Raw genomic sequence first — 72,089 nt, 5'->3', positions numbered from 1 at the left:
AGCACAGCACAGGGAAGTGAAAAGGCTGAAATAGTACAATAGACAATAGAACTGACTGAAAACAACACTGAATTAGCTGATGGGCAAAAGACAGAACATAGATCACTGAGTTCAGTTATGAATTAAAGTTTTTATTTGGTGCTTACAGCTTCCTACATTTTAGGATTTGCTGCTTTTCTCAGTTTCATATGATTCTAAATTGAATATCTTTGGGTTTAATGACAGGTTAAAGAAAATGTGTTGGACTTTGATAACTTCTGGTGGTTATTTGTCGGTTCTTGTAGGTATTTTATTAACTAAATGATAAACCAGCCGTAGAACTGCACCAGTTAGACATTAATACAGTAATACCGTAACGTGACAGGCACTTTATGAGTACACTTTGTCATCTAGTGAAGTAGCAGTTTGTCTGAAATGTGAATGTTTATCTTGGGAGTTGGAATTGAGATTTACAGCACCCTGGAATTTGTGAAAATGAATCAATAAAAGGGATATTATTATATCACTGTTAAACTTGCAGTTCACTCTGCCAGAGCACACTACAGTCAGCACTGTAGCCTCAAACCTGACTGGCTGGCAATTTGGTGCTTAACTGGCTCGAAGTCTCTTGTAGTGTTGTCACTTTCACTTTTTAAGACAGATTTTGTTTCACAGCTGACAGTTTTTGGGAGGTTGCTTCCACCTTTCCAGTACTTTCTGATCTGCCCCGTCGTAAAAATGTGATTACTGTAATTTACTCTGGCATACATTGTCCCATTATATAGAGATAGAAACCAAACACGTAGTCCTCTGTGTAAATGTGTGTGTGTGTGTGTGTGTGTGTGTGTGTGTGTGTGTGTGTGTGTGTGTGCTTTCCTGCTGGTGTATCCTGGTCTGACGTGCATTTGCAAGCCACCAGGTGTTTACTTGTTAAATAAAGTGGTGTGTGTGTGTGTGTGTGTGTGTGTGTGTGTGTGTGTGTGTGTGTGTGTGTGTGTGTGTGTGTGTGTGTGTGTGTGTGTGTGTGTGTGTGTGTGTGTGTGTGTGTGTGTGTGTGTGTGTGTGTGTGTGTGTGTGTGTGTGCCTGCATGGGTGTGGGGATGTGTACATATGGGTGTGCAGGGGCTACAACAGCAGAGGGATTTTCCCAGCCCCCTCTACAGTATGTATTGTATCTTTTGTATCTGTGAGGCAAGGTGTTTGTGTGTAGTGAACGGTTTTATTCCTCAGGGTATGTCCTGTGTGTGCCTAAGGAGAGGTGTATCATGTCTGCATCAGCAGGGAATAATGTGTGTGTCTGTGTGTGTGTAGCAGAGGGTAAGGACAGGTGTGTTTCCCCAGGACAGCTCTGCAAACAGAAGTAGAAAGTGCACACAGACACACATTTGTCGTATTTACATAATGATAAAATTGGAGGGATACCTTCCACTTTATCTTTATGTAAATACAACAGTTACAGGAGCTTTATTCCGTATGGAACACTATTCTCTACCTCTTGTCTTCTTTCAGTCTCGCACACAGCCAATCTGCCACTCATTTCATCCAAACTGACATGGCACATTTAGTCCTCTTTACAAACCGATTACATTAATTGTAGTGTGTGTGTGTGTGTGTATATACAGTAGGTGGTGTTTATGGATCATACTCATAAATGTTTGTTTCATTATTGAAACGTATACACATTTTGAAAAGATGCAACATATAATACAAAGGAATGCAAAGGAGAATTGACAAAAAAACCCTCCAGAGGTGGTGTGGGTAAGGGTAGGTGCATACAGTGATGCCACAGATGCAGCTCTTCTATTTATAGACAAAATAAAAGCATGCATCTGTGCTGATGCATGTCGAATAATTGATGTGTGTTGAGACTCTTCCTCATTTCCTGTTTACCTCCTCACTATAGCATTAATATCAGTAAAGAAAAAGTGATTTTATCCAAATTAGAGAGTGAGAGAAAGAACAGATTGGCAATCATCATTATCATTAGCGGCCTAATTATCATCAGCACCATCATTTTCGTCATAATCAGTGCCACTGTTATATTCATGTATCGCATCGTAATCACAGCTGTAACTGTCGTAATCAACAACATCATATCATTTGTCAGCACATGACTACACACTGTGTGTGTGTGTGTGTGTGTGTGTGTGTGTTTCAGGTTAACAAACTGTCAGACTGCCTCAGTGCCAGGCACAAGCACATACCTGCGTTTGCTTTCTCCCCATCTGACACACAGGGAAGACCAGCTCTGAATCACACACGCACTCCTCCATTTTCTTTTTTTGTTCCTAATTGTCTTCCACAATTGTGTATCAGCACCCAGAGGAGTGAAGGATGAGAGTTGACGGGTTGGAGGGACCGATGGAGAGAGGGTGGGAAAGGAAGAACGTGGCAGGGAGAGTGGGTGAGACAGGAGAATAAGGGAGAGAATAAGTAGTAGGTGGAGTGGGTTGGATGTGCAGGGGTCAGAGGTCATTGGGTGTAATCTGAGTGGGCGGTGGGCACATTGTGGACTCATACCAGGCAAGAAGAAAAGACTCACCAAACCCTGTACTGATTGTGTATCTACTTGTCTTCGTTTTTGTCTCCCTTCATCTCTGCTTTATCTCTGAACTCTCTTTCACCCGCCTCTCTCTATCTCCTTCTCCTTGCTTCATCTGTTGACTTCACTGAATTAGGATCTAATGGAATTACGCACACGTGTACTTAGCTGGCGTATGTCTTCATTCTGCACTGGACGTCTTTCGCTGCCTACAGTTCTCTTGTCGCCTCTTCATTTGGTTTTTCTTTTCCTCCTCCTCCTGTTTCAGTTTGCCTGTGGATACAACACATCCATTGTTCGCCCTGGTCTTTTCTGACTTCCAAGTCCTCTGCCATTCTGTACACACACGCACGGATATCAAATATGACACCCTACTGATAGTGGTACACTGTTACTTTTGTTTGCTTATGGTTGCTTTCTGTAGATATGACGCATATAACATTTGCAGTATCTGTTGTATCAGGTAATGTACACTTTATTTAGAACATCCCATTATACTGTATGAACCGGTATGTGTTCATGTAGTTCCAGTTTAGAGAGTTCATGTTGAAGAGTCAGAAACAAGCCTGTCATTTCTGAGCCTAATAAGCAAAATGTCTCTTTCCTTGCTGTCGACAGGAATCATCGAGCATTCTCTGTTCTAGGCTTTGTTATTTCCCTGTAATGCCAATCTGCCGCTGTGTCTTTAATAAACTGGCATTGCATTAGTTTCGGCTCACTATCAGAAAACTCTACGATAACTAACCACATTTAAACAGTCGGCTTGTCTTTGTAATCAGATGGACTGACTTGAATGACATCCTTTACTTAAAATAGTTGTACCACAATGTACAAATACTCTGATACTAATACAAGTCTTGTATTCAAAATGATACAAAATGCAGAAGTATTAACGCTTAATAAAAAAAAACCGCTTTTGCAGAACGGCTCCTTTCAGAGTGTGCGATAGTATTATTGGAATATTACTGTATTAAAGTGTAAGACACAGTTTGGTGTTGTAGCTGGTTAAGATTCAGCTAGTTTTAATGGTGTTATACACACAGCGGCCACTTTATTGTTAGCGCATAACATTCTGTTTTGTTGACCTTGTCAGAAATGTGTAAATTAAACTATATGTTTATTACTGAGGTCATAGTTATACAGGCCTACATTATACTGAGAGATGTTTCTGTCCTTACTATTCACCGACATCTCCCTTGGGATTAATAAAGTATCTATATCTACATCAGAAACACTTCTGAATACAATGCAGTCCAATACAACACTACCACTTTCTATGACCCGAATGCCAACACATGTAATTGAATCAACACCAACAAAAATGAACATTGTAAGCATCATAAAAGTGGATTTTTATTACGGAAGAGTTGTATTGGATTGCATTAGGGTGTACAGGTGTACCTTATTTAATGTATTACAATGCATATGAGATGCATACAATGTAAGTACTCTAAAAGGACATTTTCAGTGGCTATCCATATTATGAGTACCAGTATCTGACCCCAAAATCATTTATCTGTCTTATCTCCTAAATAGAAACATAAATGAGCTCCTATGATGTCCTTCAATAAACTAATGATTAGGTTTGACCAGGTGATGCCCGGCTCCACATTTGCACCCAATCCACGTTTCCTTGTTCACATTGAGGGGGCTGTGTTTGTGGGAATGGCCTTTTCAATAAAGCACTTTCCATTTTGTTTTGTTCCTCAGTGTGGCTGGGTTTGAAGCCCTGTGATATTTTGGCCATGTCTAAGGGATATATAAATGAAATTGATTTAAGCAGCAGCAACAAGTGTGCATAGCTTGCACATGCAAGTGCACACAGGGCTGCTGTTGTACATGTCCAGATTGGATTTAGAGTTTGTAAAATAAAATGGCTTGAAAGTGGGTTGGAGGCCAAAATGGGATGTTAAGAGTTCTAATGATATCTGGTCCCAGGACAATTGACTACATTTAATGTGGGTCTTACTGAAATGGTGACTTTCCATTATGTCTGTCAGTGAGTTGGTCCATTAATAAGCAAATGTTAACATGCTAAAGTAAGATGTTAAACATGTTAGTATTGTGCATAGCATGTTAGCTTACTGATGGTAGCACTGCTGTGCCTAAATAGAGCTGCTAGCGTGTCTGTAGAGCCTTAGTCATGTTATTTAGCTCTTTCATATGACAGAATCACAAGTCTGTGATTAGTAAAGGGTTTTGTAGATCCACAAATGAATGAGCACTTCAGATAACAAGTTTTTAAATGGAACGTGCATATTTTGTGCTGTTACACCAAAGACAGCTGTAGAATAAATGTTTTGATCATTTTCTTAACTGAAGCCCTACAAGGAACAAGGTAAAGAAACGTAGTTTTAACCCTTCTGGACTGATTTGTAATGGGAGTTTTCTCTTGCTCTGTTTTTCTCTCTGTCTATCTTGGCCTCTCACTTGCTCTTAGTGTCTCTTTGTGTCTCTCACCCTCCATTGCTCTGTCCTTCTTTGTTTGTTATTATTAAGACTAATTCCCCCTGGCAATTGTAACTGTAGTAACAGCTTTACCCGAGGGCTGCAGACATGTCTTTTACACGGGGTGTATGTACACGGCCATTGTGTTGTTTTCCATTTTAGAGCTCAGGTCTAATAATGAGTCATCTGTGGCCTGTCTCTTGAGTCTCTCCTAATTTTCTCTCTCTCTCTCATTCACTCACTCACTCACTCACTCACACACGTACTGTCTCTTACTCTTACTCTGCTCTCTGACACTGATACTTTCTGACCACCAAATGTCTAATCGGTTACACGTCAGTTGCCAGTTTTGCGTGTGCTTCTTTGAACCCGAGTGTGTGCGGGATACATCCTCTTAATTTACTTGTTCTGTTTGCACATCAGATTAAGTGTAGATGTTGACTTGACCTGGGTTTGTTTTTTGTTTCAAATCCAACTTTGTCGTCATGAATAGCGGCAAACTGCAGCTTTCCGCAACAACAGCAGTTCACTGTGAATTTCTGGGATGCAGCTTCATTCAAATCTAATGGATGTTCTTACTTCATAGCTTCGGATAGAGCTCTGAAATGTTTTGCGTGATAAGTGCAATAGCATGAATTACGTATAAATCTGGTTTAGTCTATGATTAATTTATGTTAGCTCTATACATTTTCTTTATTGCCTAAAAATGAACTCTGTCTCTGTCTCTCTCTCAGTGTCGGATGGTGTGTAAGGACGTGTCGGCTGAGATCATGTATGACGTTCTTCATGATATTGAATACAGAAGGAAATGGGACACAAACGTCATTGAGACCTTCGACATCGGAAAGCTTACGGTCAATGCGGATGTTGGTTACTACTCATGTATGTTACACACTCTAGTGCTGTTTACAGAAAGCGTTCATATGTCAGTAATAGGATTTGGTTCTGTGAAGTGAAGCACAGACACAAAGTGCACGTTGATCCCGTACAATGTTTACTTCAAGGTTATCTTATGTGTGCACAGGGAAGTGTCCAAGTCCTCTTCGGAACCGCGATGTCATCACACTTCGCTCTTGGCTACCAATGGGGAAAGATTACATCATCATGAACTACTCTGTCAAACATCCCGTGAGTACACACACACACACACACACACACACACACACACACACACACACACACACACACACACACACACACACACACACACACACACACACACACACACACACACACACACACACACACGGCTAATACATGCTCAGCTGGGGCCCCCACTCATTCACCCCTATATAACTCTCGGCATATGTGTTCAAAGGTGCATGTGTTTACATGGCCTGTTTTGAAATTAGTGCACATCAAGTGAGCCGACGTGTGACCGTTGGTCCAGTTTAGAAAGATTAAGGGCATTGTGCTGTATGAAATGAAATCCTTGAATATTTGTGGCAAGGCAGCTGTGTGTGCAATACAAACTGACACACTGTGCGTGTGTCAGTCAATTAAAACAACCACTGCATCCAGGAAGTAAAGGGAGTTTACCCCCGTGCCTCCTGCCCTAAAGGCTTTTACCTGGCTGGGAGAATGATAGATGTACTGTGTGCTTGCACTGCTTCAGTTAAAGTGAAGGTAGATAATTTGATTCAGTTGAATACATTTTGTTTTGAGTTCAGCTTCCAGTCTTGCTTTGTAAGGACCTGAGGGATTTCAATGCCAAAGTCCACTAAAATAAAGACTGATTAGAGAACACTAAGACCAAGTGAGTGACATTCAGTTTGGAATCAGGCCCGAAACTTCAGCGTTTACTTTGGCTCTAAATCTGTGTTTCTTGTTGAACAGGAAGAAGAGGACAAGAACTATGTTGTGTAAAAGCTTGCACTCAGCACCTCGCTTTAACAACCGATTAGTTTCATTATTGAAAATATTGCAATATTGTAAACAGCTGGTTTTGTCTGACAAACCAAAATATATTCAGTTTTCTATCACATAATACAAAGAAAAGCAGCAATTGTAAAATCTGAAACCAGATAATGTTTGGCAGAACAGTTACTTATTAGATTAATTGATTATCAAAATAGTTTCAAACTATTGTGGTAGTTCCCCTCAATCTATCTTTTCTGTCTTTCCCCTCCCTTCCTCCCTCTCTGTTACTGTTTCTGTTTCGCTCACTATTATAATGTTTACGATAGGATAAGGCCTTTCATGTGACTCTTAGCCCTTGACTTCCGCCTCCCCTTCCGCATTCCTGCATCAATATGTGGCTATGAACATAATAGATGTCGTGTGTGTGTGTGTGTGTGTGTGTGTGTGTGTGTGTGTGTGTGTGTGTGTGTGTGTGTGTGTGTGTGTGTGTGTGTGTGTGTGTGTGTGTGTGTGTGTGTGTGTGTGTGTGTGTGTGTGTGTGTGTGTGTGTGTGTGTGTGTGTTTTTGTTTCCATGTGTGTGCATGACTCTGTGTTTGATTAGCCAAGGTCACTCTGTATAATCAGTAGAATTTGAGAGCTTGGCTTGTGGAGTGCAGCTTAAGGGGATCCTTAGTAGAGTGCCGAGTTCACACGTCCACTGCCAGGAGTCAGTCCACTTGTACTGCAGTTAACTATACGTTCATCTGCGCTCTGTCCCGTGGTAAATACCGCCTGCTTTCTCAGCCATCAGCCATTGAGATCCAGCTGCCACTGCCCCGTAGTAACTGTCTTAAGAGTAACTTGTTCTTGCACGTGAGGCTTATGAATTCATATTAGGGCTACAGCTAATGAATACTTTATCAGTTAATCTATTGAGCACTCTTTTAGCCACACTGGCAGCATGGCTCCAGGGATGGCTGGGCTATTTTTGGATGGATGAAAAAACGGTTTTGGTGATACCATTTCTTTTTTTAACAATACCTGCAAAACTAATGACATTCCCACCAGCCTCACTTTGCTGTACTTTGTATTTGTTACTAATTAGCAAATGTTAGCATGCTAACACACTAATCTAAGACGTGAACATGGTACACTTGCCACACAAAGCACAGTTCTGCCTACACAGTAAGTGCAGCCTCACAGATGCTGGTATAGCTGTAAACTGTGTTTTTTTTATTTGTGACTTAATATAGACAAAATATGTTGTCTGTCGAAAGACACAAAGTTATAGTAAGTGTAAAACATTTACTGATTATCAGGTCAGATATGGAGTTTCCTGGTAAGACGGATGTGACAAGAAGACTTTAGAGAGAGACCTCATTGGTGACTAATGCTTCAAATCCTCTAGTCTCTCTTAAGGCATTAGCTCAGAACATTATAATGTTGTCCCTAATTTCCCTGAAACCTGCAGATGTAAGGATTCACTAAAGCTGTCATTCTCCTTCAGCACACATGCCTACAGAGAGGTGCATGCACATATGAGTCAAATAGTAGGACAATGATTAAGCAGTTTAATATGAAGTTCTCTTCTGTAAAAATGTTCTTTAGCTGACTGCTGCTCTTGTGTGCGTCTTAAGTGTGCCGCAGTGTGCCTGTCCCAATTAGCACAGGCTAACCAGTGCTGTACTTTATCATCATGAATAATAATCTTAGATATATAGTCAGCAGTGGGCTTTTACTGCGGTGTTATTCACAGAGTAGTGTGGACTGGATTTGCCTCAGAAAGATGACTGAAGCAGAAAATCAGATTGACTGGCAGCAGAAAAACACAGCACACACACACACCCCAGAATCCCAATGCTTACCCTGCACAAAGTATGTCGACCATTTGACAGATGGACACAAAGAGTTAAATTCAACGTTTTTTGTAGTAGTTGTGATTTCTGATTTTCTTCTCTGTGTGTGGTTAATGTTTGCGTCATTTACATTATTTAAGTCTGGAGCTACCATAAAATAATGAAGATTTTACTGGCCGTCGTGTTCAAGGTTGGTACTTGCACTGAAGTGTGTGTGTGTGTGTGTGTGTGTGTGTGTGTGTGTGTGTGTGTGTGTTCTACAGAAATACCCTCCTAAAAAGGACAAGGTACGAGCTGTGTCCATTCAGACTGGCTATTTGATCCAGAGCCAGGGACCGACCAACCACTGTACCCTCACTTACATGGCCCAGGTAGATCCACGAGGTAAGTCGCACACACACACACACACACACAAAGGCAATCCACAGCAGAAGAACAACCACACAAGGACAAACTCCTACAGAAGAGGCATACATAGAAGTACACACACGCATACATCCAGTTGCTTAACGCATGCTCAAAGTTGTAATGAATGATTAATTCTCCTGCCTTTTTGTCAAAACAAGTTGCCATAGTAACCATATGAAGGACAGTGTTTTTCTGCCTCCTCACTCTCTCCCTTTTCTCCATTAATCTGAGTCTCCCTTTAATTTACTTCTTTACTGTCACACTCCTGCATGCAAGTGCTAATTTGTGTTCACTGGTTTGTAATGTGTGTTGCTGTGAGTAGCAAATTACAAAATTCCACTTTGATCCTGGATGACATGACATGTAATAAAGCAAACTTTAAATCCCTCCTTTATATCTTCCCCACCCTCCTCTTCCTCTTTTACTATCATTCTTACACGTTTCACCTTCTTCCTCTGTACACTCTGTCTGTCTTTTCAGGTTCGTTACCCAAGTGGGTTGTCAACAAGTCTTCCCACTTTCTTGCTCCTCGTGTAAGTAACGTGCAGATTAATACAGATTCTGTGAGTGGGTTGTGTGTTGCGTGATGCTTTAATCCACAGGCATTTATACTACCAATTTATAATCTCTTTTACACATTCCAGAAACATACTGTTTTCAGTATTTGTGTGTTTGAGGGTGTTTTGCCTACTTGTTGATTTAGGCAAAGATTCTCTGGAACAAGTCTGGGATGGAGGGGAAAATAGCTGCTCAGTGAGACAAACAAATCTCACTGAAAATAACCATCCTGATGACTGGTTTTATAGAATGTATTAGTCAGGATTTATTTATAATTCAAAATACAGTTCATACTATAAAAATATGACCATTTGATATAATGTTCTAAACCAGGGCGTTCAGAGTACGTCGGGGGCACTGGAAGCAATATTTTAGAAAGGGGGCGTTCACGTGTCTTTGGGGGGCGTTTGTGTGTATGGCTCGTGAGGTAATTCATAAATACACGCAAAAAATCTACTCCAAAAAAATTCATTAATCCAAATCTAGTCAGATATAGAATATAACCGGCGAACTGATTGTTTTTCCTGGCCAAGGTCAGGGTCCTTGAACACAACACGAGCGGAACATGTCATCACGTGGTCTTGTCATGTCAAAAACTTCAATATTAAACGAGACGGTCATTGACATAAGCGGACGCAGCATGGCGAGTGTAACAAAGAGAAAGATGGATGTGGAATGTTCCAGGAGAAATGGACGAACGATTATTTCTTTGTGGAAGTAAAAGGCCAGTGTTTGTGTGGACATGCTTGTGGTCATGGAAAAGGCTCTCGAGCTGCATTACAGCAGGAAACATGCCAAACTGCACGAGCTGAAAGGACGAGTCGAGTGCGTTTGAATAGTTAACATTGTGATTTTTATTTTGCTGAGGGATAAAGTGCTGCTTGAAAAACAAAAACAAGCGCCGTCCCCCTCAGCCACCACTGTTTGAAAGCATTAATGTTATTCCAAAGATACACCATGAATAAAACTAATCTGATTAATGTTAAAACACTAACACTCTGGTCGGGACTTGGACCAGCAGCAGACGAGCTGCACTCTGGCTGCTCGTAGTAGCAGAGCTAACACCAGCGTTATAGCAGGGCTAACGTTATAGCAGGGCTAACGTTATAGCAGGGCTAACGTTATAGCAGGGCTAACGTTATAGCAGGGCTAACGTTATAGCAGGGCTAACGTTATAGCAGGGCTAGTAGGGCTAACGTTATAGCAGGGCTAGTAGGGCTAACGTTATAGCAGGGCTAACACCAGTAGGGCTAACACCAGCAGGGCTAACACGGGCTAACACCAGCAGGGCTAACACCAGCAGGGCTAACACCAGCAGGGCTAACACCAGCAGGGCTGACGTTATAGCAGGGCTAACGTTATAGCAGGGCTAACGTTATAGCAGGGCTAACACCAGCAGGGCTAACACCAGCAACCACTGTTCTAAACCAATAGTCATATTGAATTAAGTTTTTTGTTTTTTATTATACACACTATTCTTCATCCCTGTTGAGTTCAGTCATGTCTGCCTTATCTAAGCATTGACAAAGAATAAATATTGTCAGTGCATTTAAGTACAATCATTTCCTTTTTAACATGAACGGATACGTAGTCTTACTTGTGATATCTATTCATTTATTTTTAGGCGATGAAGAAGATCAACAAAGCCTGTTTGAAGTATTCAGAGTGGAAGCAGAGACACAACCCTGGCTTCAAGCCCTGGCTCTACCCTGAACAGACTACATTACCCAACATCCCACTGTCTGACCTCAGCCTCCAGCGTGCCGAGAGCCTGGAGAATATTGATGAGAGCTCCCTGGCTGAGACCAAGGAGAGAGAAGACAGCGACTAACACATACTCACACTCAGTCATGTATTCATACACACACAAACAGTAATGCAGGGTTACATGCATGCCTGATACAAATCCATAATTACACTTATGTATATGTGATTCTATAGGTGTGTATGCACAGCATATGCAGGCATACTTACTGCACATGTATGTAAGCATGCATGCACACAAACTCATACTTGACCAACTCCATATATACATAATGTATGAACACATACATGCAACATAGATGCACTCACAGATACACACCATCCACTCACAAAGGGCACCGAAAACTACTTATTTTTACAAGTCCGTAAACCCATTTTCATTGTAATCACAAAAGCGGCTGTTAATGTGATTTTTCATGCCTCTTAAAGGGATATCAAAGTTTTCTTATCAGGACCTATACAGGTTATCCTAACACAATTTATTTTCAGTAAAATACTGTTGAAATGTTTACAGACTAACCAGAAATTATGAACAAAGGATTTCAAAATGATCCTCCTTTATCTGTGAGTTATGTATACGATCCAGTAAAAAAAACATCTCAGTTTAAGCCCTATTGTTTATGTAAACACAAGTACATACCTATGTACACATACGGCTTAATTGATACTACTTTTATGCACTCAGACATGTATACACACTCAGTTTGTGTCTTTCTGCCCATGTTGTCTCTGTCACTCATGTGTCTCCATCACATTTTGTAAGCACATGATAAATATGCAGATGTGCAGAAGGCAGCTGGAACCCCCAACATGCTACCCTTTCATACACAGACAAACACACATTCAGATGTCACACACGTACTGTCTGCTCCTCTAATTGAGAGATGTATGAATGTATTAAGAGTTTAAAAATTAAATCATATTCCTACAAAGGTTTTCAAATTTCACCGGTGTGTTGAGTCTTTTTTGTTTTACGTGTGTCAGTATGTGTACTTTGCTCGGGTCGATGTCTGATGCTGCAGGTTTGCATGGTTCTGTATTCTTTCAGGGACACACACACATACATTTTAGAACCGCACTGCCATGATTAGACAGGGAAACATAATAAACAGTTTTCCCTCATGGAAGGTGTGCATGTGTATTTGTTTGGTTGCATGCTCTCACATGTGTGTAGTATTAGTGTGCACAGTGGCCTAGATCAGAATAAGGAATCCCCCCAATCTGTTGGCATGGCAACTCTGAGATTGACTCGGCACCAAAGGGGAGACGTAAAGAGGCGAGTTTGCCTGTCACCGAGGAAGTCTCTTATTGCAGGGTGTCAGCCTCTTCCGTATGTAGGAATAAAATACGAGCACATGTATTGTAAATGCACCACATGTACAACGGCTACAATTTCTGTTTTTTGGCGGTGGGTTAATTGGATGACATGACTCTTGTCTTGGGTAACACACACTCACACATGGCTTTATGTATAGCTAAAGAGTGCATAAAGCATATTGGATGCACATAAAATGAGAAGATTATTTGAAAGTCCATGAAGCTATCTGTGCCTCAATAAGAGGAACTTCACATTGTACTAAACATGTTATCGTCATGTCTTGAAATATAATTGTCATGTCATCCTCACTGACTTCCCTTTTTACAACATCCGCCTCTGCATATGCTCCACCTAATAAATGATGAATGATGGAGAGTGTGAGCGAGGCATGAGGTGCATACAGCGCTGGTGTTCTTTCCTACAGCTGCATTTATACCTCTGCCCTTGTATATAACGATCCATCCATCCTCCGAGTCTTAATGAGGCCTCTTTTTCAGCCATCATTATGTGCATGTGTGTGTGTGTGTGTCAGAGGAAAAGTGTGTGAACTGCGTGTCCCAGTGGCATCCCTGTATTGTCTTCCACCCGCCTCCACAGCAGGAGGAGACTTATAAGCAGCATGAAGGCTGGCATCCCTCTGTGTGTGTGTTTCTGCATATGTGTCACACTGCCACCCCCACAGCAACCCGGCCCACCAGGGCTGATAGCCTGGTGATGACTCATCACCAACCCACCGCCTCGTCATCTCCTCTCTAGCTCCCTCCACCTCTTGTATCGTCCCCCTACTCTGTTCCTCAATTTCCCCCCCTCCTCTGTTTATTTTCCTCTTCCCATCACTTCATCATCTCATCCATCCTTTTATCTTCTCCTCATCCAGGCCTTTCTTCTCTTTTGATCCTCTTTGTTTCATTTGTTTCCTCTCCTCATATTACCCTCTTCTCCATCTTTTCTATTTCACTGCCTCTCTTGTCTTTTCGTCTCCTCCTTTTACCCTTTCTTAATTTAAACCATTTGTTCTCCTCCATTTATTCCCATCCGGTCTCCAGTCTCCAGCTTGATCATGTATCCCTCTTGTTGCTTTCCCTTTCTGCTCTTTTTGCCTCCCTCCTATTCATCTTCAAAGGTTCTCTCCCTTCCACTTCTCACCTTTCCTCACCTGGCTGTTTCTTCCATCTGACACCTTTCTGTCTCCTCTCCTTATTCCTTCTTCCATCTCCTTTACCCAGGCTAATCTTTCTGGCACAGTGCCCTGATCTTTACCCCGGGTCAAAAGCAAAATGAGTAACACACTGCCAAGTCTCAGACTTGTCACAGAGTCAGTGTTTTGTTCATCCGCAGGGCTACATTGTTACCCCTATACTCTTTGTAACATGAAGGAATACGGCACATTAACTCATATGTGACACACACAGAAACACAACAGCCAAAATATTAGGAATATTTACCCTTCAGCTCTCTATGGACATATTTGACAGAGCATATGACAAATGTAACCTTTTAAATATCTGTAAACTCATAAGTGGGATATATTTAATTCATAAATGTTTTATGAGCCTCCATCATGATGTACTGTGAAGCTATGGGTTCCAGTTTGGTCTAGCTTATGAATGTTATTGCATGCCGGCCTTTCGCTGTCACTAGCTTTCATCTTGCTGACTCTCTTCACTGTGGCTGAAATGTAATCAAAGGAACCCTCTTTAATAATTTAAGGTCTACTCATATGAAACATTCTCTTTCTACTATAAATGCTGTTTTCCCTGCTTTGTTTTTATTTAACATGATGCCTTTTGAAACTCTCTCTCCATCTATGAGGCTGAATATGTTGATGGTGAGTTGTTGCCCTCTTCTGGTTTCAATTGAAGCTTACAACTACCTGCAGCCTGTCAGCGGGCAGTCTGATTTATAACTTGATCTGAATCAGATCTGCCACCTCCATACAAATATCTTTTTTAGAATTATTTCTATTCAGTGCTGACTAGATTGTACCTGTTCATACCACCTGCTGGGCTCATGGACTGGACTGGAACCTCTGCAATTAAATAGCCACCTCTCTTTTATTAAATATTAAACACTGTTTCTCCCCAAGGAAAATTAGGTAGGCCTATATATTGTGTCATGTACTGTGTTTTGTCATGTAGTCAATAGTGAGTTAATTATCTTTGTTATTATTTTCTATGGCAGTCCTTTAATATTTTGTAATAAGCTATGTATAATCTTGTGTGAGCTGTAATTCTTTTTAGTTTGGTTTGGTTTAGTTTATTACAGTCGTTTTCACCGTATACAACTCAAATACACATTGTTTTCCTCTTAGTTCATACTGACTCCCTCTACTTTGGAAGCATGTTATTTTTTATGCTTCTTAAAACATTCATTGTGTAGTTTTAAAGTCCACCTAATCCCTAAACTTGAGAGGATTTGAGTTTACAAATGCTATGTTTATTAAAATGAAGTGAGTGATAAACAATTGAGATACTATATAGTTAAAGGGCATTAAACATGAAAACAGAATAGGCTGTCCAGTCTTTTTCAGTGGTCACATGACGGCCGTACGGAAGTTTTTGCAATTTTGCTGCATCAAAAAAGCCAGAGGAATACCGGAAATACATATGTACTGGCCTTCAAAATAAAACATTTCATCATTGAACATCAGTGTGTGTATTTATTTTGAAATGCAAAGCCGGAAATGGTTTCCTCCCTGTATTTATCTTAACACTTGCTGTCTGTGAGTAGTTGCTGCCACTGCTGCTTTTTATCAGTGTGAAAAAAAATGTTATCCGCTATTTGGCGTCGCAGTTGTGGCCGCTAATTTCACCTCAAAAACAAAACGCCAGTATGTCCCAGTGGAGTTGAACACTTGGAAATACTAAATTAAAAGGTAAGTGAATGACCGGAATTCACAACTTTGGTTAAAAAAAAAAAAAGAAACTTTCCCAGAACAGCTGATAAAAATAGACGCTAATTTAACAGCATAAAACCCCCACATAGGCTACACTGGAGTTGCTCAAACAAAGTGTTGTGACACTGACTGTGTATTACTTTTTGTCAACTACTTTCCAATTAATGAAGTATTCAATTGGTTAACTTGTTGATGTTGTTTGGTTGTTTTTCTCAGCTGCCACACGCTGCTCTATTCTTTATGTGGTAAACACAGAGAGGAAATGGGACAGCCTACAACGGGCTTGTTTATCCCCAGTGGAATTCATTATTATTAAGCTGGGAGAATGCATGAATTGACTATTAAATCGCTGTTTTTAACTAAATTTATATAGTAATTTAGTCCCCATTTGTGGGGAAATCATATGCTTTCCCCCCACATTGTGATTTGTGAATCTGTTAGCAGGTGGACTTGTGACAGGTGGTTATCCAGCTACTAATTTAAAGTTTTTTTTTTTTTTTACACATACCACAGTAGATTCAGTAGATTACACAAACTCATTTAGCTACGCAACGTTTGTTTTTCAAACACTTGTTTCTGCTTTTTGCAGGGCTCCTGTATGTAGGATGTGTATGTTGTGATAAGATGTGAGCACAATATTTAAATATGCAATCAGATAAGTTATTAAGTTAAGTAGAACATGTGATAGTTTTTCATTTTCAGTGCTAATGTTTTCTGTGGTAAGTGCAGTCGTGTAGTAAAACCTTTTGCATGTGGGCTGAAAACCTTAGAATAAAGTAGAATTTGCATGACTTGCTCAGTAGACCCTTAAAACTGTTTTGTATTATAATTTGTGCACAGTTCAGAGTTCTCACTTCTGGACCATGATAATGATTTACTGATGTGGTTACACAGATGTTAGTCTGCCGGTACAAACAAATTGTTGCAGTGTAACTGTAATAGAGAAGTTAAGCACTTGCCAGGGCCTTGTAAATGCATTTAAAGAATGGATTTAATAACCTGTCTATAATTATTATTTTTTTAAAGCTAGCAATTCATCATTCAAAGTGCAGCACTGAACAGCCCACATAATGTTATTTTGGGAGACTAGCAAAAGTATCTTTCAAGCAGCATAATGGTCCTTCTGACCCTGTTTTGTCCTGGAGTGGAAACTGGTAATGAGTGAGCATGTGCCTCTCTGTTTGTGGCATAATGCAGTGTTACAGGATGTTGTTTATCAAGGCACAGCTATAAGTATCTCTCTTCCCCTCAACATGTCATTTTTTTTTTATGTCTACCCGTATAAGAGGCACGGTATGCAAAGTCTAGCCAATTCAAATTCACAATCTTGATTTCAGATGGATTGTACTGCCACAGAGGCTGAACGCTCTGAATTATTTATCGGCCATTGACGTCAAGTTGCAGCTGAAAGTAGTTTATCTGACTGTCCCTGTTTCTGTCTTTCTTCATCCCTCTTGTGTCTACCACTTTTCTGTCTTTTCTCTCTCTCTCTCTGCTTCCTTCTCCATCTGTCTCATACTCTCACATGATTACTCGCTGCTGAATCACTCCATAATGAGGTGAGAGGAGGATTATCTCACAAGTTCAGAGGAGCTGCCTGGCTGTACAATAACACGGGCTAAATGAAAAGCCCAGTTGTGCAAGAAGTGATAAGTGGAGGCTGTGACTATAAATGAGATTGAATTCAGCTTCAAGACTATACATTTTCACAAGAGAAGAGATGACGAACTTTCCTGATGAGTTTGTACATTGTGTGAGATTGAGATTAGTTTGACATGGAGGAACAAAGAAACAGAGTTGTTTCTGAAAGTGGAACATTTCTTTAACCTTTTCCACCCATTTGTGAGTGCATGTACATAACTGTTGTGAGTCATACACTCAGTTTGGTACACCTAGCTAAAACTAATGCAGTCTAATACAACAGTCCTGTAATAAATGAAGGATATGTTTTCCAGTTTTTGTTGAAAGTTTGTGCTGCTGGTGAATAATTGACGTTGTAGACTAAGTATTCAAAACACCTCTCGGTGTAATTCATCGAATTCTTTGTACATTTATTTTAATAATTTCCAACATTTAGGATTAGAGTCGGCTCAAATCTATGCTGATATGCTGTCAGAAAGTTCAACGTTTGGGTCAAGCTATAAGCAAAACTGGACTTCATGAAAAGGATTATGTGAATTGCCCATTGACTTAAAAGGAAATGAGCTAGAATACTAGCATCACAGTCATTATTAGCCTTTACATATGTTGCTGCAATGAGTTAGCAAATGAGAGAGTCCACCTATTCTGTTGTAAGTTTGTGGTTTGCACAGTTTGTTGTTGCGGTAATATTGTGTGCACAATGGGAGGAAAACATCATGACCCACAGAACTTCGTCCTCTTTAAAGTCAAAACATTGTTTTTTTGCCATACGGGGTCCAATTTACAGACTCACAGGTTCAATGAGGTCAGTGGTTTGAGGTGGGTTACCATGGGAAACATCCTCTTGTGAAATGTTGCACCCTGAACAGTTGGAGGCAAGTGTACACACACACACACACACACACACACACACACACACACACACACACACACACACACACACACACACACACACACACACACACACACACCAGCTTGTTCACTGGAGGACATTGTTCGGATGCATTTCTTTACTGGCAGCACTGAGTCACTATTCAGTTCTAATTGAAAGTGGGCTGAAAGCAGCAGTGTGTCTGGTGGTGGGTTTCTGAGTCATGTCCCCCGTGTGTGTTTATTTTAAGTTACCCTTATAAGGTCAACACCTCGATAGAAATCTGAGGGTCTGAGGAAAAATAGTCTATAGTGGCTTCCCAACTCCTTGTCCCCAGGAAGCTAACGGTGAAGTAAATGATAATTTCATAAATCTGGCGTGTACAGCAACACCAGTGCAAAAGAACTCACCGTGTACCAGCAGAAGTTAGCGTCTGACAAGTTGAACATTGTGAAAGTTGAATTTTTGATTTGCATTCATCAGGTGGCTTCAGATTACTGCTGATTTGCTCCGTGTCTGCTGGATGTGTAAAGAGGAGAGCCGGATTGATTCTGGATTTTTGAGACGGATGCAGTTGTGGATATCAGGGAGTTTCCATGTGTCGGCCAATATTAGTTTTTTTGTGTTTGTTTTTTAACATGAACTGATAACGTGTTTCTATAACCCTTTTTTGACGGGAATCCCCGAATTGTTTTTGCGTTCAAAGATGCAATAGATGTTTAGAAGATAGTAGTTAGAAGACTTTTTTTGCTTTTGACTTAGTCCTATCGTGACCAAGAAATGTACTGAGTGACATTTAACAGTTAAGAACTAAACTTCTTTGTGCTCTCTGGTTGACACGCTGTTTCTAAATGTCTCAAACATATGTTTGACATTTCTTGTCACTTATCGGCCAACATAAAAAGATACTGATGATGTTAAATGATAAGCATATTAGCTGATTTGACAGTCCAGACAATTTATCGGTCAATAGACAATTGTTTGTTCAGCCAGTAGCTAAAAGTTATGACTCAAATGTTGTTTTTTAGAATTTTGGATAGTAAAGATGATCCGTGTAAACTTTTCCCAACATAATTTAGTTATAATGTGAATTTAAAGTACTCTTGGGCCTTAGTCACACATCATGATATTGGTGCCAGCGTTTCAATCAAATAATATTTCTACATTTTGTTTTCATACATTGTTTAGATAAGCAGAACAGTGTTGTAACACTAATTTGTGAGAATGTCACGGAGAAGGAGGACGTTCTCTGTCCTTGTTTTACAATGGTATTTTTGTTGAAGTCAAAACAGAGGTTATGAATTGTCCACATTCGCAGTCTGTTGGTTTTTATTCTCCATCACGATGGCAGATAACCAAAACAAATGTCCTCTCACTTGACACTTGTGAGAAATGGGTTAAAGGAAATTGTAAGTTGAGTATTTCTACTACACAGTATAGGGTAGAACAGACAGCTGGCCACCAGTGTGTGATGTAGACAAACTAAAGTAGATTACATCACAGAATCATCATTCAGTGTTTAGCATTAATTAGACTAAATGATCCAGAATATCCACGTATAGCATTACACTGAATTCAATGTCATTCTCATACGTGAATGTCTCAGCACGCAGGGAATTTACCACATGACATTAGTGCAGTGTGGTCAGTGAGTTTGTAATACAGTAAGTGGGTAGGACATGAGGAAAAATGTTGCTATTACTGCATTTCACCATTGATTTTGCAATTCAACCAAGGTCGGGCACACAGTCAGTGTAACTTCCATTTACACCATAATGTATTTCTGCCATCTAAGAAGTCAGTATTTGTTTAAGTCGATATGTCCGTTTAGATCTAAATATTATGTTAATATTTATGAATTCCTGAGTGACTGATGATCTCTTTTTCACCTTAAAAAAGGAAATATAAAAATGGTTAAACTGTGATATAGCCAACCACTCGAATCACAGAGTTTTAGTGACAGTTAAAGGTGTACGCTGTCTGCTACATGCAGGTTACGTCAGAGATTAATACTGATGACCTTTTGTTATTCACAAATACACATTTTGTGCTTTGCCTCCAGTGGCATATTCTTTCTTTTATCCATGAATTACTTTAAACCTCCACAGCTGATACCTGCAGCAACCTCAGAAGTTAGGAAGTCAGGTATCATAATAATAATAATAATAATAATAATAATAATAATAATAATAATAATAATAATAACAATAACGTGTGAATGGGAGATTAAGTTTGTTAGGCCTTTTACATTGTTTTAGTAATCACTTAACGTACTCTCAGTTCAAGAAGTAGATAATGTAATACAGAACTGAGGACACTAAGCAGAGGTAAACCTGATGTCAGCCAACACTGATCAGTGCGAACAGAGAAGATGGAACATCCTGGCTAGCTGTTTTTGTCAAATTGAAAGGGGATATGACGCCTGAAACACAATTTCTGAGGCCCCTCGCCTCCTCGAGCTTTACACACACAATGTTGTTAGGTGAGCACTTGTTTTAGAGAGTGTGCTCAGATTCGACCACTGGGCCGTGCGCGTGCGCGTGCGCGTGCGTGTGCGTGTGCGTGTGCGTGTGCATGTGTGAGAGAGTGTGACCTTGCCTAGGCAACAGAATGCCCCATTGTGAAGGCAGCACAGAGACCCTGTTATTGGCAGCTTTCTGAGTGGGTGGGAGAGAGTGCAGAAAAAGGATGGAGAGAGGGGGAAATGAACAGAGAGGAAAATGCAGGTTGGAAACTAAAATAAAAGCTCAGGAAGTCAGCACTTGATGAACAGTTAAACTGACTATGAAGAATTTGCCAACCACCTACGTTTTTTCGTGAGTTCAGGGGAAAACTCTTCGTTGATTTCAGCAGTTAAAGGAACCCGTTAACATTTTTGAAAATATGCTTGTTTGTTGTTTTATCGACATCCAGATGGAAACAATCAATATCTTCATCTCTCTGCATTAAAGTGCAGCGATAGGTCCAGGTCATGTTTATTCTAGCGAAGCACCAACACAGGAAACGGGTCTATCACGAGTGAAGAAAGAGTCATTGCAACATCTCCAAAAATGTTGTATTTACATAACACATTTTAGGTAGCAAGTGAATCATTAGTAAAGAGTCAGCTGGGGTTTGTTCAATGTTAGGACAGCTGGCAATGTAAAACTGGTCATTCTGAGATGCAGAATTCCTAATCTAGGTGTTGGATCAACCAAAGGATGTGGGCCATGAAAGTGGGTCCTCTTGGAGACACCCATTATAAGAAATAATGTGACGTAGCCTATTTTTTATACTTCTATAGTCTTAGTTATGTAAAAGGAACTACATAAGTATTAGAAATATATCAGACATGTATTTAAAATATCTAGTTATATATGTGTTAGATTAGAATCTATTATAGATAAAAAAACATTTTAAAGTATTATTTGTTGTAGTGGGGAACTGGGGTTTTCTAGTATTTCATCATACCTGAGTTTACAGTACAAGTTACAATTCTTTTTTTATACGCATGACGGAGGACTGGCAAATAAATGTCCACCGAACGTGCTCGTTGATGCCTTTCATCTTAAATCTAGCGTCACCCGTGGAGTGCCCCAAGGATCTATTCTGGGACCCACTTTATTTTCACTGTACATGTTTCTGCTTGGAATTTTTAATCGGCAAATCGCAACATCTTATTTTGCTGTTGATGATTAACATGTAAACCACAAGTACTGAACAATATAAACGTACTGCATTCCTGTTTTATCAAATGTCAAAGACTGGATTGCAGCTAACTTCCTTCAATTTAATACCAATGAAACAGAGGTTTTGATCTTTGGACCATTTGGACTATTTATTGCTATTTATGTTGAATCCGTGGCAAGGAATCTTGGGCTAACATCTGATAGCCACTTTTCCTTTGAGCAGCTTACCAGATATGTCTCCAATATAAGACACAAGCTCAATTTTAAAAACAGAAACAAACACTCATGCAGCCATAAAACTTTATTTATGATCTACTAGGTCATACATTGTTTGGCTCCAGATTATATTAATGAACTTTAGCCCCTTACGTCCCAGGCAGGCTCCTAAAATCAAATCATCAGATTTATACCTTTTTAGTAGGAACAGCCTTCCCCCTCAGTGTGAGATCGACTACAGACTACACTGCAGCTTTTAAGTGCCTTCTTAAAACTCACTTTTACAAGATGGCCTACACTGGACAATGTTTTCTTTTATCCTTGTTCCTCTTTTATACATACGTGTGTATATGTGTGTGTATATGTGTGTGTATATATATATATATATATATATATATATATATATATATATATATATATATATATATATATATATATATATATATATATATATATATATATATATTTATTTTTTATTTGTATATATATATTTTATATATATATATATATTTATATTGTGCTTATTTTAGCATTTATAGTTGTACTTTCATATATTTTGCACTTATCTATTTTAAATCTAAGCGTTTGTTCTTTTCTTGGCATTGTTTGTGTATGTAATTCTGTATGTCATACATGGCTTACATGGGGTTCTGATTTTTTATTTTTCTGTAAATCTTTTGACTTGGAAAGCTTAAAAAGTGCTTTATACTGTAAATATCATTTATACTTTGCTACATAAATAAGTGGAATGGGATGCTAAAAAGGGCAAAACGCACTCAGCTGAAAACTTTATGGCCGTGTTTGTGTTGTCATATTATTAGTGCAGTATCTTTTGTGAATCAAACCATGACACGGGGCTGATAGCATGGTGCTATTAGCGGCTGCAATCCATGCTTTTTGAATTTGTCTGTCAGAAATGATCTGTGATGCTTTTATCTCATGATGCCTTGATTATCGCAGATGCCTCGTCACTTAACTTGATGAATAAACAATTGAGCGCTGCGGCTGCAGACTGTGCAGAACTCAGCTGCCTGGCTTTGAACCAGAGCTAAAGAGGCGGACCTGTGTGTTATTCAAACATGGCTGTATTCATTCGTTTTTCTCACACTCTATATAAGCATTTAACACTTGTGCATCTTGATGTTCTTCCTTAAAGACACCTACATCCAAACCCACTAACACACCAAACGCACAACGCTCATTAAGGCCTTTTCTGGACCAAAGTGTTAAAATGCTGAGGCCTGCTAGTTTTTTTGTGGACTCTTTGTGCGTGTTTAGTTGATGAGTAACTCCAATGACGGCAGAAGACCAATCAGACTGTAAGTTTGGGTGAAGAGTTCCTCAATTCAAAAATAGGAACTGCGTTTGATCGGAGAGCAAGATTGACCCTGTCCCCGTGCTCTGTGCTCTCTGCCCTGTTAGAGGAAACATTTGACAGGAAATTAAATGGCATCATCTCTACAGACTCACACATGGGTGAGTAGCATGTGTCGGACTGGATGTGGTGTGGTAGTGTGGTGCACTGTGTGCTCGCTCAGCCTCCCAGCCCTCACTTCTAGCTACCAAAGTGAGAATAGGAGTAAATTGATTTGAATGTTTACTATTGTGTGTAATCTGTTGCTCGTCAGGCAGCTGATGTGTCTGTGTTCATTCAAGTGAAAGAATATACTGAAATATATTCTGCTAATGAAAAGTTGCATTCGTAGTAACATTGATTGTTTCACATGACATCATACATAAAGATGTATCAGGCTGTTTCCAGTTGAATGTCGACAGTGCAGGTTCTTGTAATAAGTGGACGCTAAAGCAGATGCTAAGGGTAAACTAACTGCCAGTGCAGTTACGCCCTAGACTTTGGACTTATGGGAAGTTTGCTGGCACTGCTTTCTGTTTACTAATCAAGACATGGCACTGTGACAACCTAACACATCCTCATACCTGGACAGTTTGAACACTGTCATGATGCACATTATTCACATCCTTAGTCGTACATTAGAAAACCAAAACCTAGAGTGGACGACACATTAAGGGAGCGCAAATGGAAATAGATGGGAATACTTTGTGGTAAGCTGATCTTGAAACCACTTATTCAGCGTTCAAGTGTGAGTTTAAGAGATTTAGACACCTCTCTGGATCTTACTGTGGAGGCATTAACACAACTTCCTCTTTTACCGAGTTAATAGTCACCCACCCCGACGGCAATTTATCACACACAACTTGGACAATACATTCTATGAATATGGCCAACACTTGGATGTATAATTGTGTCATCTGGATCGTTAATCATCATCATTATTTGTATTTCAGGAAGTGACATTTATGTTTTGCACTTTTGCACCACAACTCATTTCCCAATACAGGATTTCTGAAAATAGCGTGGTATGTAGAATGTATTTTTCATCATCTGGTCTATAATCGGAGTAATGTGACACACAATAATACATTTTTTAGGAACTAAAACAAAGCTTAGTTTAACATCTGGAAAGAAATCTTTGTTTAGAGCTAATGCATGCTTTTGAATTGTTCTTCTTGAAAACCCTTTATTATACCAGTTGTTACCTTAAATGGATGCAGTGCTTTTTGTTAATACAGTTCATGTTTTTTTATTCTTTCACAGGTTTTGTAAGCCATGATCTGAGGTGTCTGCATTTTCTCTGTGGACGTAAACTTGCCCTCCCAAATGCTGCACTCACAACCATCCATCATGTCTCAGCCTGACTCCTTAGCGACTGTGTGGGACTGGTTATGTGTTCTTCGTTTGGAGCAGTATTCGGAGGCATTTCGGAGCGCCGGGCTAGCAACGTTACAACAATGTCGCAACCTCACACCAGATCAACTGGAGCAGATGGGCATCACCCTGCCTGGTCACCGGAGACGCATTCTGGCTAGCTTGAACAAAACACATGGTAACTGTGACACACAGTCTCACCTTGTGCAGTCTGAGAGAGACCAGAGATTGGAGGAAACGGGCCATGCCAAATTGTTAAAGAGAGAGAGACCTGTGCCTATCCCAGTGGAACATAAACCTGTCCTCATGGAAAGGGAGAAAAGCGATGGAGAGACATCGAGACCTACACCCAGGGAACGAGAGAAACCAGTCCCCAGGGAGCGACACGTTCCCAGGATGACAGAGGAAAGTGGAGAAGGAGGAGAGAAGAAGCCGGTTCCTGGACAAAGACACACAGCTAGAGGAGGAAATGAGGAACAGAGGGATGGAGGAGTAGATGGGGAGAGGCCTGTGCCTAAAGAAAGGACTAGGTTTCGCTCTAGTGCTCCAGTAGACTGTGACCCCAGCCTACTTGTCTCTTCAATTTATGACACCTCTTTACCCCCTGTCCCTCCACGAAGCACCCCCAACTGCCCTCCACAGTGCTTCACCTTTCCCTTGAGTCCCTCGCCTCCTGCTCGAACCCCTGCCTCCCCAAAACTGGACAGACATGCTGTTAAAGCCCCAGCTGTACAGAGCAGATCTTTGTCCCTTAGTTCTCCTCCACATACCCCCACACATGCACCCCTCCACCCTCCCAACTTCCCCTCTGCCAAAACTCGGCCTCAGTCATTAGCCATTCAGCCACCTGCTCATCATGATGGAGGAAGAAAAACTTCACCCGTTTCCCCCACTGCTTCCCAAAGCGATGGCATAAATGCTCCACCTCTCCCTCCAAAAGCAGGGACGGTGCTTAAAGGCCCTCCACCAATTCCATACCGGGCCCCTACTCAGTCTCAGAGAACTAGCAGGTAAGAGTATCATTTTTTATGGATATTTGTGCTGTATTGAAGGCAAAAAGACAAAGAATACAGTAAACATTAATTCATTCTTAAAGGATTGTACTGCCACCTATTGGACAAGAGGGAGGAATGCATCTCTTAAGCAGCATTTTGACAAAATGTTATCGGTGACATTCAAACACTTCCTGAATTTAAAATGAGACACTTCCTGAAACTGAAAGGCTGAAGCACATTGACTGACGGAGTGGAGCTAAAGCTCTGCGGCCTGTTAACTACGGAAATATGTGGACAAGACCGAGTGCACATCTGAATTGAGCCTATTTGTGAGGCTGCAGTGTGTTTTGTGTTTGCTCATACCACATGTGTGTGTGCTTTTTTCAAAGGCTTTGTCGTGACCTTGTCTTTAATATTATATTCCTACATTATGTATTGTATCTTGCTTTTTGCAGCGTTTAAATTATTTGCACAATTCCTATAGTTTTACTTCTTTGTGCACATTGCAATAATGTGGGTCTGTAAAAAGCACTTAGTGTTTAAGAGGCTGCACATTTTCCTTTTAAGAGCAGACCATTATTCTTCTACTAGATAGAGTTGTTTGTCTGTTTGTGTACTTCCTGGTGATAGCATACAAGATGTGTGCACTCTTCACCGGTAAGGGAAAATAAACTTAAGCCTTTCCTCAGGCTTTGGAGCACTTCCATTACGAGCAACATATGCTTGTTCTCAGTCTGTGTTTTAAAAGGAAACTCGCTGTAGAGAGAGGGAGGATGTTACAATGGAGAACAGCATAGAACGGTTAAAAGCTCTCCTCCTCATTAGTCTCTGTGAGTGACCCAGGGGAAAAGACAGAGTGAAAACTAAATACAGAAAGAGAAAGAAACAAAAGTGATTTGTTACCAGGAAGTACCTTCAGATTTTTTGCTTTTTCAAGCCCACACTGACGCTCTTTAGTTTCCTTGTTGTGTGCTTCATTGCCTCCTCCCATCTTCTGGTTTACTGGTCAATTCCTCCTCCTATTTTGCCTTTTCCTCCGGTGTGTGTGTGTATGTGTGTGTGTGTGTGTTTTATGATTGTTGTATCATCATGGAAGAGGACTCCTTTTGAACATGTCAGGACAGGTAACATTGAAACTAATCATATCTCTACATGTCTCTTGCCAGTCTGTACTTGTTTTTACATGCGCTCTCACCTTCTAATCCCCCTCCTCACTTTGTTTTGTGTTAGACTTTCAACAAGGAAGCTTTTCTTTGTTGCTGTGTTGTGATGTTTTCTGCTGGTACAGCTCTTTGACACACAGACTGTTATTCAAACAGATAAATAATGTACCTTGACTTGTCACAGCATGGAATAGCTTAGTGCTGTTCGTTAATGACAAACTGCTACATTGTGCTTGAATTTAAGATACTTTTTTCTTCAGGGAGGTCGTGCAGTAACACACATGTTAGCTTAAATTGCCTCTTATCTGTCAACAACACAACTTCAGGGTCCATTAGCTATTATTAGCTGATCCAGGGATAAAGTGTAGAAAGGTTCACATGCACACAGTGTGCAAGGATAAAGGAGCGGTCATTGTTTCTTCAGCTAACTGTCATCTAGTAGCTAACACAGGGCAGGTTAAATATAGCACGCAGCTAGCAGCCCCCACTCTCAGGACTCTTCCTCTGAGAAAAAGAAGGAACTGTTTTAACGGGTCAGTTTCCCGTCATTGTGTATCAAAGTTTATTATTAAACGGAGCTAAAGAAAAGAATAGTCTCGAGTTTAATTTAAAGTACTTCATGAATTAGTTTCTCATGCTGGAACCGAATGAACATGACAAAAAAACAATATAATGTGTCATTTTATAAAGTGAATGTAGGCTTTTTGACAGCGAATGCAGATATGGTATTGCCAACTTAAAGGCGCACTTAGAAATAAACGCTGTTGTGTTTTATTTTGTGTTAGACAGAGAATTTGACTGAACAGTTTTTGGAAGTTTTGACTTGAGCCGGCGGTCCATCAGCTAACTGCAGCATACAGTAACAATTAGAGTAGTTTTAATGTTTAAGTACATTAAACTGACAGTCAGGTACTGTACAGGGTTTGTTCGAGCTTGGGAACTTCCAAACAGAATGTGTTTGGAAACAAAGTGACATGTTCTTTATGTTTGGTCTCGAGCTGTTTGGTGTAATGTGTGACTAATATCTGATATGCCTAGTCAGGGTAAAAGATGATGCATTGTGACTGTAATGAGAAGGACGAATAAAGAGGAACTTTCACAATACTGGATGGATAGAAACCAGGCCTGTGTGCTCACTCTTGACTTTCCCATCAGCATGGAAATCGGATAGGCTGCTCCATATTGTATGAATTAATTTCATAATTTACTGTCTGACTAACCCTCCAATTAACAAAATAAAAATAAAGAAGTAACAATATGAAAAGTAAGCAAGAAAATCAGATAACAAAACAAGCATTAAATGCACTGTATTGTGTGGTTCTGTAACATTACTTACATACCTATGCATTTGTTAACATAATAGTGAAGTGTGACTTTGTATGAAGGGTATTGTGGATTATGAATGTGCCATTATTAATGGCCAAAATAGAGATATTTTAATAACCAAATAAGCATTTAGAACTAAGGCACTGTGCTTATGTGCATTGTATTCACATTCAAAACCACAAAACCTTAGTACGGTTGCTGTTTTTTACGGTTTACGCATCTGTCCATGCAAACGGAAGCAAACCTGAGCTGTTTCAATGTGTGTATGTATGTATGTATGTATGTATGTATCTATGTATGTATGTATGTGTGTGTGTGTGTGTGTGTGTGTGTGTGTGTGTGTATGTGTGTATGTATGTGTGGAGAACGCAGTCGTAATGTTATTACTTCAGCCGATGTTCCAACTGCATACGTATATCGTGCAATTGTAATAAGTAGGCCCAAGAGAAGGAGTTAAAATAGTTTTGTTCACAAGTGAGGGTAAAAATAGTGTGTGAGATCAACCCAGAATTTCTGGGTGAGGTACGTGTGAGAGACTTAGCCCGCTACCACCCTGAGAAAATGACTGGATGGATAGTTAAGTGTGCATTGTAAGTGACTCTATTGCACATATGGGAGCGCATTTCATGCGTGTCATGATTATAAGCAGTGTTATCACTTTCCTGAAATCTTGCTATTAGTGCTAAAATATATCAAAATGATATCAGGATATACCTAACAAACCATCGACTGTTTTTTACGGCTTTCATGGCGGGTTAACCCCTGAGCCACTGGGAATTATGAATAACATTAAACATTTCTGTATATACAGTAGAGATAGGAAATACCACAACATGACATATAGCGATAACCATGGTGATAATGGCGATAGAAATTGTCACGGTTATGTTTCCCCACGGTATATAGTCCAACGTGTGTGTGTGTGTGTGTGTGTGTGTGTGTGTGTGTGTGTGTGTGTGTGTGTGTGTGTGTGTGTGTGTGTGTGTGTGTGTGTGTGTGTGTGTGTGTGTGTGTGTGTGTGTGTGTGTGTGTGTGTGTGTGTGTGTGTGTGTGTGTGTGTGTGTGTGTGTGTGTGTGCAGCAAAGCCAGAGGTATGCTGTGTTTGGACACAGGAGCCCGCAGGGAGAGGCAGGTTCAGACTTGCTGCTTAAACCAGAATTGGAAAAACATTCAGACAGTCAGGAAGACGGCAGAGGGACGCTAGTTTGTCACAACTCTTGGATTATTTGAACCATTGAAGAAGACAGAGCAGCAGTCAATTATGTGGACTGAATCAGGTTACCAGAGTGATTCATTTTTTTCCTTTTCTTCATGCAGACCGTAGAGAGTTATAATTTCTGACCACCACCTCAGCGTAAGATTGTTGCCTGCGGGTTTGTTGTTGTTGTTGTTACAGAGGATGAATAGAATCAGCCGTCCGCATGAGACTTTCACCCAATCTCTGTGGCGACTCCTCTCCTGCTCACCAAACCTCTGTTGACCTTTCCTGTACCTCTTTATCCCCCAGCTCCTCTCCCACCAAGACCGTCGCTGATGACCAAACTCCACAGGTCCCACCTCGCATCAGGACACCACAAACTCTAGAAGACACGCATCAGTCCACTCAACCTGACACTCAGCTGGCTCTGCCTGCCAGGAGAGTCATCCAACCTCCCTGTGAGTCCAGCAAGTAGTATAATCAGCATATAATAATATAGAAATATATATATTTTGGGCATTTTATTATTAGATAGAGATCAGAGGTGTCGGAATACACAGTTGATGATAACCGTGATGTTTTGAGTGTAATTCATCAGCCAAAAAAGAGACCAAACGCACAGTAGACAAAGTGAAAGATGAATTTAAGTGGAAACTCTGAGCCACTGGGAATTATGAATTATATCAAGTCTACACTGCTTACTGCTGTATATACAGTGGAGATAAGGAACAATAGGATTTTATTCACTTTTCAGTATTTCACTCTACATAATGTGCTTTTAAATATATCTTTTTGCTTTTGACTACTTTTACTTGAGCACCAATATCTGTAGTTAAAAGGGTGAATATAGATCATTTTGACTCAAAAGTAGCTTCTGGAAATGTCATGTAAATAAACATATAGCCATGACATAGACCGTGCCTGTAAATACTAAGTAGTTCAACTAAAAGAGAGCCTTGATTATCTTACCGGAACAGTTTTTTAAAAGTTATTTCTCACCTGGAAGACAAATGCAAATTCCTTCTTGTGGTGCTGCTGATGTTGTCCATGCTGTCATGGACCTCTGCATTTGTTCAACCATTTGCATGAGTGCAAAGATGCCAGTGCATAATTGATACCGCCTCAGTAAGCGCAGTGTGTTGACATTATTGTTCTCTAATACAAATGGCCGGAAGGAATTTGACTTTGCTCAATATTTATTATTTAGTCGTTGAGCCTGAAAATCTAGTTCTTAAGAGAGAGAGACACAGAGCCCTGCAACACTGACACACTGGTACCTGGTGTAAGCCCAGTGTTCTTCCCATTCCTTTTAGTTTCTGTGTCCACAAACAGATTAACACAGTTTACACTCTAAGTGTGCATGTTCTTTTTGTAAACAAAACACTACTACCCCACTTCAAACAATCCGAACTATCCCTTTTAAGCAGTGCAACATCTTCTTCTACCTTCTGCAGGGTTGGATTCACTCAATGATACTTCTGATGAATACGAGGATCCAGACTTATTTTACCCCAGTGTTCATCGAATAAACGCACACGACAGGGTAAGTGAGAATATTTCCTTCTTTGACATTCTTCTTCCTCTCCTCCTCCTCCTGCACAATGTGAACGACAGCTGTCTCATCCAATAGGATATGTCCCTGCAAGTGCCCGGCCATGTAAAGGGACGGCAAAGTAATTTGTACAGTGACGATGAGCAGTTGGATGAAGATGAGTGAGTCATACATCAACACAAACAAACCATTGACACAAACCCAGAAACTCACAATTAGGCCGTACAGTAGATAAAGCCAAGAGTAATAATGAAAGTATTGCAAATGTACCCAAACAAATCTTTTACCATGTGTATCATTTTTTTAACAAACACCATTTCTGACCGTTTACTTGTTTGATTAAAAAACTGTTTTTGACCTCAGTTTGAACAGCAATGTCCCTTTATTCACTATCTGCATCTATCTCAGTTCTGTGCATCTAGTCAGTGTTGAAAACGAATGCCTTAATTACAAAATTTTTCATATTCATACCAATCATTGGTAGAGGCGAGTGTGCAAGAAGTTTATAAAACTCTAGATTGATAGTGAAGTCTATGACGAGCCAATGTGGCTACTTCTGGCGGTTATCTATTTACATGACTGATCTGACTGAAACTTTTAGAAATGAGTTTTTTGCCCTAATAGATTGAATCATTCGTGAAAGTTATAAGTTCAAGTGTGTTTGTTTGTGTGCTTACTTTCTGTGAATTCAAAGTCCTGGCACATGGCAGGATGAGGGCATCAGAAATCTGCAAGAAAGTGTCTGCCTTCCAAACAATGGCAGACTGGCCTCGGCCAGTAAGGACGACAGCTCTCATCTTACCACTGTCATCAAGATGGGCTGGCTGGACAAGAATCCACCTCAGGGGTAAGAATGACAGCGCACACGCACACACACAAGAGCTGAGGTGCTATTTAAAGTGCATCAACCAATACTCTACAAAGATATCTGCATTAGCATTATGACACTTTGAACATGCCGTCAATACAAATGACTGAAGTATGGTTTCACTGGTTATTTTTATACTTGAACATACAGCCAAGTTTTTGCATTACTTTTTACATTGTACAGTTGGTTTTATATGCTTTGCATGGAATATTAGGCCCACTATTAATAATAATGAAACAGTAATAAGAAATGTCATACTGAAACGTTTAAAAAATACTACCCAGTTTAACTATGCAAAACATCTGTCCTAGTTCCTCTTGTATTACAGTAAAAGAAGTTTGTACTTCACACATTTGAATATATGTTTCTATGTGTGTTCTCGTACACAGGGCCCTTTATTATCAGAGACGATGGGTAAAGCTGGATGTTGACTACCTGAGATACTTTGACAATGACAAGGTAACAGCAAAGATTGACAGCAAGTCCATCACATGATCACATCAGTCACTCTTACTGGGAACCTACATCGAAACGAGACGTGAACAACAAACAAGAGCTACTGAAGGGATGAAATTGTCTTCAAATGGGCTCAAGTGTATGCATGTATACATATTGAATAAATGAGTATACATACATTTTATTACCCCACCCTCTGTAGTGAGCAGTATGACTTAAGTGTGAAACTGTAAAGCTCATAACAACAATTACAGATAAGTTTACAACATAAAAGCAGCGACAGATCTGTGGGATTTAAACAGCTGCCTGTGTATGTAATACTTTACCAATGGAAGTATATTTTGAAGATTGAGTATTTTTCCGTGAGATGGTCAAGTGTCAAGCATTTCCTGCATTCTGTATGTTAGATTTGTCTCTGTTTAACAGAGTAGTTGTTGCTTTTTGTGTGTTGTGCTGTAGGAGGTGTATTCTAAGGGGATCATCTCTACTGCCTTCATCACTAATGTGACCAGTGTGGGAGAGCTGAAGTTTGAGGTCGTCACAAACAACCGAACATTTATCTTCAGGGGAGAAAGTGAAGGTCTGTCTGATTGTGTCTGGTCATCTGTATTTGTGTCTACATGCATTAAAAAAATAAATGTATCCTGGTTCATGCATATTTTACTAAACACGTTTATTTATACATGTGTTTGCATATCCATCCAGTCGAGAGAAACAACTGGGTGGCTGTACTGCAGGACTGCACCAGGGGGCGCCCTCTGCGCAGCACCATGAGCCCTTGCTCACCTTTGACCCCGGACTATCTGGGCAACCTGGAGCTCAGAGGGTTACGCTCCAAACTTTATACTGTTGTCACCTCAGATAAAGTCTTCCTCTACAAAAACATTGAGGTAAGGACCCTCTGTGTGTGACTGCAGAGATGAGCATGTACAAAACACATACCAGTAGTGTTGTCTTTATTTAGCAACATACTATATAGAACAAATCAGAGTCTTAAACTGCACCCAAAACAAGGCATCTATTGACTGTCAATTATGGATAAGCATTTTAATCAAAGACAAAACATTGTAAAAATTGTGTTTGGCTCACATGAGTTTTTTCATTTCTGTTTAGCTTTCTCTTCACATTTTTTAATTTCACAGTGTTCTACAAGTTTATCAAATCTGACATCAACTTACTTCATACTCTAAATGTGTACGTAAACTAGCAGAGTGAAATCCCCCCAGAAATAAAAAGATAAGAATTCTTGTTCTTCTTTTCTTCCAGGACTATCGTATAGGAGTGGGTATCACATCCATTGAGATGAATGTAGGAAATGTTAAAGACACAGATCGTCGTGGCTTTGATCTCACCACACCTTACCGCATATTCAGGTAACGCATGTACACAAAAATGCAACATACAATGCAAGAGTTGGACTGCAAGTTTCTGCAACTTTAGTTGTTTGAGATGTGTGCGTACGTTTGTTTTATGGACTGAGACAAGTGTGTTGTTAGACAGATGAAAAGAAGAAGGACTCAGAGTCTGCGTCAAGCCACAAATCTGTCTGTGTGTGTGTGTTTGTATAGTTTCATCTACTCTCTGTCATGTGTATACACTAGAACTCTTGACCTTTTGTGTAGGAATCTTCTGTAAGTATCCTGTGCATACACATAACGTTATGTACTGTGAATAGACTCATCTCCTCAATAGATTTATGTTAATCCAAAAGGATTTGAGTGCTAAAATAATAATACTTTCTTGTAGTTGAGGCTGAGTTGGGTTTGGTGCCAGGATACTTCGGGTAAATTAGATCATGTTGTTTTACTGAGAACTCCCACCGTCCAGCTATCCTCACAGTCCTCAGCTGGACATCTTTGGAGAATGTGAAAAGCCCTTTGTGTTTGTGTGTGTGTGTGTGTGTGTGTGTGTGTGAAGAAGAGTGAGGGGGGAATGTGTGTGCACAAGTGTTTTGTGTTGGTGTGTGTGGTCTTTTGGCTGAGGCTCAGGGCTCAGCTTGACAGGATGGGGAAATCTGAAAAGGCTTGTGTATTTGTATAAGAGTTGGATTGTGAGTCTGTGTGTGTCTTGGTCTAAGTGTGTATTTTTGCAACTTAAGTCGTTTGAGAAGTGTGTGTACGTGTGTTTTAAGGACGGAGACAAATGTGCTGTTAGACAGACAGATTTGTGGCTTGACGCAGACTCGCATGTCTGAGTCCTTCCTCTTTTCATCTGTGTGTGTGTGTGTGTGTGTTTTTCTTTTATAGTTTCCAGTCTTTGACTCAAGTATATTTAGCAAAACAAGAGCAGAGTAAGAGTCAGTACTCAGAGGGTTCATGAGCATAAGGATACACTCACACTCACACCGGGCAAACAGAGGCTTTCTCCTTCTTATCGCTCGGTAGTTGTTATCGACACCATCATGTCGGCATTAACACTCGGCCGTGTGTTTGTCTCTCTCCGCAGTTTCGTCGCAGAGTCAGAGCAGCTGCGAGACCAGTGGGTTGACGCCATGCGAAATGCGATAGGTGAGGCGCTGTCGAATAGCGAGGTGGCAGACCGGATCTGGGCGGAGCCAAGCAACAGTATCTGTGCCGACTGTGAGGCTCCCAAGCCGGAATGGGCTGCCATCAACTTGTGTGTGGTGGTCTGCAAACGATGCGCAGGTTTGTGTGTTCATGTTTCTCTGTTTGTTCATTTGCCAATGTGAATATTTTATCAATATTTAATCGACTATCTTCATTTTCATACATGTCTTCAAAATATTTGTTTTGCTGCGTGTTACAATTACATGACAAACATCAATCAGCCTGTTGTAAAAACTCTTATTAGGGTCGTTGCAGTATAATTTCACAGTACTGTTACACGTTCTTGTGTGTGTGTGTGTGTGTGTGTGTGTGTGTGTTTGTGTTTATTATGTTTAATTTAAATGCTTTAATGTATGATTTAGACAAAAGTATTGAAAGATGACAAAAAGACAATGGTTATTATATTTGAATCTAAACTCTCAACATGCACAACTCTAGTACCTCCAGACCCTACTGTATATCTGACGTGACACTGATATGATCCACATGATGAGACTGTGTGTGTGTGTGTGTGTGTGTGTGTGTGTGTGTGTGTGTGTGTGTGTGTGTGTGTGTGTGTCTTCTAGGAGAGCACAGAGGACTGGGTCCTAGCATCTCAAAGGTTCGTAGTCTGAAGATGGACAGGAAAGTTTGGACAGAGGAGCTTATACAGGTACACACGCACACACACACACACACACACACACACACACACACACACACACACACACACACACAAGTTGTTGTTGGTTTTTCAATCTTAAGCAAAACATTCTAAGATGTCTCTGCAGGGACATGAACTACTTATTGACGGCCAGTTAATTTAGCTGCTTAAACCCAAATAGAGCTGCAGATTACTTTATACTGAGGTAGCAGTTTATTATGTACACTTATATAACATAATACAGTCTAACATAATAGCCCTGCAGTTAATCCTTGTGAAGCTTAGAATGTGAAATTGTGTTTTATATGTTTGGATTCAACTCTGTGGTCATTTCTATATTGATTTACACACATAAGGGTCACACCTAACTAATAAACTGCACAGTGCATCTTGACCTCTACACACATGCTTCGTACTCTTTGTTAATGTGGGAATGCTTCTCCTCAACCCTACCTGTGATGCAGGTGTTCCTGTTACTGGGCAACGAGCGGGTAAACAGTTTCTGGGCAGCTAATGTCCCGCCAAGTGAAGCTTTGACTTCCAGTAGCTGCAGCGAAGACAGACGGCGTTTTATCACCCATAAATACCGGCAGGGTAAATACAGGAAGTACCACCCTCTGTACGGAAACCAGAAAGAGCTCAACAACGTAAGTTTAAAATCAGTGCTTTAATATGTTTTGTTTCGATTGTTCCCCTCATGTTTGGATTTCAATATACACACTATTTTCTGTGGTTATAGATATTTAATAAACAAAACTACATTGCACAGTCGGTCAGAGTTAGTCAACAGACCTTGAGGGAGAGAGGCTTCACTGTGACTAATGGAGGTGGGGGACAAATCGACTCATGTAGGAATTGAGATTCTTATCTTCTTTTAAATTCTGAATCCAACTTCCAAAACATTTTTTGTCTACAAAAGAACCTAGATATTGCTTCTAATGGACAGTAATCCTACCCACATTTTACTCTGTTTTCATGCCATCACATTTCCTACACCGCCTTTATAAGCGCAGAGCGGACCGGAGTAAATTACTACGGTAAATCAAGAATTTATTTTAAATGAATTGTTTTGAATCGATAATCTATTTTGAATCAAATCGTGAATCATTCACACCCCTAACTTCTAACTCCAACACCCATCATTTATTCGCTTTCTGACACCCGGCTGAATGTCGACTCACTGTACAGTGCCTCCTTTAAGACTTTGTTCCAGGGTTGCAGGCTGAGTTGTGACTAGATTTTGCACTTGCATATACACGCACACGCACAAGCAACACCATACACTGTGCATCTGCGTGCTTACTACTCAGACCATGACTAAGACTCCAAGAATAAAGAAGAATCCAGACCGTTCTTAAACTAATCTGTTGGATACATTGACTGACAGACAGAGAGACAACAAAACAGGCTTTTCCTGTGAAACCAGTTCAAAAGAACGTAAACAGTAAGTAAGTCCCTTGATTTAAAAATACTTCTAGGGTTTAATATTGCACTAAAGGAGAGCATATATTCTTCTTAAGCAAATGCGCAAGCTCATCTTAAAAGTCCAAAATAGCAAGTGTGTTGTCTCCCATTTCTCCAGTCAGTGACGTTCAACTAGCCAGACTCCACTTAACCCTTTCAGTGCTTGACTTTTTTCTCAATCACCAGCTAGCTGATTCACGCAAGCTACATGGGTCACTTCACCTCACAACGGGGCATTCAAGGGACTGAATTGAACTCGCTGCAGTTGAAATAAAATGCAGGTTCTTGGATTGCAAAAGCTGGCTGAATCCCAGATTTAAGTCTTACATTTCAAGCACAGTCAATTGCACTAATATTTATAACTGACATTCAGAGTGAAGCTAGATTACTGTAGAGTAATCAGAGTTCCCGGGCTTGTTTCTGAGTCACCAGTGTTTGCGAAACATTTAAGCACATACTTGTGGTATAAGAGATTCAGCAGTGGCCTCGATGTAGGGGAGAGATTACAATGTCAAATCAGGAATTACAGTGCGTGTTGACAAACGCTGTCAGGATGGTCTAGCAGTGTATGTGTCCTTGTTAATAGGGGAACTCATAAAACACAGACCTCTGCCCCGTCAACATGAACAAGTTGGTCAGTAAAAGTCAGAAATAAGACACTTGGGAACTGTTTCCAAATGGCTAGTGTCGGGGGTTTTATATTGTGCTCTTGCTGTGCTCCACTGTGTGTCGTAAATGTATTAGTGTGTCAGACCCTGCTGGTTCACTCATTAGCTGCTTACCCCACTTACCGCAAACAATGTGGACTGCTCACAGACTCACTGAGTGTGTGAGTGAGTCACATTTTGCACCTGACTGAGTTCTATATTTCCTCTCTCAAGCGCGTGTGTGTGTGTGTGTGACTGTGTAAAGATAAAGAGATAAAGGAAGTTTTCTTATTTTCACACACGCATACCACCAATCATTGCTTTTCTTTGGGTTTCAAAGCGTTGTGTTCAGCTACTAGTCCTCCCTCCTCCATGATGGCTATTTCTATTTCTTTTTCCTGTTTCTTTCTCTCTGAGTCTCTTGACAACGTGTTCAGTTTTCTGTCTAACTGGATGCATAACTGCCTCTCGTTTCAAACAGATGCTCAACAGGTTTTTTAAATTCAAATATTTTCCGTTCCTCAGCTCTACGTTGCTACTCTTTCCACAACGGTGTGTCTTAATAAATAATAGACTCTGCAATGTGTTTGTGTTAGCTATGTAGTTATGTGAAAAGGCATTGCCAATAAGGCAGTCTGTGGGTGTCTGGCTCACATTCAGGTTTTTTTTATCAAGTCCTGACTCTTTACCTCCACTTTTCTGTTTCCTTTCTTCCTTTTTGTTTCTGAATGTGACATCATTACTCACTGCTTTAGCTGGAATGTGCTGTAACTCCGCCTCTTTCTCTCTTCCCCTCCTCATTGTTTGGCTGTGACTGCAGAAGAAAGTTGATCTCTTCAACTCCAGGCTCTTTTTCTAAACTTTTCTGCCAGATCAAAGCATCAAAATAGGTTGTTTTTCTTTGCCTTTTGCAACTTTGTGCGCGTGTAGACTGACATTCAAACAGAGGAGTGATTGAAAGGAACTGAAAACTACAGGTAAGGTTGTGTGTGTGCTTGTGAGTGAAAGTATTTTGTGTGTTTTTGTAAATTATTTCCGTAGGGAATGTGAGTTTTAGTGAAGGTAGGTTAGTGTGTGTGTGTGTGTGTGTGTGTGTGTGTGTGTGTGTGTGTGTGTGTGTAGGGGCATAGTTTTGTCTTGAGACTATAAGGATTGCTGTACTGTTGCTCTGTCAGTGAGCACATTAGAGTTATTGTGTGTATGGTTTTCACTAGGAGTGGGCTGAGAGACATTAACATGCATATTAATGTGTGTGTAGGCATGTTTCTGTGCCATTTTTGGTGTGTGTGTGTGTGTGTGTGTGTGTCCATGTGCTCTCTGATGATAGGCTCACCTCTGTCAATGGACATCATTGTCTCTCTCACTCTACCCCCCTCCTCCTTTGTGTCCCCTCTCTCTTTTTGTCCCTCTCTTTTAGGTACTTTAGCTATTGATGCTTTCCACAGCCTTTCATTCATGAGTTGGGTTTCATATCCTCATGCAACAACACAGTGTTTATGTTTTTTATGAGGAATTATTCAAAAATGTGTTGTTTCTTTTATACCCAGGACATATATATTGTATAGTATTGTTTGACAGCCTGTCCTTCATGGTGTCTTATTATATTGCACTTATATTTTAACCTTTCTCAAGGCCTTTTAATTGACTTGTCAAAATTCCTTTTATGCGTTTGTGAGAAAGCGAAGAAGCCAAAGAGCACTGGGTCGAGCATAGAAGATGATTGACAGAGAAATGCACAGCATGGCATGGATGTTTTTTAACACAGAGGGAAGAGTAATCCCAGTCGTGTTGAGCTTGTGTTTGTTGTGTCTATGTTGACTGAGTGCTGGTGACAATCTGCATGTTATTGCTATTTATTATAGCAAACAGACACAGCTGAGAGGCAGTAGTAAAAACTCTTTATGGGCTTGTTTTTGTGCTTTTATAGTTTTGGAAAGTGGCTTCCATAGGAGAAGAGCTCCATCTCTCTTTCTGTCTACTCCCTCCTGTTGCTCTTACTTACTTGTCTCATTTTACTTCCAATTTCCAACTGAGTCCTCTCACACTTTAGGATTTTAGATCATAAACCCTTTTCAATTATACAGTGAGATGGGGTCGGCTATCCCAGTTATATTTTGCCTTTCTTTCTGTTTTTCCTCTATGCCATATTCAATCTTCTCTTCCCCTTCTTCATCTGTCTGGCTTTACACCTCCAATTCCTTATCCATCTCCCTCCCTTGCCATGGTGAGGTAACGACGGAGCATATGTGGATAACTTCTCATTCTCATCTGGATTTAATATGTAGATGGCGTACACACACACACACACACACACACGTATAAATGTGTGTTTCTGGTTGGACGTTCAGTATTTGCACTAATGGACAAAGTCAGATGCACGTGTGTGTCTGCACATAGCAGGTCTGAGTGTATCGTGTCCAGTTTGTAGCCAAGTACAATCAGTCTCTGATTAATGTGCCCCACTAAAATGCTTTCATCTTCCTTTCACAATATTTTTCTTTCTTCTTTGCGTCTCATCTCGTTCTGTTCCTTCGATTCTGTCCCATATAACTGCAGAGGCCAGATGGAAGCCTGTGTTTTCAGACACACCCAGATAAAATCTCTGTCTCTTTCTTTCTCTCTCTCCTGGGAAATTGGGAAAGATTCTTGAATTCCCTTCTCTTCTCTCTTTCTTTCTTTGTATGTGTGTGTGTCTGTGTGTGTGTGTTATTACATTACTCCCTGTTTCATAGGCAGCAGATGTTTGAGGGCGTGAGGTCTTCAAACATCCATTTCCTTGTTGTCGTTTGTTCTGATTGGTGCACTTCTCTTGGTCAGAATGCAGATGGTTGGTTGTTGATTCATTGCAGGGCACTGACCTACATACAGCATGGCTTTCACATGTATGAGGGTGTATTTTATTTTACTGGCACACACACACACACACACACAGTTATGTGGTTCAGGAATGTGTCCTCACAAAACGTCACACTGTACTAGTCTGTAGCAAGGTGCTGTGGTCACATTTCAGTGTATGTTGGCTAATGTAAAATAGGAGTCAACAAATGGGAAGCCATTAGCCCCAGTGACGCAGAGCGAGCTCAACCCACATTTTTATTTGTAGAATTTGCATGAAGGTGAAGCAAAAGACTAGAATAATGCAGGAGAAATACAGTCAACTGTGTCTCTGGAAAAGGAAAAGAGAGTTTGGTGCCAAGTCTAAGCAGAACAAGGTGAAGATACAAAATGTCTATCAAACCCTCCCCAGAGATCTGCACACATGGTTTTTCATTGATCCAGTTTTCTAGGATGGTGCTGCAAACATGCTCTCGTGGACCTGTCCTACTGTTTCATGTTGTTGGTATTCAGACTCTGAATTAAACCTTTTGAACTGGCTCACCTTCCTTTCACTGTCACCTCTACTCTAGTTGGACCTGTTTTTCCTCTTCAGCCCTCATTTACTGTAATTACTCCTATTTCAAAGTTGTAAAATGGAAGACTATGTTTAATCACTGTTTTTCTGCTACAACATAATGTGTTCAGCTGTGTTGAAACACAACAATCATTCACAGTCAGTAGAAGCAAACAGAAAGCTGGGCTCTCACATGTACCTGCCAAGATAAAGCAGATTTAATCTCAGCTATGTTTGTAAACACTGTCCAATACCTGACGTGAGTCAAATTATGTTTAATTTAAATGCTTTAATGTATGATTTAGACAAAAGTATTGAAAGATGACAAAAAGACAATGGTTATTATATTTGAATCTAAACTCTCAACATGCACAACTCTAGTACCTCCAGACCCTACTGTATATCTGACGTGGCACTGATATGATCCACATGATGAGACTGTGTGTGTGTGTGTGTGTGTGTGTGTGTGTGTGTGTGTGTGTGTGTGTGTGTGTGTGTGTGTGTGTGTGTGTGTGTGTGTGTGTGTGTGTCTTGTGCAATTTGAATCTTTTTTAATTGGTTTGTTTGTCTCTGTGTGAGTAGAGGCTTAACATGACTTAAATAGAGGAGGGGTTCTGTCTGTGTGGGACAGAGTGCTGTGGAATTTCTCAATCAAATCCAAAAGAGCTTATTGGTTTTAACACAAGACTGACAGACTGACATACAGACGTGTATGTGTGCATGGGTGCGTGTGTAATTGCATAAGTCTGAGTTGAGTTAGTCAGCTGTAAAAACCTTTTTCCTATTGTGCTTCTTTCTTTTACATTTAAATGTACAATATTTGGACAAAATGTCATTCAAAAACTCTCTTGGTCAGATATATCCTATTCTTTTCCTTGGTTGTCATGTACAGAAATCTGTATTTGTTTGAAATTATTTGGTTTAAAACCAAATAATTTCAATGTTTTCTACTGGTAACTCCAAAGATATACTGTATAATAATAATAATAATAATAATGATAATAATAATAATAATAAAAAAATAAAAAAACATCAAATATAACACTTCAATACAGCTGAAATACATGACACATATTATAATGTAAAATCTATCTCCCACACAAAGAACAGCAAAAGTTTATCAGCCCAGTCATCCTTTCATCTGCTCTTAGATCAGTGCTCACTTCACCTGTGCTTTGCTGAAATGAAGCTAAAAGGTCATGGGGCCTTACAGACTAATCACTTGCTTTGTTATTAAATGTGCATACGGTGGATTTAGAGTGGACTTCGCATTTGAAATTAAAAATGATAAACACTTGAGAACACTACGTTGGTAGTTTTATCATAGTAATAACCTCCACAGGTCCCATAAATCCCCAAATAATGACTTGAGTTTTTTTATTGACAGTACAGTATATTTGTTTTTCAGCAATAACAAAGAGGGACATCTTCATTAACTTGCAGTGTTGACAGATACTGGCCCAAAAGCAATCAAAAAGCTCACGTATTGTTGGTTGTTGAGGATCGGCAGGGCCTGTTCCAGGTTATAACCTACGCGCACAGGCACACGCACACGCACACGCACACTGACTTTGAACTCAGCTGTTTCCTAGCTGACAGAGGGTCACATGGCACGATTAAAGCTGGGTCAGCAGCTGCAGGACCAGATTACAAAAGTCATCAGTTTAGTATCATTCGTACTCATTTCTATATTTTTTTTATCTATTTCTTTCTCTGCCACGCTGTATCCCTTTCCCACCCTGTTGCTTTTCCCGTCCCAACTACACCGGGGTTTAATAGTATTGCAATAGTGTGTCTTTATTTGAACTCACCCGGTTGTAGGTAAACTGTCCCATTTTGTACATTTTGATGGGAAAAGCAAACTTGTGCTATAATTATTTGCTTTTCACCGAACCCAAATAGTATCTTCACATATAATATTTGATATATCGGGTCTGATGGCAACATTCATGAAAGGCTGGAGGTCATTGCAAAAGCAACACATCATTGTCTCCATTTGTACATGATTTATTTATTTAATGGTGTTATGATGTTCTCTTCCTCTCTCCTCTCCGTCTCCCTAGGCTCTTTGTATAAATGTGCAGGGCAGTGATGTGTTGGAGACGTTGAGCCTGATTTTCTGCGGTGCAGATGTAAATTGTTCAACTGGTATGGCAAGTTGTCCCTCTGCTCTTTCCCTGGCCAACGCACACTCGCAACCCTTACAGGCTGAGCTCATTAGCCGCAATCTCAACACAGGTACAGTGTCACACCTTTGTTTTTAATTCATCAAATTATTAATCAATGATGGGTGACAGATATACTAATGTGGTTGGATCCATGACTTAAAAACAATACAATAAAATAATGTAGTAGTGATTATATTGTACTGAAAGTATAAACATATAGTTCTGTTATCAGAACGATTGTAACTTTATATGTGCTGTGAGCCTGATATGATTATACTGTCTGGCTCTGTGACAATAACACGGTCAAAATGATTGTGTGGAGAATTGAAAGCATATTTCTCACACGCTCTTTGATGTGCCACAATCGTTCCTGTCATACCCAGGAGTGTTTGGGCTGTATAACATTATCCACTTATCTTTACCAGATGCACTTAGACTCCAGGTGACGACAGATGTTCTTACACGTACATGTTTTTACTTTTACTTACTTTATGTTGGTTGTTTGTTTGCTCTCCTGCAGAGCTACCACGGTCAGAGGTGGGCGGAGACATGGAGGCGAGACATTACTTGCCAGCACCTTGTGTGTCTCACAATGGCTTCCTGTTCAAGACTGCATCCATGGGTCGGGCTATCACAGAGCACAAGGCCAGAGAGGGTATTCTCAAAGACCATGCAACACTTACATTTACTTACACTCCACCTCACAGAGTCAATCGGCGACACAATTCATTAAACATACAAAACTATAAGGGTCAAGATCAAATGTCCCACTTGTGTGCCCTGTGAGTCGGATCCGCTACAAAAATCTAATACATTCTTCCATTAAGTTACATGAAACTTGGGACAGTAGTTTACAAACAGACCGCAAACATGGTGTACTATTTGTATTGTTATGATTCTTAATATTATGTTTGGTAAATCTTTATTCTTCCCTCCTATGTAGAGTTCAGTCGTCGCTGGTGCACGTTGAACGATGGCACCTACAGCTACTATGAGAGTGACAAGAACTCGAACCCTAACGGAGCTCTGAAGGCTTCAGAGATCGTGTGTTTGGCTGTCGACGCGCCTGAGAGACACGGGTACACACACATACACACACACACACTGATCCGTTCCCCCTTTCATTTCACTGTCTGTATTAAATGACCTATTACTAAAAACAAACTTAAATAATATACATAGCTAAAACTGAATCTGCGTTGAGTGAAATAAACCAAATGCATGTCGAACATGAACATAGTGTTTCTTCCCTCCTAACCTCTCGTTCTAACCCTCAGGTATGTTCACACCTTTGAACTTTACTCGGAGTCAGAGCGTCTCTATCTGTTTGGCACTGATGACCCAGACAGCCACAAGGAATGGGTCAAGTCTATTGCCAAGGTAACCACCAAATACACACTGGGGTCTAGACACGCATCCTTTTACTTTCTCCCCTCAGGCTGGGGAAGACTAGTTGCTTTTGTAGTGACATTGCAGAGCTCTGATATGGTGTATATAAGGTGCTGCCTAGTGTTCATGACAGGGCTGGCTAATGCTGACTTGTTTCCTGTGCCGCTTAATGTCCTTCAGAACAGCACTCGTCACAGATAATATAATAGATACTGATACATGATGATGTGAAATAAGGCACCAGTTACTTTGACCTTCTGCTCTGCTGAAACTGCTGAAAGCCAGTCTATGCGTAACGCTGAAGCGGATGCAGCAAAGTGTGTGTGTACTCAAAATTCTGTAATTATTGTAAATAAAAAAAATCGGAGAGTTAAACTCAATCACCGATCGTGCATCACCTGGAAATTGAAACGATAGGGACGACGCTGGGTTGAATAAATAAAGACAAATTGCATCTATTCTTGGCTTTTTCTGTTTAACTGAGTATTACAAGAAACATAAATGCCAAGATGGTAGATGGACAGCACATCCATGGCTCCTGCATGTCTAGCCACAGAGACACATTTTCTTGCAATCCTCCCACCATTAAAGTATTGCACAGGAGCTTTGACCTTTCTCACAATTGAATTAGTATTGGTTTTCACAGAGAGGTTCAGTAATGCACAGACTGAAGTGGTTAAATCATCATCAAAAGAGAAGAGAAACAATGATTGATGTGCAATGTATTACAAAGCCATAATGTCCACCTTTTTTATTTGTAGAGCTTAATCCCGGCCCCTGCCGAGCCGCTACTGAGGTTGGCTTTTGAGCGGATTGGGCGGCTGAAGTGTAAAGACGGCTTGAACCTACAAACATCCAAGGTTGGCTGGTTTGCTCTGGTGGGCTCCACACTTCACGCCTACCTGGAGGACAGCCAGGGAGAGGAGATCCACCTCCGCAAACTGAATGAACTCTGTGAGTGAGACGCATAACGACCTGTGCATGGGATACACACACAAACTGCACTTTCATGGCATACGTACTGTAATCTGAATACAGTAGTTTAAAGCTCAGATATACTGTGACTAATATACGAGTACTCTGCGTTTGTGTTTTACAGCGATTCAACAAGACAATGAGGTGCTGGTTCTGGTGGAGAAGGGCAGGTGAGAGGGTTGCAGATTATTTGTTACAGTGGTGATCTATAGTCAGGTAGTATAGTAATGTGTATCTTTTTAAAATGTAATCTTTATTGCAACCGTAACCCCTTCCCTTCTCCCCTCTGTCCACCCCTCTCTTTATTCAGAACTCTGTACATAGAGGGAGAGAGGAAGTTGGATTTTGCCGGCTGGTGTGGGGCCATCCAGACGGCAGCGGGGAGTGGAGGAGACACACTGAGCCAGCAGCAGCTGACAGAGACAGACATACCTGTCGTAGTACACAGCTGCATCGGCTACATCACGCAGTGCGGTGAGAGACACACAGAGATTTACACAGACAGGGACACTAATGCATTTAAAGAGTCACAGCTTTCCCTGTGTGTGTGTGTGTGTGTGTGTGTCCTGTGTGTGTGTCTGTGTGTGTCTGTGTGTTTCTCCCTCGTTGCTTTTTTCTTCCCTCTCTTCATCCTTTTTTCTTCCTCTCATCTCCACCAGCTGACGTGCCTTATTTCACTTGGACTAGTTTCTGTCTCCTTTCTGTCAACCCCTGTTCTCTCCCTTTGATCTCCTCTAACTCCTACATTCAGTGTGTGTGTGGGGGAGGCTTTATTTTGCTGATATCCTCTACTCAGGGATGTTAATCTCTCTGGTCAGCTTTCCGGGAAACAAGGGCAGAACTGTCCTCGTTTTCGCCTTCATGTACTGGTAGTGGTCATGACACAACATTTGACGTAACCATCCTTTTATGTTGTCATCACAAAGCCATATAAAGGAAGTGTAGGCCCTTGACCTGAAACTTCTGGTCCTGACAAGTGATCAAAATCTGTCACAAAGTAACTGCGTTGTGATCAGGGGTCAGTTGAGAAATTTGACACACTTGGTTGAAACTGAATTTTAGTCACGACTCAATGTTACCAAACATACAGAAGAAGAACAGCACCAGAAGCTCTTTAGTGGAAATAACTTGCAAAGCTCTAATTTAACATGAAATGACACTCAGTGGATGAGATTGTAAGCGTGTTGCTGTTCTGGCCCGACCACCAGTGAAGTCACAGCAGATATTTTGCTGAGTTGCCATTTTCTGACTGACTAATGATGGATTGCACATTCTTAGACGTCATTGTTCGGGAACGAGCTTTAAAGTGTCAGCCTTTCGAGAACAATGCAGCAGCAGCATTTCTGCCATATTTCATAAAACAATCTTTAGAATTTGACAGCACCTAAATATATAATAAACACACATTCTGTCCTCATAACTAATCTCTAATGGTGCATCCATATGAGTTATTGGTCCTCTTAATACCCTATATCCAAAATAAGTCTAGTTTTGAGGTGGTATGCCCTGTGTTTCACACTTTAGACAATGGCGTTTTAAAAAAATTATTCTTTATCATGAGTTCAGTTGACATTTCTGAATCTATACTGTACTTTCTGTTTAACATTAACATTATGTTCTCCGTGTGTTTTTGTTTTTTTTTCCAGGCTTGACCTCTGAGGGGATATACCGTAAGAGTGGCGTGAACTCCCGCGTGGCAGCGCTGTGCGAGAGATTCCGCCGTGACGCACGCAGTCTTCGTCTGAGGGAAGGAGAGCACCAGGTGGACGATGTTTCCAACACACTCAAACGCTTCTTCAGGGAGTTAGAAGAGGGACTGTTCACGTCAGAGGATACCAGCACCTGGCTCAGTGCTGCTGGTAAGAGTCACAAGGCTGTTGTTGTGCCCTGCTGTATAGTCGAGGTGTAATATGAGGATGGGTCAGTTAACCCAAATCCACTTGCGTCTAGTCGTATCCAGCCATACAATTTAGTTTTATATTTATTTTATCAGGTTCGGAGATAACTAGGATAAATGTCCTAGTTTTTCAGGATAATCCACAGTCCTCGCTGTGGACTGTTTTAACAGTTTAGGGACTATTTTCTACTAATGAAGTAGTCCCGACAGACTTATTATATTATGTTGTATCACCTGATTATAATAGAAGTGTGCCAGAGTCGCTGCAGCTGTGTGTCAGGTGTCATCTTGTGAGGAGAACTCCTACAAATTGCGTACCATTTTCCATAACCTGAGCTTGTTTGCATGTGAGATCACAAGCAAATATGGCCTTTGTTCTAGCACAGTAAACCTTTATCGCTGTATCTGTCTACATTTACATCTCTACCCCCATTCACTAATCATTTGTTCTCTCTCTCTCTCTCTGTCTCTGTCTCTCTGTCTCTCTGTCTGTCTGTCTGTCTGTCTGTCTGTCTGTCTGTCTGTCTGTCTGTCTGTCTGTCTGTCTGTCTGTCTCTCTGTCTCTCTTCTCTCTCTGTCTCTCTCTCTCTGTCTCTCTCTCTCTCTCTCTCTCTCTCTCTCTCTCTCTCTCTCTCTCTCTCTCTCTCTGTCTCTCTGTCTGTCTGTCTGTCTCTCTGTCTCTCTTCTCTCTCTGTCTCTCTCTCTCTCTCTCTCTCTCTCTCTCTCTCTCTCTCTCTCTCTCTCTCTCTCTCTCTCTCTCTCCATTTTGTTCTCTTACGCACTCATTCTGTGCTTTCCATCTTTGCCTTGTACACTTCCTGACACTCTCTGTGATCCTGCTTCTTTTTATATTTCCCTGTATTCATCATTTTCTCTCTTCCTTCCCCTCTCTCTGTCTCTTACTCCAGCCATTCAGGAAGAAAGCAAGAAAATCTCCCAGTACCAGCTGCTGTTCAACAGACTGCCTCGAGTCAACAAGGCTACACTACAAGCCCTTATCAACCACCTCTATTGGTAAGAAACACACGCTCATTGAAATCCTCTCGTATCTCTATGCATGTCTGTGTGCACATACCCATGTGTGTTTTCCCCGCATGTGTTCCAGCGTGCAGCGTTTTTCTGAGCTGAACCAGATGAACCTCCATAACTTGGCCATAGTGTTCGGTCCCACACTCTTCCAGACCGACGGGAAGGACTTCACTGCTGGCCGCGCCATAGAGGACCTCATACAGCACTACACACTCATCTTTGAGGTACGACTCAGTGCTCACTGTTAGACAGAGGGATGACAGGAGGGCAACACGGTTTGTCCTCTAAGCTGATTCATTTAGCTCAAGTGATGACATCAGAAAACGGCAAACGCATAACTCTAAAAGGGTGAGCGGTCAAAGAACATATTGGCTGCAAGTTGTTTGTGTGAGTGAATGTGTTCATACTTGTTTTCAGGTGGATGAACAGCAGCTAAAGAAGCAGCTGGATGAGATCACTGTTATCATCCAAGTGAGAGAGAAACTCAACACAAAGTTTCCTGTGAGTCACACACACACACTTACACTAAACACTCTGCCGTGTTGCACGCGTATATGCATGCACATGTACGCTGCAGTTGGACATCTATGCATGCCGTTGTTTAGTATCCTAATACTGTTATCTTTCTGTTTGACCTTTTGTGTGTGCGTGTGTGTGTTTGGCCGACCGGACACTTCAGAGTACTGAACCAGGAGGGCACTTCATCTGTACAGTGTACCTCGAGGAGAAGGACAAAGGAGAGCAACATGTCAAGGTGACCTGGACTTCACCAAATGACGCTTGATGATGCTTTACATTTCACATATTTGGCATCTTCTCTCGTGGGGTGTACAATGAGTGCCGCAGGAAAACTTCTGAGGAGAGTAAAACTCTGGAGTAACTGAGTTACATCTTCCGACAGATCCCTGGTTCCATGACAGCAGCAGAACTGACCTGTGAGGTCCTGGACCGGCGTAACATCCGGGTTAAAGACAAAGACTACTGGAACTGCTGGGAGATCAGTGACAAGGAGGAAATGGGTGAGAACAATGGGAAGACAAAAAAATAATCCTTTTGTGGTTTTCGCTTTTGATGCAGATGTTTTTGACCATGACCATGATTTTTGTATGACTCTTGGTGGTTAGGAGAGAATCATGGGTTTACATTATAAAATGAACATTAAATATTTATTTTAAATGGCCCACGGCGAACCAAAAACAATGACGCAGAGCTTGTGAAGTGCTCTCCACTCAACCTGCAGCATGACCTACTCAAAGTGACACAAAACCTCCAGAGGCAAGACTATCATTCTCATTAATGTGACTGCGTGTCGTGGATTGTTTTGAGCCTGCTATGTAGGCCATCAGGTTACCCACAGGGAAGCCTGTAGGTGTCTTATCAAATGCCAGTAAAGCTTGACTAATGGGGAAGATTTCCCATCAAGCCAACCTGCTAATTACAGGAGTTGATGGAGTTACGAGAAGAGAAAGAGGAAACTCTGTCTGCCACGTCACGGATGTCACTTTTTGAGTTTGGTATGTGGGCGTAAAAGCACAGACTGCTTGCCAGTAAGGTAAAGAAACATCACTGTATGCCAAATCTGCTTTCCATTTTCACCCCGTGCTGTGTGTCGCTGTGCTTCCCTCAGAACGTCCCCTGCACTATCAGGAGCGAGTCTTATCAATCCTTCACTCCTTTGGCACCGACTCCCATCTGCTTATCAAGAAACACGTCGCTATGGAGGCGATGATGGTGTACCTGGGTAAACACACGAACCAACTGCCAACAAAAGCATTCTCTCCAACTCACTGAATTCTTCGTAACCTCTCATTCTGCCCTTCAGCCAGTAAAGTGGATGCATCCAAACACGGGATGATGAAGTTCAGAGAGGAGCGAAGCATCTTGGGAATGGGACTGTCTTCTGGAAATTTCCACGACCGATATTTCATCCTCAATTCCAGCTCTCTCAGAATGTACAAGGAAGTCAGAGTAAGTGTGACAGATTTGCTCTTGCTTTTTTTTGTTGTCACAGCTTTTCACAGGCTCATCACTGTTTCTGCCTCTCTGTCTGTCAGAGTAACCGTCCAGAACGCGATTGGCCAGTGAAAAACCTAAAGATGTACATGGGTATTAAGAAGAAACTTCGTCCTCCTACATGGTGAGCACATGCAGCGTGGCACTGTGAGGTCACTTCCTGTCCCACTCACGACTACTGAAAGGAGAGAGCTGTACAACATATACCAATCTACCAATCTTATCTTATATAGAGACTTGATTTTTATTATCTTGTTTGATTATACCTGCTTTTATTATTTGAAACTATTGTCTTTATTACCTTTTTATTATTTTAAAGAACTACTGTCTCACACTCAACATGCGAATTGAAGCACTTTTCCGTTGCCTCTCTTACTCTTGGGCATAATCAATGGCTACATTTAATTAATTAATTTCCCAATTTCGGATACATTGCCTCATCTGGAATAACTCAATAGGACTTGTGAACAGAGTGACCACTAGAGGGCAGACTGAGCACATGAATCATAAGCACTGGGGCATTAATAATTATACTGAGCTAATTTCATCTTCTGTCTCTTTCGTCTGTGTGTTTCTAGTTGGGGATTGACAGTCGTGTATGAGTGTAAGAAACAAGAGAAGCAAGAGAGACAGCAGTGGTGAGTAGCTGTCCAGCGCTGTGTGTAGCGTAGTGATGTCAACCTTTTATATGCAAGACCCAGCTGTCCTCTCGGAGCAATCACTTGCTCAGGCCAGTCCTGCTCATGTTGTCAGCATACATGGTTTATTCTAAGCTTTTCACTTTCATTTGTCAGTACGCCCTACACCCTAATGTCACTCCGTATGGAGAAATGTCTTTTCCTGCCTGTACTACTTAAAGCATCCTTCTATACTACAACGCTACTATATCTATTTGCAGAAGTAAGCAGCCTTCAGTGCAAACCTGTGTTTGCAGGCTTTCAGTTTTTCCTTAGTAGCAATATAATCACATCCTTGATATGCATGTAAATATGGAAACAGGTCAGATCCCTGCGTGAGAGTTTGTAGAAGGATGCATATGAAAGGTCAGCTCCACCCAGAAGGGAAACACACGAGTAGACTTGTAAGCATGTCTTTATTCTTATCCGCTCACATACACATCCCTCATGTGTGCATGCTCTATGCATGTCCGTGTGTTACAGTGGGGCTCTGCTCCGTCAACAGCAGTAGTCTTCAGCACTGTTGTCATGGGAGTGCTATTCTCGACACGCTGTAGGCAGTATCATCTCTTGGTTACGCTCCATCGCCATGTCGCTCACAGCAAAACAAAACGCATACCTGAGAGGAAGAAACGGAGAGAGAGGGAGGGACTGTGGAAGAGAGATAAAGAAGTCAGGGGGAGGCAGTGGAAAGTAGAGTCAAAGTGTCACGCTCAAGGGGAGAAACGATATCCTAAGTAGGGAATTTAGCATTTAGCAGGAGAGTTGTTAGACAGAAAGTGGAAACACTAATGAATGAGGAGGAGCCCATGTGGCTCTCTCACCTATCCACCTGCTTTTAATGTGGCTTAGTTTTATCCTGTTATTACTTCCATCCCCTCAAAAATCTTGTTCATTTTATCAGCATATTCTTGCGGCCACCATACTTAAGCTACTCCAATATTCAGTATATATTATGTCAATGTAATTCTGTGTTTTTATGGAAACACATGATGATAAATGAGGAGTATTTATTCTCCTGCAGCTGATAATGTTCTAGATTAACAGTTAAGTGGATAGAAAGCAGTTGATTGCATAGGAAGTAAATGTATTGTCGAACATTACTGAATCCTGCGCTGTAGGTATGCGTGCCAGAATAAAGTGACTGTCCTGTTTTGAATCCAAACAAGCACTAATGAGCTCTTTTGGCCCTAATGATGCAAACTGTAGAGGAGCTCTGCGTGCGTGTGTGTGCGTGTGAGGTGTGTTGGCATGTGTGCCTAATCTCTTGACTGTAGCTAAATTTATGTCTGTCATGCGCACTATACAGGATCTTTTTTTTAGTCTGAGTCAGTGTTTTGTTGTGTCTCAGAGGAGAGCATTTGAATAATTGTTGTAGTCTAAATATGTGCTCATAACAATAATAATTGCAGAATAATAGTCTATTTATCCAGCACCACAGCACCAGTGATGTCTCGGAGGGCTTTGTGACGGCAAACTGAGAGGCATAGCACGCACACGCACACACACACACACACACACACACACAGACACAGAGAGAGACATCACAGAGACTCAAATACTCTTCATGATACCAAGCACTGAAGGTCCTAATCAGTGTTTTTCTTTGTTGGGAGTTTAAATTAGGAATCCTACTTGGTGTTTACGCTCGTGGCACTACCAGCAGGGCCCATAAGAGAGGATATGTCAACTTATGTTATTATCTTTGACTACCTCTCTCTTTCTTTTGGCTCTTTCTCCGAATTTTCCTCAGTCTCTGTATGTCTCTCTGACTTCTTCTCTCCCCAGACCACATGCACACACACACACACACACACACACACACACACACACACACACACACACACACACACACACACACACACACACAGTCTCCATCACTTCATCACACCTCTATTTTTATTTGCAGGTATCTCTGCTGTAACACCCAGTCAGAAATGAGGGAGTGGTATGCTACTTTTCTCAGTATCCAGGTGCGATCTCACACACACACACACGCACACACACAAAAACAATATGTTGCCGGGCATTAATACTCCACCATTTGCAATAATTCAGAATTCATAAAAATGTTTGCTGTTTGTTTTCCACTAATAATCTTTAAGCCTGTAAAAAGCACACATTGTGTCTTAGCATGAGCGTTAACACGGCACTACTTTATGGAGTGTACCTCAACAAGACACTTTAAATGGCATGTAACTGCTGATCGTATTGTAAAATCTCTGCTTGCTCCCTCTCCCCATCTCTCCCTGTGTCCATGTCCACTCCTCATTAAAGTACGACGGCAACGTGTGGCCTCAGGACGGACTCCAACAGACACGAGTGAGCCGTGTGTTGCCAGATACGCGTCACGGTAATGTGTCACTGATACCGCTGCGTGGCAGTGAGAATGAGATGCGGAACAGCGTGGCAGCTTTCAGCCAAGACACGCTTTCTGTGAGTGAACCTACCAATCACGGGGACTAATCCTAAGAAAAACCAGGAAGCTCAATCTAAAGCTACTGGCTTATCAGAGACATTCATGCTGAACAGGTGGTCCAGACCCTCAACCTTGATCCTCACCAAAGAGTGAACAAATTTTGACTGTGTGCTAGTTGTATAATATGTACTTTACATTTGGTGGACAGAAGTCCATTCAGATTTTGTGATTGGGCATGAAAAACTCCGTGTTCTTCGAATATTTGTCTTCTCTTTTTGCCATTTACTTCCGCAAAAAGGAGGACAGGACTTGGGGGTTACACCTGTGCAGCAGCAATAATCTCTGTTGATTGATTCATCTTTGATTTCATCATCATGACAAGATCTGGGTTCTTAAACTGGGTGACGTTGACCAAAAATAGACTATTGGGCACTTCCTTGAAGTGTTTTCTAGAACATAAATGACTGATTTGCGTCCAGGTGTAAACATGTTTAAGAATCCAGATGATGTGAAGAGGAGTAAACAGCATGCATCTTCATATTGACGCAGGTTCGGACTGAGAAACAACTAAAACAGAATAACAACAAGAGTCATTCTGGTGAGGCTCTGCCAAAGCATTGCTTCAGAACATCAAGGAAACAACAGAAACAAAGAAAAACACATTTCTCTCATGCCTCCAGGCAAATACGGTCAACACTGTGTTTCACAACTCTGCTGCCATATTGGCTCACAGAGTTGAATACTTGGCAAGAGTTTGACAAACATAATCACCGTTGGTTTGTTGGACTACATTTCAAGTGCACTGATATTAAACTAGACCTGTTCTACAACATCAATATCACCCTCTCCATCTGTTCGCCGATTTTCATCGGAAAATTGAGTGCAGCCATCCAAAATAATTCACTCATTCTTGGTGGTATGGGACCAAATGTCCACAATCTGATGATGCAGTTGTCTCCTCCTGCTGTTTCTGTAGCCATCACAATCCTCTCATTAGTTTGCTGCCGACTGCAGCAGCACATACGAGATCAACTCGGTCTGACGTTTCTTACATTGGCAAAAACACAATTCCAGGGTTGTTGTTGCCTTTTTGATATCGATCCTCATGTTTTCGGTGTATTGTCTAAATAAAAGATTAGTGGAGTGTGAGAGAAGGTGTGATTGCTTTGGTGATGGGGCAGCAGCTGGATTTATGCAAGATGTTTGTGTGTGTGTGTGTGTGTGTGGGGGTGGAGGAGAAAGATTCACTGCATATAGATATGTCCAATAGTGTGTGTGTGTGTGTGTGTGTGTGTGTGTGTGTGTGTGTGTGTGTGACTAAACCTTATTATGGCTCTCAAGGTTACTCCAATGATATTTAGTGTGACTTTTGATACGACAGATTCACCACATCTCTGTTTTCTCTTTTCTCTCACACCCTTTCAAGCCTTGTTCACACTTCTCCTGCTGTTTAGACGGACCATCAACACACGCCTGCCTCTTCATCTCTTTCACCCTACAATTCTCTGCTCTCTTTAGTCCATCACTGTCTTTACCTCTTTCTATTTCTACACCTCAAGGTTTCTCCTCCTGTCCTCCCTCCCTGTCATAACCCCATTGTTGTTTATCTTTCAGCTCTTTAGAGATGTTCGATAATGGTCGCTGCCAGAAAGGTATGACCATTTTAAAGGGGATAACACACACATTCTAGATGTACCATCATCAATTTTAATTCATATGTCAGAAGTGTTTTCTATATTCTGTGTGAGCTGCATCAAGCTGCCATGATAAAACCAGTGCTTGTGAATGTGAGTCAATGACAGTAGACGGGAATTTACTCTCTACTGTTTCCTCTTTATTTTACGATACCCATAAGCAAGATAAACTTGGAGTTATGAAACGGTATGACACAATTAATAAAGTCAATAAATGACAAAGAAATATATAAACAATACTGCTATAGATCATCATTAACGCCTCTGAATATTATATAGTGCTGAAATGATTAGTGAATTATTCTTATAAGTTATTTAACAAGCAAAAATGAGCTGGTTACAGCTTTAAATATGTGCTGATTGTCTCATATCTTTTGAAAGTTTAATATCTTTGAGTTTTTCACAAAACAAGCCGTTATGAATGCTTTTGTCACCCATTTCTGAGATTTCACAGGCAAAATAATTAAATGGATTAAATAAATAAATAAAAACAGATTAATTAGCAATAATAGAATACAGAATAGAAAACATAAACGATTCCAAAGTTTAGGATGAGACGGCGCTGATTTCTGTTTTCTTTTTCTTTTTTAAAGGACGGACAGCTGGCCTCAGATGACCTACATCATCATTCTGCGACTGTACGGGCAAAAATCATGGATGCTCATACTTCACGTGGATTACGGCCTGAGCCCATCTGCTCCTTTTTTGAATATGAACTGCACCAAAAAGTACGGACAATGAGGATCACATGTAAAATATAACCTATATGGTTTTCTGCACAAATGAATTTTACTTTACTTGATGTAGAGTAGAAGCAGCCGGGAGCTGTTGCATTCAAAATCAAAGAGTTTGATGGACTACAATCACTCGCTTCCAGCCTGATGTGCGTCAAGTTTCCACCCAATGTTTCACTGTTTCCATTGGTCAGGGGCATGTGAAAGAATTGCATTATGGGACAAAAGCATGAAAGATATTATGGGAGAAACCTTAATTTCTTTATTGTATTTACACAAGACTCAGTCGGGTTATTCTAGGCACTAGCATCGAGTGCTTAGCAATTGTTTTTAAATAGTTTATTACTTGCAGTTGTAGCTGAATATGATTTATATTTTTGTTTCATCTTTAGATCTCTTTCTGTACTATTGCGTATGAATAACCCCGGAGTTCAAAATGTAATATTTGCTATTGTAAGCAAAGCTGATGTTATAGGTGACCTGATTCTGTCCAGAGTTTGTACCACAGGGAACTAAGACTGAGAAATGACAGGTGATGGATCCGTGTCTATTACTGCGCAGGACATTTGCCTGTACTGTGCAAAGCCTCGGCCAGAGTTGCATATTTGTCTGCATATGTGCACCAGTGTGCATAAAGTATGTGTGAATATGTGTACGCGTGTGTGAGTGGGCAAGTTTTATCTTTTATGAAATTGTTGTCTTTTGGGAAGTGAAGGAACGAGAGGTATGTGCTAAAAGAAAAAAAATCCATTGCTTGTCTTAAGATTGAAAGAAGAAAGTCACAGTCGAGGGCAAAATGGCCTTTCATTGGGACATGTGATTTAAATAATTGTCCCCTCTTCTGAGTCAAGCACCTTAAGTATGTCACAAACAATATTCACTTATTAGTTGTTAGTATTGTCTGTTCCCGCTGCCCTCACACAGTCCTCAGCACTGCCTCCTCTCTTCTTCGCTTTGATATACAGTATATATACATACATGGGCAGTTTTGTCATTAACCAGCTGTATTTATGAAGTTTTAGATTATGAATTAGTCACTTTGCAATAAAAATGTATTTTGTGTTTGTTGTGCACAACAGTATATTATATCGTTTGTTCATCCAAACAGAGCGCAGGATTTAATTTGTGCATTATAATCTTCTATCCTTCTTTCCACTTGGGCCCAAACGTGTATATATTTGGTCAGAAGGAGAGCCATGAAACAATCGACATTAACTGTACCTGTCAACAGTTTACCAGCTGCGTTCTTCAGCACCTTGTAGTATTGCCTGTGTGCCACCTGCAGGGTTTCCCTGTTGCAAAGGTTTCTTATTTATTTGGACAGCAGAGGACGCTAGATGCTGTGCTGTAGAGGGCTCCATCTGTGCTGATGAGGAATCATGACGTTCAGATAAATGTTAATTTTTAACACCTTTTTTTAAGAACATTTTGTGTGAAAAAGTGTCTATGTGCAGTTTGTGTGTATGAGTGTGTGTGTGTGTGTGTGTGTGTGCGTGTGTGTGTGTGTGTGTGTGTGTGTGTTGTTAGCTGCCCTCCAGCCCGGACCTCAGCAGGAGTAGAGAGAAGAACGTAATTAAACTCTATAGAAAGTATTCCTCCCAGCCATGTTTTTTTAACGTTTTATAGTTTTTAAGATGGCGTCACAGTGGACGTACCATTTGTACTTATTTTTTGACACAGACGGAAAATTAAGTACAAATAATAATCACAAAATAATTGCCCTTTTTAAATCAATCAGCTCTGTCAAGTTGCATTGGAGGTATATGCAAATGCTTTGAAATGACCACTGAATTATGTAATAGTTTATTACAAAATGTGGAGAAATGTATTACCTATTGCGTTTTGTTTATTACAAAATGCAGCAGATTATTAAAAAATGTAGTCCTTTCAGATACAGGTTTATTTAACGAAGAAAGTTTTCCCACCTGGGATACTAAAGTATTTTGATATATATTTCAGTTTTATCTAATTTGGATACATTTGTAGAATATTGAGATTTTTTACATGGATTACTGTCCTAATCTCAATACACTAGTGATTCAATGTAGTAAAACAATAAAGTACAAAAGTCCAACAGTGGGTGTAGTATTCTTGTTATAAGCAGTGTATATCTCTGAAACTCTAATAAACACATTCAGCTAGTTGTGTGTGTGTGTGTGTGTGTGCATGTTTTGTCTTTCTGAACATGCATATGATTATGTTGATAGTCACAAAGTTCCTTTTACTAAAAGGTTGGTGGCCTCCAGCGCTGCTGTGCCCTTATGGTAATCCACTTGTTTTTATTCAGTGCATTTATAAAATTAATGTACAAACACACAGTCAAACTCTAATCCTACAGGCTAACTGTGAAAACAAGCCGGGCTACAAACATGTACAAACATGATGTCAACACATCACACATGTACACGAACCTTACACATATAGGAGCAGAAACTGTAGCCAGGCCTGCGGGCTTCATGACATGTTGTACTGCAACAATAAAATGGAAGCCTATAGATGTGCTTCGAGGAAAAATGTCAGGAGTGTGTGTGTGTGTGTGAGTGAGTACAGTGATCATAGGGAGAGCCCTGAGGAGGTCTTCTGTGTGTGTTTGTGTTGGTGTGTGAGTGAGTCACAGTGGTCCACCAGCTCTCTGTTCATTCTTCTAAGCAGAGCTGACACATCAGGGTCACTATGTACCTCGAGACACACACTGTAGAGCCCTGCAAGGGGCTCACGCACAGGAGACCTCAACTTTACTATTCATAGACACACACACACACACACCCAGGAAGATGCTTAAACACACACGCACACACACGTACACACACACCAAAATAGCCTTTACTACATAGGTCAAAGCAGCAGTTGCATAAAGCAGAGGGGTGACGACAGATGAGTGGTTCACAGAAGGGCCACAAATGGAAATGAGCCCTCAGGGACCTGCAGGGTGGCAGGGTGTGCCAACTGCCAGGACCTGCCAGCCCACCTGCCAGCTTCCAAAAATAAAATTTACATTTTCATTGAGCACAGCGGGCCACAAATCCTGAAACAGACAAACAATAGGAGGTACAATGGCAGCCACCAGCCTCCCACAGAAATCTGGACATCCACCTGTGTGAGCCAATCTACTTCATTTACACTCAGAGCACACGGTTACAAGAACAGCATGAGCATCAGCAGACGCTGAGGCTTCTTTAATGACAAGTTCAGCCTGAAACAGGACAGTGATGAAAAGCCTGCGTGGGTTTGAGTGGATTATGTGACCATTGTTTGCTCAAAGATACCGTACACCTCAAGTACTTTCTCAAACAAACGAGACAACAGACCAACAACTGATGCAGGACTATCAACAAAAACTGCAACATTAGTAAGTAACTAGTATTTATTGTCGACAGGACAGCAGCAAATACAGCACCAACATATTTAATGTTTGTGGTTTTTCTTATTCCATTTTCACTAAACTGTAATCTAAGGGGGAATGTAAGGGGTTTGGTCGAACTACCATCTTTGTCTGATACAATGAAGCCTGTGAACTTGTCACTAGATTTGATGGATTTATCCCCAGACATATTTAGAAATACTCTGCAGTTCAACAAGTAGCAGCTTTAAAAGGGAAGGAGCTGGGAGAAATTAGTCTGCTGTCTCAGACATTTAGGGGCCCAGCGCCTACAGCAATTTATGTCTGCTGCGCTGAGATGTTATTTACTCTGTAATTCTTATGTTAGGCGTTGGTCTGGATCAATTTTTCTTCTCTACCATCCAGTGGTCTATAAAAGCACATAATACCCTGAGCTGCACGACAACAGCAATGGTTTGATTGTCTTTAACGCTCATTAATCAATGTGCTCCAGCTATCCATGGCATATAGAATTTAACCTACAAATCATATTTATCTACGTACCTTGTGTCCTTCATTGCACCTTCTACATCCACCTGCAGTGTTAAGCTGCATGAGGCATCAGTCCAGATTTGGATAACTACTTTGCCTCCTCCGCTTTCTTACACTGCCAGAACCATAAAACTTTCTAATCCTCCACTGATGAGCTTTAGTTCTGCAGATATAATCAAATGGACTTTTTGAACCTAAACAAAATCAGAAATCTTCTGCTGTGTTATAAGAAACTAAGATGTAATACTTTATTCTATCTAATGTTATACTTCAGATCAGTAGGCCGTGCTTGTGGTATCAAGCTGCGTCAGGAGGTTCACTGTTCTAAAGTGCCTTTTCTTTCTAGTCTCTGTTACATCACTGCTCACGGTGATTGAAGCAGCTGAGATATAAGAGATGCGAGGAGACGTGTACAGGTAAGAGGGGGAGCACGGCAACCTTCTCCCTTTTGTTCTTTGGCATCCTCAAATAACTTGTCATTTAGATTAAGATAATGAGACGTGGGAGTTTAAAAATGTCAGCGCCGCGCTGTCGTGTACTCAGAACTTATTTTGGGGAATCATGCAGACAAAAATGTGAACCTGTAGTTCAATGAAATGTAGAATCTCCTGTAAAAAGGCATTATTATAGCAAAACGTGTTTAGTTAGGATGGCACAGTATTCTTGGTTGGCAGTAATGTTGCAGAAACAGATGCTAGTGTTCATAAACATGTTGCCAACATGCATGTCTGGGTTTCCACAACACATACCCTCCCAGGGTGCTGCAATATCATCACAGCTTGAGGTTACTTCAAATATTATTGCCAATTTTAGATAGTTAGTAATAGAGATACGGTCAGGAAAATGTCCCTGTATGACCTTAATTAAATATTAATTACTGCTAAATACATTCCCAACATCATGATTTGGTGCCCACAACACAACCTATTTACAATTTTTAAATAAAAAACTAACTTTTCATTTATTTTACAGTGAATAGGACAACAGGAGTACTTCAAGTCTACTAAATGGACCATGAGGTGAGATTGTTTTTTGCCGACATCAGACAAACTCAATCTGAAAGAGAATCTCAAATTGCAGAGAAGTCAATATATGCTGTAATTTCCAGGTTTTCGAGCAGCAACACTGAACCCCTGCATTCAATAAACTCACACTGCCTGCCTGCCTGCCTGCTCTCCGACCTTCAAGATGAAATGTAGAGCACATACAGCTTCACTGAGGGCTACGAAATCTTAAAGAAACATGACAAAACACATTTATACAGCCTACGGTGATACATATTATGTAACCGTTTGTGTTTCTGAGTTCTAACACCAGTTGTCTGCACGTAGCTCTTAGGTGTGCGTGAGTTTGTGAGTGGTCCTTCTTATACCCAAAGCCCCTTCAAGCTGGCTGTAAATGAACATGTTGGCGTGAACTTGTGTGATACTAAGAGGGTTCGATGGTTTGCAGGGCCACGAGGAGCATCTCTCAGCTGGATGCATTTCATCTGAACGGTTTCCTTTGATACGATAAAAGGAACTTTGTGACAACACCTTGTCTCTGGTCACCTCCAGCTGACTGAAAAACATATACAATCTCATACAGACACACTCACAGTCATGTCTCCTCTTTCTCTACCTTTAACACACACAAACTGACTTTTGTGTCCCCTCCCCCACACACACACACACACACACACACACACACTTGCTGAATCCTGCAGCACTTCTTGAGTTCTGAGAAAGCTGTTGTGCTTCGCTACGTCTTATTTCCGCCCTCCAGCCCCTCCCTTCACATGTATCACCAATCATTGGTCCTTCAAGAGGAAAGGAAGAAGGGAAAAAGGCCCATTCCTCGTCCCCATGGCAACTGCTCTCTTTCTCTTCGTTTCTGCACAATCAATCAAACAATGGATGACCAGCCCCTAAAGAGGAGAGGCACAGGGACCAAATATCACTTCAGACGTTTAATGTTCAGGCTGCCTTTGGTCATTTGTTCACCCACAGCGTCTCTGCATGGCGTCTCGATCTTTTCCTGTGCTCTTTCTGCTTGTTCCTCGGTCACCTCTAACTGACAAAAACACATTTTAGAAAAGCCACATACAAACATACAACAAAAACATAAAAAAAATAATTCACCATTATGCTGTCCAAATGTAGATATCCTTGTCTCTACTAATACTAATGACACATGAATATTCAGCAATACTTCACTTATCCTGACTGTGTATTCGTCTTAAGCGATAGTTTAACATTCTGGAAACATTACATTCTTGCCATAAGTTATATGGGAAGACGGGACCACTGTCATGTACAGTAAATGTGAAGCTACAGCGAGCATATGGTTAGCTTAGCTTAGCACAAAGACTGGAAATAGCTAGCCTGGCTCATTTCCATTTGTGGCCCTTTTGTGTAAAAATTTAAATGTGGCCTTTTTCGAGTAATTACGTGTAAGATTATTTCCTGACCAGTGTTGCTAAGTGGATTTTATGAACTTTGGACAGGCTAGCTGCTTCCCCCTGTGTCTAGCCTGTGTGCTAAGCTAACTAACTGCTGGCTCTATATGTACGCTACAGACAGAACTGTATCGATGTTCTCGTCTGACTCTCTGCAAGAAAGAAGTGTATTTCCTAAAATGTCAAACTATTCCTGTTTTCTACTGTTTTACTCAATTACAAGCAGATACGAATGAGTAATCGCTTACGCTTTAAAATATAAATGCTATTCTGTCTTTTTCCTCCCTCTACCTGTCTGTTCAGATCTCTGTTTGTTTCACTCTATTCTTACTCCCTCCCTCGTTGTCTTTCTTTGACTTTATCTTTCAGCTTCTCACCAGCAGCAGACACAGAGAAATTGGAGAACATTTCGTGTCTGACACCCAGCTTATCTCACAGATACTATCACCATGGAGGGACTCAGGAGGAGATGGTGGTGGTGGGGAGGAAAAGGACTGGAGGGAGAAAAGAGAAGACATTACAGAAATAGTAAAGAGAGAGAGAGAGAGAGAGAGAGAGAGAGAGAGAGAGAGAGAGAGAGAGAGAGAGAGAGAGAGAGAGAGAGAGAGAGAGAGAATGGCATGGGGTAGAGGTGTAAAGTGATAAGAGATGGTACAGGAGGAAGACGAGGGTGAGGTGAGATTGGAAAGAAAATATGTACGTTAGGAGAGATGAGGTGAAGCACAGTTCAAAAGAAATAGAAATCGATGAAGGTAAAGAAGAACAATGAGGATGTAATTAAGATACTGAAAGAAAAAAAAGATACAAAAGAGCCTTGAAAAGAAGGCTTGGATTTTTTTTATTTCATATTTACCACTATTATTTTTTTAAAAGAAGATAAACCCTAACAATCAGGAAACCCCTTGAGCTGGAATCGAAGACGTAGGAGAAAGAGCAAAGCAAGAGGAAGGGAGTGGTGAGAATAATGGAGGGAGGAGGAGGAAGGGAGGGCCTGGGAGACAAGTACTAATAGTAGATTAGTCAGTCTAAAGATGCTGTTGGGCAGTGCACCACGTGTCTCTCTCTCTCTCTCTCTCTCTCTCTCTCTCTCTCTCTCTCTCTCTCTCTCTCTCTCTCTCTCTCTCTCTCTCTCTCTCTCTCTCTGTCTGTGTGTGTGTGTGTGTGTGTGTGTTTTAGGGGAGAGGGTGAAACGGGATGTGCGCAAGCCGACAGACTGAAGAATTTGCCTCTTAATCACTGTACAGTTTAATTCAACCTGATTGACTTGATGAGTGTGCACACACAAACACGCAGCTCTGCAGGGCAGATGATGTCACTCTATGAGATTGTAAAGGCAGCTATATCAGTGGTGGCGTTATTTGTGGGTGCTGGCAAAAAAAAAATCTGACATTGACATTAATAAAACTCATCCCTTTACATTTAAACATTTTGACAGCGTATCAGTTTTTTCTCATCTAGGTTATCTAATTTTTCCTCTTTTTCTCCTCGCTCAGGCACGACACAATGCAGTGTTGTGTTTGCATATTTCCTCTTTAGCCCTCCCTATTCCAGGACAGTGAATGTCATTACACACTCATGTTGTGTGCACAAACTTAAATCAAACTCTCAGAGCTTTATTTAAAATCCAGTCAGGTGTTTACACGTTTTCCAAGATACTTGACAATGCCTTGGTGAATCTTTGGAGACATGTGTATAAAAGGATACGTGAAAAATAAATGGTGCAGCCATAGAAAACATGTGGGAGAATCAGATTTTAACCCTCACCCAGAAATGTCAATTGATACAATTCACAAACAGGTGAATGTGGTTTGGGACAGATAACATTTGGTAACATCAATTAAACATACCATCACTGTTCAGTGAAACCATGCGGCTCCAAAATGTCAACTTTGTTCTTGAGCTGAGAAACAAACCAGATCATCCGATGGGGTTTTATTTTTCTTTAAAAAATAGGAGCACTCAATCCTTCAGTTTGTCTGAAGAATTAGAAGTCACCAACATTGGAAAAACATGGTTTTCAATGGACACTGACCAGCTTTTTAGTATGTAAATATATCACTCGCTGAATGGCACTTTGTATAGACCAACATGTGGTCAATTGTTTTTGACATTTAAAATGTATAATTGAACATTTTTACTTTGTAAATATAATTTTGCTAGAGGAGGGGTTAATATGAGTGTCAGTGTCTATTTCTTTTTTACAGTATAGCATTGTGATTTCTTAAGGTTGCTCTTGGAGATACCTACAAGAATTTGTCATCATCCTTAGGTCACGAATGTAGTGAACACTAACTAAATCCAAAAGGCACATTTCTACATTTTCTGGTGTATAAATGACTCCCAAAGGTTGTGAGCCAAGCCATAGCCCTATCTGTATGCATCTTTCTTAAAATGTATGTCAATGCACACCTGTGTGGATTATATTATTATGACCAGCGAGAACACTGTAACAGAGCTTTAGCTACAGTTCTGAAAAATAAGACATAAAGATAGATAGTGCGCAGACAAAGGAGGCCTTCATGCATCATATGTCTGCAGTTTGGATCACCCCTCTGAGCACAAAGCAGCATGGGTTCTGTTCAGGGAACGACAGAGAAAACAGAGAGACTGTGCAGATGATGTCACCACAGGGCCTTCTCCAGTGTGTGTGTGTGTGTGTGTGTGTGTGTGTGTGTGTGTGTGTGTGTGTGTGTGTGTGTGTGTGTGTGTGTGTAGTCCTGGGTTTTGCTCTCTGAGTTATGTAAGCTGTTTGGGAAAAGGGCTAAACTCTGCACACAGTAAGGGAGGGTTTGGTATCAAAAATACAATTTACAGGGGCTGAAAATAGCACCGATTGTTTACACAGACAGACATACAGTATTTCAACGTTTATTCCCATTACGATTCTCTGAACTCTTGAAAAAATCATCACCCTCATCTCTTCTCTTCCAACTTAAGTTTTGGTTTCACAGCGCGTGTCTCGGCACGTACAGTGCTGTATGTTGCTGTGTATCACGCCAGGCTGCCACTAAACTGCAGAAATGTATCAGATTTTTCCAACAAATGCCACCATCTGTGTGAGACTGTTTCCTGAGTGTCTGTGTTGTGTGCTTACGCATGTCGCGTTGCACGTTTATAATTCCAGTTTTTATTATTTGATGCAGATGATAAATGGGATTAAGAGAAGTGTAAATTACAGAATAGACTACATTGCTTAAATGATTAGTCATCTAGTGTTTATATAAAAAGTAGATTTAGGACTTGGGGACAGAAAATCTTTATTAGAGCGTGCACAATTTGTTTTGAGGAGGTCTGAACTGATTACCATTTTAATACTTGCATGATTTTCTTTTTGTACATATTTAATGGGCGTTGTTGAAGCGAGCTGAGTTCTAAGATACAGAGTGCTTCTCTGTAATTGTTGTGCATGTGACAATAAATAACTTTGACATTTTGAAATGGTTTACTTAATTGTTTAACTTGAGCCTTTAATAGTGTTTATCTGTGATGTGCAAAGTGGTCTTAATCTGGTAGCCTGAGATGGATTGCTTTTGTCTCCACACATCTGCAACATACTGTACAACATGCTGGAAAACCGTGATGGCTCTTACGTGTTCATTGTACCAGAGCAGACAGAGCCAAAGCTCAATGAATGTTGCATTACAAAGACTGACTGGTCTGGATTTATAGTGCTGGAATCTCAATAGATGAGTTGGGCTCAGCAGGCCCAACATATTGAGGGTGTAGCTGTGGACTCTATAGGACTCTATCTAGAATGACTTCATCTGTTATTTCCCTGGAAACATTTCGACATGGAGCCTGCATGGACTCTCTTCAAAACCTCTATCATGGAAGCAGACGCATCTCTCTGTAGTCACAATGTGGTCGGGGCTTGTCATGGTGGCAGCCAAAGAGCTACAGGCGATGCAGACTGAAGACAGAGAGCTTCCAGGCTCAGCTCAGGTCGGCATGGACCCAGCAGGGAAGAACCAGGCCAGAGAGCTGAGCAGAAACCGCAGATGCATGCAGCAGGACATCACAGAGGTGATGGACGATGACTTCTGGACATTACATAACAGCAAGCGTAAGTGATACATTAACCAAAAGTTTTGTTTTCGCACAGCTTCTTTGTCCACCATGACCATGGGAAATTTGTAGAATTAAAATAGAATTTAGGTTTACCTTAAAAATGTTTAATTCAAAATGCATTCATTAGAGTTCAAATATTATAGCTCAATAGAACAGTCATCCAATGTTTAAACTGACAGCAACATGGGTTTACAATACTATAATTTCCAATAAATATCATAGGCAAAAATTGAATATGTTAAGTAACTTTCACTTCAGTCAATCATGTTATTAACCTGTTCCACTTGGGACACAATCAAACTTTATGTGCACGTGTTGCTTGGATTACCATCACAACACTAAAGAGTGCTAATGTTGCTCGTAAGGAACACGCCAGTTGACATGTTGATTGACTCAATGTTTTGTTGCTGCTACTGGAAGAGTGAAACTGGAAACACATCAAAGCTATTGGCTATTATGGCAAAAGAGGTGAATATATTTTGTGCTTGTTTACTGTGATTTTGGAAATCTAATCACTTGCATTTGGCATGACAATAATCAGCAGTAACAGCAAATGAAAGAAAATTGTCAAAAAATCATCAAAAATATTTAGTGGAAAAGAGGATCAAATCTTCTAAGCCCCCCTAATGCACTAATGTACATGCAGCCAATATGTACATGTGTCTGTGTGTGTGTGTGTGTGTGTACACACTTTCTAAAGTGTATTAATGGAGCGATAAGCACAACTGTCTCATGATTTCCTTTAATTCATGCTGCTAAATCATCCAGCAGCCATCTGGCTACCCCTGACACACACACACACCCACACACACACACACACACACACACACACACACACACACACACACACACACACACACACACACACACACACACACACACACACACAGGCTGTCCCTCTCAGATATAACACAACAAACTCAGTGGGAATGACAATCTGAGGGCATGTAGTCAGAGAGAGGATATTATGACAGGCCAGAGTGACTATAACTCTCAGCTGATGGAGCATTCAGACAGTTCATACTCCCTCTCTCTGACACACAAACAGACACACACCACTTACAAAGTGAGGAGAAAAGCCTGGTCTCTTTTTTTTTGTAGGCTTGGAGAATAAACTCATTTATCAAATCTCATTTTTTTGTCTGTCTTCCAGGCATTTGTAAAACCATCCAAGGCTCTAGAATGACTCTCAGGGGCTGTAAGTCCATTAAACCTGCCCAGTCCATGGAGGACATTGAGAGAGGCACAATTAAATCAACTCAAAAGCTAGACTGTGTTTCTGGAGATAGCTGGGTGAACCCCTGCAGAGTTCAAAAAGACTCCATTGATAATATGTTAAAGTTCAGCATAATTTATTGCGCTGAGCCCAACATTTTTTCAAGCTGTGCATGTGACACAAGCGGAGCGAAGAAAAAAGATGAACCCTTGTTGCTGCGAAAATGATGCGATACAGTGGCAGCGACGGGCTCAGCACATGACTAACTGAGGTCAGCTGGCTTTGTGCTGACATGAAACTCAAACACTGAAGGATTTGTTGAATAATGTTGAACATCTTTCCACAACATGGCCTCAGAAAGCATTCCATTTCAACTGAGGTACTGTATGACATTTCATGGTTTTATTGTTGCCTCAGGTATCCCGCGCCAACACAAACCAGTCAGTCAACAGTTTACACTTCAGGGACTCTTAAATCCAGAGCGACTAATGATCCTGACCAGGTAGGAGCTTCACTGTCTCATATAGATGATGAAAACTGTGTAGTATAGAACATGGTTTACTCTAGAGTTACAGTTTCAATCTGTATTCCCACTGAACTGCTTTGAGCTTTAATTTAGCAAAGTTTAGTTTAGTCTGAGGCTTGATTTGCAATTATGCGTTTTAAGCGCTTTCTTGTGCCCAGATGAGTAATGCATCAAAAGCAGCCTGGCTGTCGAAATTATTAAAATATGCACGCAGAAAACAGTTCACAGTGTTGTATAATGTTGCACCACCCATTACTTTTCTCTGTGTATTTGTTTCTGTGTCTGCTGATATAACGGCCAATGTTCTCCAGTGTAGTTAGAGGGGGCAGAGTAATGTCAGCTCAGTTAAAGATCATAGTGAAATATGCAGGAATACCGTAAGCACGTGCACTACATACTGTAAACATGTGCAGTCATTATGTGGCTGAATGCAAGCGTGTATTTCAGACAACACATTCGTAATCTCTGTTCATTACGGAGGAGGATGATGAAATTAACTTGATACATAATGTAATGTAGAACCAATGTAGTCATGCAATCTGGATTATTTTACAAAATGCATGTTCAAGTCCACTACCAACTGTGTTTTTAGCCCTGAGCTAGCTGGCCCTGAACTTTGGCAAGGCTTTGACGTGGAGGATGAACAGGTGAAGGGGATTTATTTGTTTTGGGAAAACTCAGCCCTGGGCTGAGGATAGCACTGGGCTACAACTCGTTGTAATAAAACCACAAACGATCAAGTAAAGATGGCAGCGCTTATAGGGTTTACAGTTAATGCTGTGTTTGGATGGTTGTGAAAAGGGGTGGTGGGAATGGCAGGATGGAAGAACGAAGGAAGGAAGCAAAGGAGGAAGGAGATGGATTTTGGGCTACAGGAAGGTATTAAACCAAGCACAGCAGGGAGGGAGGACGGAAGGGAAGAGGAACGGGAGCGCAGATAGAGAAAGGAGGGGATTAGGATAAGGACGGGTAGATAAGAGGAGTGAGAAATGTCTGAAAAGCATGTCAGCTCAACATTAACTAATTATTTTTGAAAGCAGTCAATTCATTTCCAACTATTCCTCACCGTTAAGTCAGGTGGTTTCCAAAATGACCCATATGACTGTTTTCCTTAAAGGACTCATACATGAGTGTTTTCTGGTCTGTCGAGGCAACTCAAACTACTTGTTTAAAGCAGTTCAACAAAGGATCACATGATTACTTGTAAGTGAAAAGAGCTTCTGTTAGTGATGAACCCACAAAAAAATGATCACCTGGATGAGAGGACTTCAGCATTTCAGTGTCTTTCAGCTTATTGTTTTGGTTTTACTGCCTGCAACATCAGCGTAGTTTCCAGATGCAGCAGGCAGCTGTTGTCGGGGGAAAAGCTATGATAAATCATACAGACAAAAAGTTGGCTACTAGCTAGAGAACATAGCATTTAGCTGATAAAAAGCCAGATTTTTTCCTCAAGAGTTGGAGGCAAAAAAACAAAGCTAAAAAGAAGAGTTAATGTTAGACTTAAATTCATCGGGTGTCCAAATATATTATCCACAATAAATGTAAATTCAGCCCTGCATCCACTGGATGTGTTACTGAACATCTTATAAAGTGATAATATGTCAGTGTTGTATTTACAGGTTGTTCCACTGCCCTGCATAAATCAGTACATTCAGAACATCACATACAATGCTGCTGTTTGGTTAAGGTAAAGCACTTTGCTTGATAGAACTGTTTTTGTTTCAAAATCAAGCGTTAACACTGCCAAGGCGATTGGGAGGGAGATGCCTGGAAGTGGACAGACTCAAGCAAGGCAGAGTAATACAAGCAATAAACTAAACATCCACAGCTTTGCCCGGTAGGGCCCACAGTTTGTGATTTGAACCCGCTTAAACTAAGAGAGCTGATAAATCTTCCCATGTGAGGACAGGTCAGGACGGGAGAGTCACAGGCTGCATTTCGCCAACAGCTTTCAAGACTCTTTAATTACCCCTATGCTTTTTGTACTTATCCCCCAATATGGAGAACCATATTGTCACTCCATATGTCTGCTGCAGGCACTATAGCTCACAGCAATGTTGCAAAACACTTTCTATGCATCACAGCTTGTTGGAAAATGGAATTATCACTGATATTATGGCTCAACAGAGAGCTATTTACCAATCAGGCCACGGCCACAGAAAGGATCATAAATAATTAAGATTGTGTTCAGTCGGCACTTTCAAGTTCCAGGAAGTATTAACGATTGGTAGATGTGGCCGCCCATAAATGTCAGTAAACACTCCAGGTTGAGGAGAGAAGGTCTAATCAGGTTCTGATGTAATCAACTCAAGGAGCTGATACAGGACCAACACTCTGGAGAACTCAATCAGCTGACACGTGACACGGTTTCCTTTCCCTGCACAACTTTCTTGAGACACAACAAGAAGATTTTAGTTTCACAGTCACTAAACTTTAATAGTGTTGTCAGAGGAGTTGTCTTTTCTTGACCTTTTTGTTTTATCTGATTCCCAGGCCTTGAGTAGAGCTTGCTGTGGGACACTCAAGACGAACATAGAGTCTATTGTAGTGATATTGATCCCACTGAGCCATAAACTGAAGCACATCTCGCAGCCTCGCTTTTTATTGTCAGATCAAAACGCAACATATTTCACTGCTTTGCACTCATCATATTCTGACTCAGGGGGGTGAAATGTCTCTAATTTTAGTCTTACGTAACAAATAAATGTTTTTAGGGGGAAGACCTCAATCAATCAATCAATCAAAAAACTTTATTGTCATTTCGAGATTATACAATGTACAATTCAAATGAAATTTCGTTTGTCCTGGCTTACTGTAAAAGTGACTGAGTAAGTGATCATAAATATTTAAAAGTGTCGTGGTGCTAAAATGTGTACTTGAAATATAAATGTACTTTACCTGTCAGGGTTCACATTAATGGATCGCTTCAGTTTAAACCACATATTACTGTATGAGCATAGCTGTGGCTGGCTGCTTCGCTCATCAGTCCCATTTTATTTACAGCAGCAGCTCCGCTCGGTCTGTTTGAGTAGTGACTGGAACAACAAGAACATCTCCTCTCATAAAAATAAGCTTCACCGCACTTTATTGCAGAGCACTGGTCAGACACTGCTGTCACATTACAGCTGCCTGGTCTTACTATTCCTCACTGTACTGTAAAGACTTCAATGTTTTTTATTTTCTGGGAATACTGACAGCATGTTGGTTTCTGAGTCTGATGTCCCTCTGTCCACAGGCCAGTGTGTGAAAGATATACCACATTTTGATCACAACTTCTTTAGGATTTAGCAGTTTTTGTGGGATTATTGCAGCCATAAATGCTTACTGTACATGTTTATTGAGAAGAAAAGTTTAACTAGACTGATTTCTGTTTCAAAGGTCAGCCTCAGATTAAAACTAGAGGTTTAACTGAAACATATCTAAATTAATGAAGAGATTCAACAACAAATAAAAAGTCCCTTTAAAGAAATGACAATGAAAACAACTTTGAGTGGCTTCTATAACTTTGATGGTTCAGCTGACCTTTCCTCTAGTGCCATCATCAGGTCAAAATACTTTATAGTATGACGAATGACATTCCCATTAGCCTCATCTGTTTGTAGCAAGCTATTACAATTAGCAAATTATAGCATGCTAACTTGCTTAACTTAGATGATAAACATAGTGAACATTATACCTGCTAAACATCAGCATTGTCCTTGTGTTAGCATTAAACTCAAAGCACCTCTGTGCACAAGTGCAGTCTCACGAAGCTGCTAGTGTGGCTGTAGACTCTTATTCTTGTTCATATATGCACAGAAAGACTTTAGAGAAAAATGTTACCTCTATTTTTTATCATGTCTGTCTAATATAGAAGATCTAGGATTATACTTTTTGATGAACATGATATATTTCCACAGAAAATAGGCTTTCCGTTCCTTACAATAAAGTTGGGGCAATATCACTTTCAGTTCAGTCAATTCAAACAGCTGCT

The 72,089-nt window shown here is 40.7% G+C and overlaps 2 protein-coding genes across 4 annotated transcripts in view; both read left to right on the top strand.

Annotated features, from left to right (window-relative positions):
• The window catches only part of stard10 (StAR related lipid transfer domain containing 10), a 13,918-nt gene extending 1,576 nt beyond the window's left edge, over positions 1 to 12,342 (top strand). Inside the window, exons 2-6 of the mRNA XM_029447203.1 lie at positions 5,704 to 5,851; positions 5,994 to 6,097; positions 8,929 to 9,049; positions 9,554 to 9,606; positions 11,256 to 12,342. Of these exons, the coding sequence (XP_029303063.1) occupies positions 5,704 to 5,851; positions 5,994 to 6,097; positions 8,929 to 9,049; positions 9,554 to 9,606; positions 11,256 to 11,462 (633 nt within the window). The 3' untranslated portion in view covers positions 11,463 to 12,342. The remainder of the gene's footprint in view (positions 1 to 5,703; positions 5,852 to 5,993; positions 6,098 to 8,928; positions 9,050 to 9,553; positions 9,607 to 11,255) is intronic.
• Positions 12,343 to 15,474: 3,132 nt separating this feature from the next.
• On the top strand, positions 15,475 to 58,072 carry arap1 (ArfGAP with RhoGAP domain, ankyrin repeat and PH domain 1). Of its 3 annotated transcripts, none has more exons than XM_029445758.1 (34): positions 15,475 to 15,588; positions 24,623 to 25,743; positions 29,725 to 29,873; positions 30,870 to 30,958; positions 31,046 to 31,128; positions 31,662 to 31,814; positions 32,225 to 32,294; positions 32,751 to 32,871; positions 32,997 to 33,181; positions 33,558 to 33,664; positions 34,737 to 34,936; positions 35,425 to 35,510; positions 35,966 to 36,148; positions 43,067 to 43,241; positions 43,692 to 43,826; positions 44,115 to 44,250; positions 44,449 to 44,551; positions 45,322 to 45,514; positions 45,660 to 45,705; positions 45,846 to 46,009; positions 47,182 to 47,394; positions 48,341 to 48,446; positions 48,538 to 48,685; positions 48,879 to 48,962; positions 49,141 to 49,215; positions 49,363 to 49,480; positions 50,089 to 50,202; positions 50,284 to 50,429; positions 50,516 to 50,598; positions 51,053 to 51,112; positions 53,061 to 53,124; positions 53,429 to 53,504; positions 55,185 to 55,222; positions 55,858 to 58,072. In XM_029445758.1, the coding sequence occupies exons 2-33, from the start codon at positions 24,686 to 24,688 to the stop codon at positions 55,190 to 55,192; spliced, it is 4,731 nt and encodes a 1,576-aa protein (XP_029301618.1). In that variant the 5' UTR covers positions 15,475 to 15,588; positions 24,623 to 24,685; the 3' UTR covers positions 55,193 to 55,222; positions 55,858 to 58,072. The 3 variants fall into 3 exon arrangements, with proteins under 3 accessions (XP_029301618.1, XP_029301617.1, XP_029301619.1); XM_029445757.1 differs by having other exon boundaries at positions 53,429 to 53,587; XM_029445759.1 differs by lacking the exons at positions 15,475 to 15,588; positions 24,623 to 25,743 and adding an exon at positions 26,377 to 26,852 and having other exon boundaries at positions 53,429 to 53,587.
• The last annotated feature ends 14,017 nt before the right edge of the window (positions 58,073 to 72,089 follow it).

This window comes from Cottoperca gobio, chromosome 13 (assembly GCF_900634415.1).
Source record: "Cottoperca gobio chromosome 13, fCotGob3.1, whole genome shotgun sequence".
NCBI classification, from domain to species: domain Eukaryota; kingdom Metazoa; phylum Chordata; class Actinopteri; order Perciformes; family Bovichtidae; genus Cottoperca; species Cottoperca gobio.
This window is presented reverse-complemented; position numbering and strand designations above follow the sequence as displayed.

Bases quoted from the DNA above. Each gene is read 5' to 3' on its own strand.
- arap1 (XM_029445757.1), top strand. From the start codon at position 24,686: ATGCTGCACTCACAACCATCCATCATGTCTCAGCCTGACTCCTTAGCG. The intron at 48,963-49,140 runs GTGAGTCACACA...CGGACACTTCAG, and splicing joins AACTCAACACAAAGTTTCCT to AGTACTGAACCAGGAGGGCA. The intron at 49,216-49,362 runs GTGACCTGGACT...ATCTTCCGACAG, and splicing joins AAGGAGAGCAACATGTCAAG to ATCCCTGGTTCCATGACAGC.